Source organism: Marmota monax, unplaced genomic scaffold (genome assembly GCF_021218885.2).
Source record: "Marmota monax isolate L192 unplaced genomic scaffold, Marmota_monax_Labrador192_F-V1.1 WCK01_AAM20220418_F8-fsc00064, whole genome shotgun sequence".
NCBI lineage: Eukaryota > Metazoa > Chordata > Mammalia > Rodentia > Sciuridae > Marmota > Marmota monax.
In genome coordinates, this window is record NW_026694542.1 from 2,376,748 (window position 1) to 2,448,836 (window position 72,089).

Below are 72,089 nucleotides of genomic sequence, written 5' to 3' on the forward strand. Positions count from 1 at the left end.
TCCCCCAGATCTGTCCCTGGGGGAATTCAGGTTTCCTTAACTTTCAGGATGTGGGCCTGTTGATTGAAAAGGCCTTCTCTTCTAGTCCTGATTTGCCTCCTGCCTCTCTCCCTTCCCCCAGTTAAGTCAATAATACAATTCTGCTAAGAAGACTATTAGATGGTCAGTCTATTCTAGAGGTGTTGAATCAGGATGAAACTGGGGCTTTAGGGGTGGATGCCCTGCAAAATAAAGCTTAAAAAATACTAAATGTTTATTGGGTCTCATTGTCTGCTCTTCGGAAGAATTAGGTGAAACACAAGATTACTAGGATTTTGTGTGTGTGGTGGGGGGAGACCTATCATCCTAGCATCCATGGTCAAATTGAGAGCATGGGTTATTAGGACTGCCGCTGCCACTGAGTCACCTCTTCAGCAGACAGATTTTTGTGTGTTCTATATATTGTGTACATAAAAAAAAAAAAAAAACTAAGGTCTTCACTGTCTTGGAGACTATAAAAGTGAACAAATGATAAATAACATTTACTGGTAAGTACTACATGTTAGGCAGACAGGTCATTCAATGAGGAATAACTCTTTATCTTTTCCCTGGTTCCTTTGACTGTAAGACTTCTCCGAGGAGATGCCATTTCAACAGTGGTTGGTTTGTAGATTTCAAGCTCATATGGATCAGAGAGTAGGGCCTTCCAGGCCTGGAGGACGATGGGTACAGTGACTGATGCAGGATTGAGCTCAGCACATTGATGGAACAGTGGGGCTGGGATGTGAAGTCGGGGGTAGAGGGAGCACACAGGCCAGCGTGCACAGGACTTCCTAACTCAGGGGCGGGATTTCTTGGTTTAAATGTTTTGAGAAGTTATGGAGGAATTTAGGAGAGGTAGTGAGTGATGTGATCTGATGGTATTTTTAGAAATAACAGGGGTGCAACAAAGGAGATGAGTTCAAACCCTTTCCAAGTAGTCCAGAGGCCAGCAGGGAGAGGTGGGACCAAAATGGTGACAACAGAGATGAAAAGAAATGGTTCTATCAGGAGCAAGTTTTGGAGGTCACATTTGTGTGATCTGATAATGGATTAGACCTGGGGATGTTTGGCCAGTTTACCTTGGGAAAGTTACTTAACATGGGTAAGATTTCAACATATGCCTATGGAGAAAAGGACATCACAAGTAGAGGTACCCTCTGAACAAAAGGACAAAGATAGGTTGTCATATAATGTTGACAATTAGCTCGATAATAAAAGGAGGCATTAGGACCCAGAGAAGAGCAAGAGGAAAGAGAAGATCTTCTGACCTTCAAGTTCACAGTCTACACTTACCAGACTGTTATTTTAAGCACATTATTTAGCCTCTCTGAGCCTCATATTCCTCATTAGTAAGTTGGAAATTGTTCATTCCTATCTTCCCAAAGGCAAAACTGTAAGAGAAGCATCCAATCTAGTGTCTAGCATACAGTAAGAGCTTCATAATGTTAAATTATTTTTCTTCTCTGAGAACTTTACGTTCTCAACAAGTGTAATGTTTAATGTTATGGGTCAACTTGACCTAGCTGAGATGTACCTAGAAATGTGGTCAAACAGACTTCTAGGTGGATCTATGAGGTAGAGCTTACCCCCTTTTATGTGAAAAGCCCTCATCCAATCAGATGGTGATCTCAATAGAATAGAAAGACTGATGCCCAGAGATCAGGGGGAACTCCCCTTGCCTTTCTGGGTCTTTGCTGACTTTCACCCTCCAGTCTCCAGCCTGCTACCTGGGAACCAGGACTGCACTGTGGCTCTGCTGGCTTGCCAGCTGCAGTTCCTGGGACTTCCTATCTAGCCTGTTAGTTTTGTCTGTCTGGAGGTCCTGGACTAATGTAGCGAATCTACCAAAGGTGATGTCTGGAAGTCAGAGCCATTCCAATCTGAAGGTACTGGATCCCCTTTAATTAACACCACTACACATTAGGGTTCTCTAAAACTAGTGAATATTTCAGGAAAACAAAAATAGATTGATAGTGAGCCTTGAATTTGAATAGAAATTTGACAAAATTTTGGGAAAGATTTCCTTCATAAACCTAAAGAATAGCCTGAGACCCAGCATGGAGGTAGGAAGGGAAGGCAGACAGTTATGTCCAATTGGAGGGTTAATAGCTATAATATGCAATGTTCATTGGCCACTTATTAAATGAAACTGGAACAAATCAGAGATGGTCAACCGCTTATGAAATGCCAGATATAGGTCAGATCAGAGGTATATAGATGAGGAGACACTTGAGTCGGTTTCTGATCTGGGGACAAACACACCCTCTTCTTTGACTATTCATTAGTTGGTGTGGACAAAGAAACTATTTTAAAAGAAAAATGCTGTGACTTGAGTCTGATGCAGTGGTATATACCTCTAATCCCAGCAGGTTTCGAGGCTGGGCAGGAGGATTGCAAGTTCAAAGTCAGCCTCAGCAACTTACGGAGGCCCTAAGCAACTCAGCAAGACTCTGGTTCAAAATAAAAAAAAATGAAAAGGGCTGGGGATGTGGCCTCATAGTTAAGCACCCCTGGATTCAATCCCTGATACCAGGAGAAAAAAAAAATCCTGCGACTTGAATGAAAAGGAAGTCTATTCTTCTCTCCATCCATTGCCCAAAAGCAACTTGTAACAGTCCAGGGAGTATTTTGTCATTCTTTATATTTGTAGACCTTGTAGTCTCCGAATACACAGTGTTTATTATTTAGGTATCATGTTTCCTTAGTGAAGGAGACTAGACCAGGTGAGGTCCTACCTTTTCCTTTTAAGATCCTGACCGGGAAATGGCACATGTCAACCAACATGATACTGCTCAGAATTTTGTCCCATGGCCACACTTCTCTGCAGGGACATGTGCTATGCTAAAACTCAACGACTTTGGCATTAGTAGACAGCAGAGCCTGTGAGATATTTTGCAGTTTATTACAAGCTCCTAAATATAACGTGCACCTTCCACATGGAGGAGATCACATCCTTCGTCATTAGATACACACATTTCATCTGTGGCCTCTGTAAACTGCTAATTCCTATCTGTGTGTGCTCCACAGCCTAACACTGGACTTGGCACATCACACAGAGGATGAGAAAAGCCACTCACATGGCATGCTGTTTAGGTGCTGGGCCATTATGTATAAAATGGAGCACATGCTATGAGTGTTCCGATAGACACACACAAACACACACATGCACACACACACACACACACACACGTTTTCCTTATAGTTGGGGATGAATATAGAAAAAGACACTTGGAGAAAGTGGATCTGCTTATGTTTTTCTGTTTGCTTTTTTTGTTCTGCTTTCTTTTCTTTTTGTGCCTCTCTTTTTTCTCTCCCTCTGGTTCTTGAAATGGCTGTGCTCTGATGGGTGGCATGACCCAGTCCCTGAGGGTATGCGGATCACCAACATGGATTAGGACAGACAGAGGGATGGGCCTGGATGCCTCCTCCATCTGTTTGAACTAGTTAAACTTGAAAGGACGATGCTGTCCTTTGAGAACTCCATGTACCTTGGACCACTCTGAAGGCTGCTGGTCTGTAGAGAGGATGCTCAGTAGCAAGGCTTAGAGGTCCTTGGAGAGTCTCCAAGACCATACTGGAGGGACCACTCAAGATGCTGGGGACCATAGAGAAGAAATGAGCAGCCAGGGCTGGTGGCCCACACCTATAATTCAAGTGGCTTCGAGGGTGGCTTCTGAACCAACCTCAGCAACAGTGAGCCACTAGGCAACTCAGTGAGACCCTGTCTCTAACTAAAATGCAAAATAGGGCTGGGGATGTGGCTCAGTGGCGGAGTGTCCCTGAGTTCAATCCCTGTACCACACCCCCCCCCAAAAAAAAGAAAGAAAATAGAAGAAATGAGCAGCTAATAGGAATGAATAAATCTTGTCAGGTCACTTCTCAACCTAATACCCTGGGAAGCTTACTGGTGCTCTCGATCTAAGGTCCAAAGCCCTTGCCTGGCTCCCAGTCTCCCCCACAGCCTGCATGGCTACTTCTTTAGCCACGTGCAAGATTTCTTTCCCCAGGCCTTTGGGAATGTCCACACTGGCCTTCTGTAGTCCTTCAGATGTGACTGACTCTCCTGCCCGAGGAATTTTGTGCAAATGGTTCTTCCATCTGGGGCAGCTTTCTTCCTCCACCTTTTCTCCCAGTTGGCTCCAGAATATTCTTCCCTGCCCCTCAACATTAGCCAGAGCCCCATGACGGCACCCTTCATTTGCCCTTGGTGTTTACCACTTTCAACGGCTTGCCCCCTGCATTTTCTTCATTGGACTATACGTTGTTCCTTTAAGGCAGGCCCCCAATCTGTCTCATTCATCCTGGGAACCACCATCCTGTTCTTCTGACAGATGACACCAGCCCTTTGAGAAATGTCTCCATGCTTTTGAAGATAATTCTCTGAGCTGGTTGGGTGGTGCTACCAAAAAAATATGAGAATCCAATGTGCTCTTCCTGCTTGGTCTCTTCCAAATCCATCTGGGAAGCCAGAGGTGTGAAGGGCAGACAGACATCATTGATGAGGATCCTGGAGGAGGAATCAGCCAGGGAGCCAGGCCAGGACTCTTGCTGTGAAATAGGAACATTTTCAAGGGAAATGACCCTCTGTTGGAACTCCTCAGTTCCAAGGTGGTCATCCCCACTCTGATTGTTGTGTAGTGACAATAATTCGCCTGTGGAAAACATGTAGTCCCCCGAGGTAGCTCTACTCTTGCAATTAAATTCCAACTGAAATCCTGACAATGCTCAGTTGGACTCAAACCAGAGCGCGACACTTCCCCAGCCTTACACTGGAACCTGCAGTCACATCAGCAAAGCCACCCGAATGGCGACAAGACGTCAGTACTGTCCGAGAAAGACGGATTGGGAAATTAGAACCCCCGAAACTGTAGACTTGGGGAAAATCACTCTGTTGAAATCAGCCTGTATATGTCAAGTTGGGTTTAGTCTTCAGGGTTCTGTCATTTATTCAATTTTCTCTAAGTCATTTATTCACTCAATTACTATATGCTGCCTTTGGGGCCAGTCATCAAAGTGTTGAAATTCTTTCTACTCACAAGAAGTCTGTCTACTTTGACAGACAGACATGGGAAAATAAGTACCACCATGTACTGGCAGAATGACAGTGTATTTACAGTTTCCAAATGCAAATGATACACCCATCACTGAGGGGAAAATGTATCCTGAACAGTCGGGGGCAACCCTGGAAGGACCAATCCTGCTCTTACTGTACCTCTGGCATCTACTATAGCTGGAGACTCTCAGTTTCTCACATGCTCCATATTTCAGTGCTGCATGGAACCATCCTCTATTCTAAACTAGCAAGCCCCAAAGGCATCATTCCACTAATTTTAGCAAATCTGTTACTTTTTTTTTAAGTGCTTTACCTAAAACCTTGGTATTATTAGTGTTTTCAGAGTTCTTAGCAAAATATCAAATGATGCTCAAGGAAATGGTTTGCATTGCACCACTTTATGGGAATATTCTATTCAGTCTGTAGCCTGAGTGCTTGCATATCAAAGAATCTATACATAAAGTTTCAACTTATCCTCCATAACATGAGGCATTTAGGTTTAGTTGATCAAAAATTAAATTCTAGCTACATTACTAGGAATTACATTATAATAATAAATTTAGGAAGCATTAGCTCATTTGCATAATCCTATCCATATGACCACATGACTGGGGCATGGATAAACACATGTGTTAGGGAGAAACCTATATTATGGAATAGTGCAGGAGCTGTTGGAAAGATGTTCTGTCTTTTGAGGGGCTGCAGGGCTTGGTATGACGTTGGAAAGACATAGGCCTATCTATTATTGTAAGCAGAATTCCTACCACCACATGCAGATCAATGTCAAAGGCAAACTGAAGAAGAAAGTTGATTTTTAATGTAAATTTGAGCACCTATAGCAATCCCTACCTAAAGCTACCTACCACTGGTCTTCCATAAAGTGAGCCCCAAATTATTTTTTTGTGTTCAATTCTACAAGTTAGGTTGCATGTCAATTGCAAACAAGAAACTTAACCAGTTCATTACCACAAAAGGGAGAAAGTAGGACGAAAGCTGACCATAAGACAAGTATAAGCAACTCCATATTTATTCGTACACTTTTCTTCCCAGAGAGAAAGCATACAAACAGGAATTCCATTTTAACAAATCCCGTCCTCTGGCTTTATATCCTGAATTTCTATGTCCAAGGTTTGGACCATCACACCTAGTAATTAAATTTTTTTCCCTGAGAATATCAGTGCTGTGTCTTTAGCCACAGCATATCTTACCCTACCAAAATTCCAGAGAAAACAGGACTCTGAGAGTCCCTTTGGTGGTAGAAGAGGCAGAAAACTTAGATAGAATTCCTGAGAAAAAAGTTACAGAGTCAACCAGGCTGCTAATTCATTTTTACCTGGTTGTAAACTATTGTCACTTCAAAGTCTCCAGACATTCTAGAAGGGAAATTTATTTTATTGCACACCAAGGTAAATTAGCAGAGTGCTAGGCACGAAGCATATTTGCTTTTGCTAACTGCCATCTTGACATCTCTGTTTCCAGGAAAATGCAGAGCTAAAAGGTAAAGGCAGCCTATTCCCAGCGGCATATGGGAAAGAAGGAGGGAAACTCAGATAGGAACAATGAGGGGGGAAAGTGGTCATCACGTTATGTGTCCAGTCAGGCTTGCAAATGCTTCTCAAAGTGCTGTGATATCACAACAGCCATGGCCACTCACAAGTAGGGGCAGGGAAAGACTTAGAGGATTATCACCAAGAACCCCACGACAATCAAGTCAACAAAGCATACGACCCATGCCTATCAGTGTATCCAGTCTGGCACAGAGGGGAAGATCAGCTCGAACAGAGGGGTGACTTCCAGCTGCCCCTCCTGGGTTGTAAGACAGCAGTTCTGGGAAAGGGCCAGCTTGCCAAGAATGATCATTCTGGTTCTGTTGTCTTTACCCACCCATCCCCCCTACAATGGCACAATGGAATGCTGTGTTCCCTACTGAGGACTTCCCTTTTTTAAAAATAAACAAGCAAAAGTTTCCCTAATCTGTCCCCCATTCAGTGGTAGAAGGAGGCAGCTGCCTGAGCTGGGAGGAGTGGGAAAGGAAGCAGGCCAGGGAGCCAGACGTCAGGCAGGGCGTGCAGACCACTGAAGGCGGAAATTTGACAGGAAAGCTGAGCATCAGAAGGTGGTGGCACCCGCAGAGACGTCAATCTGCATATGTAAGGGTCCCAATTCTCTTTTATTTTTTCTTGGGGTACTTGTGATAGGCTTCTTCCAGGTCTTTCAAGAAGTTGGGAACTCCATTCTGCAAGGGAAAAGAGACAGTCATTTCCACATCTTTCTGGTGATCAAGCAGGGTTCTTTGAGATGTGGCAAAAGGTGAACTATGGTGGCAAAGAGCCAATAAGGCTCCGGTGTGAGCCCAGCATTGTCACAGATAATGACGAAAGGCCAGACCCAGAGCACAGATAAAACTAGATGATAGAAACCACTGTTAGAAGACACAGCCTTACATTTGGACTTTTGCTAATAAAAAAAAAAAATCATCATTTCTTGAAAAGAAGAAGGAAAACCCAGGAAATGGAATTGGGCGAGGCCAAAGGAGTCAGGGAAAGGACTTGCGTCATAGCATTCGAAAACAGTAAGGCACTGGGGTCTGAGGGCAGGACGTGCTGTTTTGTTAATGCTGGGAATTGTGCAAGACTTTTCTTGCCCATCATCTGCTCCATGGGTAAGGAATATGCATCTCTGGTTTTAAAAAAGGAACAAATTCACAGATTTTATAAATAAAATAAGACAGTCAATAGCAAAGCCAAGATTCAAAATCACAACTATTGGACTTCCAAAGTAGACAGGTGGCTTTTCTCCCTCCCCTCACAGAAAAAAAAAAAATTAAAAAATAGCAACAATGACCAAACCGCTGGCGTCTTTCAGGCCTGGTCACCTCTGGTCATCTCTAAGACCTGTCTACCCTTCATAAGCAGATACTAGGTCCCAAAGCACCATTGTTCCTAGAGGCGGCAGTTTTTGTCCAGAGGTTCCAGAATGTGATCCTGGCAGGGTCTGGGGCCACACAGCATTCCAAGCTCCCAGTTCTTTGTCTTCTGTCCCAGCCTGTGTCCTGGTTATTGGCAATTTCAGGCCTATCCGGAGTCACTGAACCAAGGTCTTCATAAAAGAGCCTCATTACGCCTGAGACAATGTGTCTCTTCAGCCTGACAGCTCCGTGCGCTGAGTCAACATCTGTCAAACACACTTCCCCCTCCAGTCTCCTGGGAACTCACCCTGGCTACCCAGTTAATGAGCCAAGACGGAATCAGGCCTCCTGGGTTATCGAAGTAGTACATGAAAACTAGAGGGGAAAAGAAAGCACAGTTCAGAACGTGAGAGAGACACTGGAAAAATACAGCAATGAGACCCTGAAAAGCTTACCTCTTCGTATCCAGGCCCAGAGAGAGCAGACGTGGCATCAAATTGCCATGGACTTCTCTCCATCAACCTGCCTTGAGGCATTTCTATATAAAATCACTTTTGGGGGGAGCGTGGTTGGGGGGTGAGGGGGTGGGGGGGCATTCCTGGGGATTGAACTCAGGGGCACTTAACCACTGAGCCACATCCCCAGCCCAATTTTGTATTTTATTTAGAGACAGGGTCTCACGGAGTTGCTTAGTGTCTCGCTTTTTTTTTTTTTAACCATTTACAGATAATTTATGTACATTTATGGCTTTATACAATTATAGCAAAGATTGTTCTTGTGTCTGTAAGTACATCAGCATCATCAGGCACTTCTCAGAGGGTATCAGAACAGGGACATGGAATCTGCACTGTTACTAAACTCATGTGGAAATGCGGGAGGGCGTGACTATCCTGACGGGACTTACATGGCCACCCTGGCCACAGTGCCAGGCTGGGCCCCACCTTAAGAAGGGGCCAATTTTAATGCCAAGCTATTTGTTTGCATAAACCACACTGTACTTTTAACTGAATGATTACTCCCAAACTGAAACCACTAGAGAAACTTCTAATTTTAAAATCAGTTATAAATTAGGAACTCTTAAGAACTAGAAGAATTTCAAGTTTGGGGTGGGAGCCTGAGGGAATATTGGTAACATATACTGAGCAGCTGAACAAGTCCAAATTGTACACCTTTGGAGAACTATTTCCATTTTAAGTATCCTTATCCTTTTCTTGGCATGTTCCACTGATTTACTGCTAACTGAGATACAATTTGCTAATTAACCTAGACTTTGTCAGTTTGTCAAAGCAGAACTTTCCAAGTAATGCATCTATTACCTAAATATAGTCCATACATCTATATTATGGAAACAATACATCTTTATATTTAAAATATCTGAATAGCTCTATAATACAATATGCTTTTAATAACAGTACAAACCAGAGGAAATAAATCAAACAAGGCTGCATAGGTGATATCATTTGCACATTTCACAAAGCAATCATGTACAATAATATACTAATTATTCCAGAAAGTCAGTATTCTTACAGAAAAAGAACTCCCGGAGGCCACATGATGTTCACTTTCCAAATAGACAAGATGCTTTTCCCTGGACTTTCGGTACACAGAGAGGTGTCCAGGATTTATATTTGGGCTTTAACACCAAGAAAAATGGGGCATGGGTTGTAGAGTGAGCAGGACAAACTCAGGAGGAAGAAATACCTTCCAAAAGTCATTCTACGAAGTAGTAAGCGTTTACAGTGATTTCAGCTGTAGATGCCTCTGCAATGAACGCCGAGGCTCCCTCTGTAATGGTGTCTCGCTTTTGCTGAGGCTGGCTTTGAACTTGTGATTTCCCCTGCCTCAGCCTCCAGAGCCGCTGGGATTACAGGCTCCAGGCCAGAAGCAGTTTTGAAAACATAGCCACAGGCGTGTTTTGCTTCTATTTATTAAACACCCAGCAAGTGATAGACATTGGAATATAGTCTCTTGTTTAATTACCCTAACAGCCCTAAGAAACTGACAAAATTAACCCCACTTCAGAAATGATGAAATGAAGATTCAGGAAAGTTAGGTGACAAATCTAACAAGCATTAGAAGTACTGCTCAGATTTTGCCGGAGACACAGGCCATGTTCATTCAGTACGGCAGGTGCCATGTGACTATCTCTGTCGGCTCTTCCCTGGGGGTGGTGGTGGTGGGCAGGTCCTGAGTTGCTGGGCTTGTGCTGAGCAGGAGCCACATTCTCCAAAACCTTTCTGTCAGTCCTCTTGCTCAGTCTCGGGCCCACCATATGCATTCCCAGGATCAGCCTATGGAGAATTTCTGAACCTTCTGGTTTATTTTAGTGTTCAGATCTCCTAGGGACAGCGAAGAATGAGTCGGGTCAGTCTATACACCCACCACATGCTCTAGCCAAGTGTGGCCGGTGAATGAAGCCTTGGCCCTGGTCTGCTCTGCTCCTGTGCCCATCCTCTGACCTCTGGGGACAAGCTTCATGCACCTGAGGGGACTGTCCACCACCCAGCCTTCATGAGGGCGGTCCGGGCTTTACCTCTGCTGCCCCCTTTGCCGTCGCTCTCAATTGCTAGGCTCTGCTGGTACTGGTTCACCCGGATCACACCAGACCTTTCCGGAAACTGACTGCTGGAGGTGCTCTTGGCCAGGATCACGTAGATCTTCCGCCCTTCCATATCCAGCTCCCTGAGCTCCCGGATGTAGACATACTGCATCCACCGTCAAGGCACCACATCAACGCCAGGGTTCAGACAGGCAGGAGGAGAGCTCCCCAACCTGGGAGAGAGGGGACGTGATTCTGTGCCTTCCACTGGGTGCTCACTCCCTTCCGGTTCCTCACTTACCTGCCCTGTCTCCCTACCTGTGCTGCAAGATTGCATCTCATGCCACATACGATTCCCATTTGAGAGCATGCATTACCTTCCTGTGAATAACTCCATGGTGCTTTTAAAGACACCAGGAATCAATTTCTCCTTTCTCCCAGAAGGCACTAGGAGAGGGCAGAGGATTGGTCACCTATCAGCTGTGTGCTCTCAGGTAAGTTATTCAACCTCTCTGAAACTTAGTTTCTGTATTTAGGGGAAAAAAAGGAGTTGTATTGCCCACCAGTTAGGCTTGGTGGGGGCGTTAGAGAAAATCTGGAGCAGAATAAGCATTCTATAAACAATGGTATCGTTCCTTTTTCTGTTCTCACCCAAGCAATAATTCACAGATCACTATGCATAGAAGACCTCAAGTAGTGTTAAAAATAGTGGCCATAAGAAGACACTAGAATACGTGATATTTAATAGGTAGATGTCCTCCCTGGGTTAACATGGTTCACCAAGAATATCCAATGCATTCATCCCCATAAACATTGACGGAACAACCACTCGGTCTCTGGCCCTATTCCAGGGAAGGTAATTACATCCTAAGAAACGAACCTCACCGCTTCCTGTAATAAACATCACGTAGTCCACGTATATGGTAGAATGTCACAAACATCACGTATTCTACATATGCCACATCAAGGGTGACCTTGCAAAGACTCTGGGAGTATGTGGCCTGAGGATCCCTGTATTATAGTTTACAAAACTGAGTCTCAGAGAGGTGAAGGCATTTGCCCAAGGTCCCACAGTCCGGCTGGAGTGACAGGATCTGAACCTGCACTCAGATCTTGCTCCAGCACCTCTTGAGAATCTCAACGCGGGATGGGCCTCCGATCTTGAATGAAATAACGGAAATTGGGGTGTCAAACCAGAAAGAATTAAAAGCCTTCGGCAATCAGCACTATTGCATTTACTAAGCACACCTGCCGTGCCCCATGCCACCTCCGCACCTCTGTGGCACCCAGGCCCTCGAGTTGGACCATGCATGGTCCCCACTCCCTAGGTACCAAGCAGCGATGCACATCAGTGTTTCCAGGAGAGATGGCTGTATCCTGGCTCTGGCCTTCTTCCAAGCCTTTTATTTTTTTCCTCACAACAAATATTGTTTTGCTCTCTCCACGACTTTCTCAGCTGTGGAACAGATGGCATCTGACACCTCACTGAGAAAAACTACCTTGATAAGATTGATTGAAATCCAGCTCCAGCATGCCATACGACCTGTGACCACCAGTTCACTGAGGCCCAGAGAAGTAAAGGGCCTTTCCTAAGCTCACACAGCAAACCAGGGAATGCTCTCCACAGCACAGTTCTCTGTTCTCAACCCAAACCAGGGAAACATATAGACATCTACAGAGTCTCATTGTGGGGGGGTTATGTGGCATTGGAAAGTCATTGGAAAAAGACTTCCAGGAGCTCCACGTGTCCACTGCTGAGAATACCATCTAAAGTGTCACTGTGAGGTCAGAGAGGTAAGACTGGCCCGTAGGCAAGATCACCGCCCCCGCGTACAGGTGATCCTACACACCAAGCTTGCCTCTGCCACAAACTAGTTGTATGAACCTGGCAAAGTTCCGAACTTCTCTTTCCTCAGTTTTCTTGACTGTGAAATGGGGATGATGACTCATCTTGCACTTCCTTTGCCAGGATTATAGGAAACTGTGTAAAATCTAAAGGATCAAGTAACAATTTACTGAAATGTGAACCATGTGACTACAAACTAGCAGTACAGGGATATGGTGCCAAGACAGAAACTCCTAAGGTGTCTTATCTACTCGGTGGGGGGCGGGGGGGCAGGGTCGACACACAGGCTTAAGACACATACACACACACACACACCCTCCTCCCCATCTCTACAGAATAATTATTTAGGAATACACAGACTTACAAGATGTCAGAACTGGGAAAGGTTCCTGTGACCACCTAGTTCACCAATCTTTTTTTTATTCCACAAGACTTTTGCTTAAAAGATCTTCTATGGAAATACAGCGTGAGAGACACTGAGCTGTGGCGACTGAAGAGGGCAGTGAAGGGGGTCAACTCCTCGCCTGTCCATCATCCCACGGCCATCCTGCTCGCCAGGAGAATCTCCACCCCACCCTCCCAGGCTGGCCCTGAGGTGGCTTCTTACACCCTCGAGATGCCAGACAAACTCCCCTCATTCCGCAATTGCTGCATTTCATAAACAAGGATATTTAGGGGAAGAAGCATGTCCCTAAGTGTCCAGAGCCAACAGCCAGGCGGTGTCACGGTGGGGTCAACTGAGCAGGACAGCAGAACAGGGAGAGTTGGAAATGCAGAGCCTGGGTCCCAGCACCTCCGTCAGCTCAGCTCTCTGGGTCCCACCTCCTCCTCCATTAAATCCAGGGGCCTGGGTTAGCACTCTTTATACAGCGTTCCTTCCAGACCCCCCCAGTGCTATGGCTCAGCAATGTCCAGCACTCTACAACATCCCTGGAAAGCATAATCTGCCCTCCCGTGCCCACAATCACAGAAGTGTAATTGTGCGGTCAGGCCTAGAAATCACACCCTGAGGTCTCTGAAAGCCACAGGAAAAAGCAGCAGCTCCAGCAGATGTACCCGTGAGACTCAAAGACGATGCTGTTTGCACCGAATGGAAAATCAGCCCCGGCCCCCCGCACACAAGCCAAGGGCGCAGACACACGAAGCGGGGGTAAGGAACCGAGCGCTCTGTAAAAGGATACGTCTCTGTTGTACATGGGGAAGGGGTACGCCACTTGCCAGTACACCAAGGTCTCTCCATCGCATTCCTTTTCATAGAGTTCTAAGGGAGAACAGAAGACGTTAATGCATCTGGAAACTTCTTTGGCTTCAAGTAACAAAATGCCTAGGTGGCTTCGTAGTGTAGATGCACCACTAACTCCTAAGGTGTAGAATTAAAAAAAACAAAAAAAAAACCAAAAAAACGAGGAGATTCATTCCCACTGAAAGCTTGCTGCCCAGGGACAGTCTAGAGGGTAAAAAAAAAAAAAATCAGTGACCCAGAAAGAGACCCACACACCTCATCCATCCTACAGCACCAACGACCTTCTGGCAGAGGGAACGATGGAACAGAATCAGGTATCCAGAAAGAAAATGGGATCGGTTTTCAGATCGGGGTAACCACCAGATGTCACTAGAGCACCAAGATTTTCGCCTTTGAGTCCTTTCTTCCTCTTTAAGCTAGCTTGACAACAGCTTGGCTGGGACTGAGGGGTCACCCAATGCAGCATGCGCAGGTGGGACATGAAAGTTCCACAGTGTCACCCTAAACAGCCAGAAAGTGGCCGAACAGTGTTTATTCTAGGTTTCCTGCTTCTCCCCCATATTTCTTTACACTCTGCTGCAGCAACCTAATTCTCTCCTCCTGCTACTGGGGGAGGGAGAAAGCACAGAGCAGATGGCACACGCCCATCTACCCAGGCTGTGCAGGGGGTTCTAGCTCCCCACCTAGAGAAAGAGCCCCTGAGGCTGAGGAAGAGCCCAAGACAGCCCTGGAGGAGACGCTGAGCGGGCAGGGTGAGCTGGTGAAAGGAACCTATTAGAAGCACACCTTGGATTCTGGGGCGTGCCAGGTCACTAATGTCGCAGGAAGTCGCAGGGGATCCTGGAAGGAAGGGAGGTGTGTTGTTTTTGCACACTCAGCCTTGGTCCTCTTTCTCAAACCAGCATCTCCACCATCTTCCGGGGGTTTCAATCACCTGTCCCTACTCCTCTACTGTGGGTTTTAAGCAGGATTTATTCTGTAGTAGCTTCAGGGCTGGGAACATGGATAAGAGGTAGCCCCAGGGTGTACCTAGCCAGGGTCTTAGTTCCGGCAGGTTCAGTACCTTGCCACTGGAGCAAGTTTAGGCCCTAAGGGGTTCAGTAAGACTTTCAGGTGCTCATACAATATCCAGGAGGACCAGAGTGGCATTTAGGACCCCAGGATTATTCAATCAAGGCCAACTGCTCCTTCTACTGGACCCACCACTATAGCACAGGCTGTGGATGCTAGGTGGGTAGCAGGTGTCAGAGGCTCTTAGGTGTCAGGTGTCTTGGCTGTCACTGAAAAGGCATAGTTTTTTCCTGCTGCCTGCTTCCTCACTTGGTTCCTTTCCATACTAAATCAACAAGTACGTCTCGTTGGCAGAGTCTGTATCACATGGCTGCATCGTGGCTGCTGGGAGGCGGGACCCCTAGGGCAGAGTGTCAACGTGCTGACTAGGATAGGGGGATCACAATGCCCCTTAAATAGGAAGGCGGTCTGAAAACACTAAGTTTTCATTTTATGATGAATGTCCACAAGACGTGAGCAGGTGCTTCACGCTCAGCTGCTGATGGCCAGTGCTGGCACTGTGGCTTCTGTCCTAAGAAAGTGGAATTATCTCTCCTCTGGGGTTATTACACCACAAGGATGTAATAACCTACCTCTGGAAGACATTTTTACCATGACCAGAGAATCTGCCTGAGAACTAGGATCAACACACAGGCAAACATGAACTAGAGAGGGAGAAGGAAACATTCTGATAAAATGACTGAAGTTCTCCAAAGCAGCTGTCCTCGAAGCTACAAAGCCTGGAGCTTTTTAACACCATAAACCAAAAAATTCCTCTCTCTTTTTTTATACTGTCTGTACTTGGCCTTTTTGTTACTTGCCACCAGGAATCCTGGCTGGAGACTTCATGCTCTTGGCTAGCTCTGTAGGCCTATTCCACTACGACCAAGACAGCAAAGGCCACTCCTGGCTCTGAGTGGCAGGTAGATCCCATGGTTAATGCTTTTCATAACTCTGCATCTCAACAGGGCAAAAATCTCAGCAATGTGGCCCTGTAGTCCTGCTAGGCCCTTGGGGATCTGGACCCTCTACTGGCCCAGGGTGCTGGGAGCCATCCTGTACTCAGCAGTAGTAGTAGAGTCTGGGCAGGGTCTGCTGTTCTAATGAACCCAGCACACCAGGTGCTAGTGGCTTCTGAACATGCTGCTTCATGCTATTCTAACCTGACATGTGCTCTTCCTGGACCTAGAATGCCCCACACCTCTCCACCCCTTGCTCTCTGACCTCCTCAGGTGTATATATTCTCACCTGTGTAGAAATCTTCTATTCAACTTCTATAACAAAACCAGGACCCCATGCCCTCCAAGGCGCCTCTCTGGGTCACTTAGATACATGGGACAGTTACACAACCTAACAGGCAGAGCAAAGCAGCCCAGGGAGTCAACCACAGAGTGAACCCCAAACTCTGTCAGGAGCAAGGGCGAGGGATAGAAAGGGCAGCTTTCAGGCCCGCATTTAAAAGACTTCTGTGCCACAATTTAAAAGGAAGCAAAACACAGTAGAAATCAAACCTGTTCATTTCTACAAGCTAGAAAAAAAAATGAGAATAGATTTTACATTCTAATAACTTACAGTAGGCATCACTCACCGTTAACATACTGGTCCCACTGTTTTCTGTAGCCTAAGTCCATATAGACTTCTTTGAGTAGAGCTGGGGAGCAATCCTTCAGAACACCAAAGATTTTATACTTATAAAGCCAAGTACTCTGTAAAAACAGAACAGGTAGAAACAGGCTGTTGGTACCAATGTTGAGAAAATGCTGGATTCCAGCGGTGGATGGGCTTCATGCCACATCAGGCACCAACCTCCTCTGGGGTCTTGGTGACATATGATGAGCACTATCGGTGGGAATCGGTGTCATTGCTAGCCAGGACATTTAAGTAGGATATACAAAGGCTATGTGGTAAGTGGGGCCATGGTGGGATGTCTGTTGTCAGGTGGCCGAGCAAGGCCTTGTGAGGGGTTATATAAACAGGACATCTTGCTCTCAATGTTAGAAGTAGCTGGCCATGGGGGAAGGGGCCCATTCCTGGTGGGAGGAAGGCCTTCAAATTGATGGGTTGGCAGGCTTACAGAGCTTAGGGTCTGAAGAACTCTAGAAAAAGAGTGATGGAAGCTAAGGTTAGAAAAGTTGTGAGGGAATCGCAGCTTCTTGGAGGTTTGAGGCAACAGGATTGCAAGTTCAAGGCCAACCTCAGCAATTTAAGGAGGCCCTCAGCAACTCAGCAAGATCCTGTCTCAAAATGAAAAACAAAATGGGCTGGGGATATGGTCCAGTGGTGGAGAACCCATGGGTTCAATCCCCAGTACCAGGAAAAAGGAAAAGAAGAAAGAAAAAGAGGAGGAAATGAGGAGAGGGGAGAGGAAAGGAGGGGAGAGGAGGGGAGGGGAGGGATAGGAGGAGAGGGGATGGAGAAGGAAAGGGAAGAGGAGAGGGAGGGGAGTAGAGGGGAGGGGAGTAGAGGAGAGGGAAGAAGAGTGGAGGGGAGTTATGGGGTGTACTCCAAAGGACTTCGTAAGGGGTGTAGAAAATGAATGGTTACCTTTAGACAGGGGAATGACCAGATCTAATTAGAAATACAGGTTAGACATGACCGTATCTAATTACTGTTCTAAATTCTTGCTAATTAAGAGAAAATAGAACGTAAAAGAACAATGAGATTGCTTTAAAGACCAGTAAATACGCTCCAGGTAAGAGATGAGGGCAATTTGAACTGGGAGGTAACAGCAGTGATGCAGCGAGCCATCGGGGACTTGGGGATGTATTTTGGAGGTTGCTGACAGATTGACTGTGGGAGAAGGGAAACAAGCAATGATCAACTGAGACCCTCTGCTCCATTTTCCAAGGTGGAGAAAATCTGGAGACAGATGATCTGTGGGTTTACGGAGACAGTTGAATTGTACCTCAGGCAGGTTGATTTGACGCTTATCAGATGTCATGTCATGCAGACACCTAGAGTTCCAGGCAGGGGCCATATGGATAAGTACCATGGGGCACAATAAAACCTAGCACATTTTTTTAAGCCATTAATGGACTATTTATTTATTTATTTATATGTGGTGCTGAGGATTGAACCCAGGGCATCACACATGCCAGACAAGTGCTCTACCACTGAGCCACAACCCCAGTCCCAAACCTAGCACATTTTCAAAATCAATCCCAAGACATAATTTTTCAACAACTGCTTCTTTTTGATTGTATATAAAGGACTGAAAAGGGGAAGAAACATCTGCTTCAAATCTTACTCGTTCCTTTTGTTAAAAAAAAAAAAAAAGACCATTTCTAAGGCTGGGGATATAGCTTAATTGGTAGGGTGCTTGCCTCTCATGTATAAGGCCCTAGGTTTGATCCCCAGCACCACAAAAAAAATCTAAATTCCAAGTAAAATATAAGTGTTCCCTAATTTTCACTTTAAGTCGCATCTTCCTCTGCGAGGGTTCTGGGCTCGAGTTGACACATTTCACTCTGAACAACAGCAGCTTAAAATTCTTGACCTTCATCTTACCGTAAGGCTTACTTGTTAATAGTTCAGAAATGGTTCAGATTAATTTCAACACAATCACAGGCAAAGAAATGAGTAAAAATGAAGCTCTAAGGTAAGCTCTTATTTCCAAGTGCTAAGGACATGCTAAGGATTCGTGAATGCAGCCATCTCCTTAACACAATACCTGGGGCTTATATGAAGTCAAGGGATAAATACAGCAAATCTTCTAGAGATCCTAAAGCTTTACAGATCTCCAGCTCAGGTGGCATAACCCAGAACTAAACACCTCCCAGTTTAGAAATCTCAGATATATGTGAAAGTGCCTGGCAAGACATGCAAAGTAAAATTCAAGAAGAATCCCAAAGAACCTTACAGCTCTATGAGTATGTGGCTTTATACCAACAGTTTCCATCAAGCAAATGACAACCACAAATATCTGAAGCCCTTACATCCCACATCGACAATGCCCTGACTCAAGGAACAGTCTGATGAAAGGCCTCAGGAGAAACATCTTCTCCCATTTGCTCCTCTGCGCAACACGCATGCACATCCACCCATCCATGCCCCCCCCACACACACACATAATGGTGAGGGTAAACACCTACTCACACATAGACACCCATCAGCATGTTTTATCTAGAGGCTTTGACAAAACACAGGTCAAGAATACCAGGGTCTCAGCAGGGTGCATTGGGCACAAGCCTGTAATCCCAGCAGCTCCGGAGGCTAAGGCAGGAGGATTGCGAGTTCAAAGCCAGCCTCAGTAAAATGGAGATGCTAAGCAACTCAGTGAGACCCTGTCTCTGATAAAATACAAAAAGGGGGCTGGGGATGTGGCTCAGTGGTTGAGTGACCCTGAGTTCAATTCCCCCATACGAAAAGGGAACACTGGAGTCTCATTGTCTACACCATCTGAGAGCAAAAGGGACTCTTACAGGTCAAGACACCAAACTGCGCAGGCTGACACGACTTCACTCTGATATCTGCAAGCATGGAGACAAACGTTTTCCTTCAACGGGTCCCTTCCCTTCCTGTGTGTGCTGCAGGCTCCACGACCTCAGTCCCCGCCGTGTCACCAAAGAGAACAGAAAGCCCCCGAGGAAGAGAAAAATGGAGCCAACGTGACTTCTGAGAACACAGAAGAATGAACTATTGTGACAGCTTCCTTTTAAGGCTCCCTTCGTGGCAGAACTGAGGAATGACAGAACTGCAGAGGAACAATATGCTGCGTGACACCTTTCCTGGTCCATCAATGCAACATTCTCCTCCCGGCCAGCAGCCACCACCTCCTTGGGCCCAAGCACTTTCTCGCTTATCATTTTTCCTAAATGACATCTCAACAAACATCCTCATTTTTATTTCATCTTTTGAAAAATAAAGTGAATTTTTAAATTATTATAAAATAATTCATGATAGGAAAATTTGAAGATCCTATAAAGATTTTTGGAAAGTGACACATAACCCCAGAAGCCATAAATGCCTACTGATGCTGTTTAACATACAATATTTTTTAAAGTGAATAAATACTTTTCTAAGTGACCAAATACAAATAACATGATACAAACAGTGTTTTTTTTATTTGTAATTTGATATTATGTTGAGGCGATGGACCTTTCACACAAAAATTAATTATTCTCTAAAGATACTTCCGTTGCCATATATTTTTATGCAAATAAATGTTTCCAGAATAATCGAGCTTACAGAATATAGTTGGCTCGGGTTTCTAATTTTTCCATTAGGAAAGTTTTCTTGAGGTGAAAATATTTCAGGGTGAGTTAATATTTCCAGGGTGTTTATACTTTTTCTAACTTTTAAAAACATCTCTATCAAGAATGTCCTTTCACCAGGAACAAAAGAGCCTCTCCTCAGGTTTGGGGACCACTGTTTGTACAAATGATCTGAGATGCAAAAGCATAAGTGTTAGCTTTATTTAGGCAAAGTCTGTGTTACTGATGTGCAAGAGTCCTCTAAAATTACAGGTATAAATCTTTTACAATATTTGTTTTAGACATTTTTCCAAGCTAATTATCATTTCAATATATGATTCCATATAACCTTACCCGAAAGACCCTGTTTTCCTGAAGCCCCTCCCCAAACCATTGTTATCTGGAGCAAAACATACTGGATACTTTTTTTAACACCCCATTTATAAGCCATTTGGTTTCTTACACTTCAAATAATAAGAGGTTTTTTGGTGGTAAAGTACTAAGAGAACTTCTATGACAATGTGCACAACTTCCCTAGTTTCTTGTGCAGGTAGTGGTAGCCATGTGACACCTTCTTCCTGTTTTAAACATGGACATGATGTTTGAAACTGCAGCGACTCTTCTGTGACCAAGAGGCAATGAACATAAGAATGCAGAGTAGACAGACTCAAAGAATCACTGGCATCACTGATTGGCTAAACCCAAAACAGCAACTATAGGTCTTTGAACTATTTGTGAGGTGAGCAAACAAAAACTTCTCTTTGTCTAAATTATTATTTGTCCAGTTTTTCATTATTTGCAACTTAAAGCAATCCTAATTGATACAAATGATCCTTACTGGCAATGTGGAATTTTATTTGAAGTTTGGGAATTTGAAAAACAGTGAAGGTTAAGAGATCACCCTATTCTTTTTGGTCTGCAAAACAGTTTACTTCAGAGAACCCTCTTTCCCCACATGACTTAGATCACAGATGCCCCACCTGTTGACCTATGAGAAGTCCAAAGTAGACCCTCCAATTTCCCATTCTTTGCCTCATAAATGATTAGCTAAGTTACCCGTCCCTGCTGATCAATATGAACAGAATGTTTGTCAATCAAACTGGTTGCACTTTTCTCCTTTCCCCAGGTTCCTGAAGTTCGACCCATCCTAAGCTTGGGCCAGCAAGCAGCCCCTCCTGAGTAGAGGCTGGCCTCAAGGTAGAGCTTCTCCAATCCTACCCATCTCACCACCCTTCTATCCCACTGCCCCACACACTGCTCTTCCCAGCCTTTACTCTTCTTTATAAGACCCATTTGCCTAATTTCAGAGGTGCTTGCAGATCTTCCCATCACAAGACTTCCTTCCACCACTCCTTGAACTCATCCTTTGGAATAAAAGTCTAAGTCCAGACTGGGTTTTATTCAACATTACTCTAGTGCAGAGTGACAGAACAGTGCTGTTAAGACTTATGAATATCTACAAGGAAATATGATTATAGACACATTCATTAAAACAGTGCAGAAGCACATAAGCACTGCTAAAAGGCGAAGTCAAGGAAGGGAAGCAGGAGATAATGGACACGGTAGTGGACAGTAACTCCTGCCCAGAGACACAGAAGAGCACATGCCCAGGAAATATGATCTCCCTCCACTAAGGAACTCAGAAAGGAAAAAAACACTACCAACTTGCTGGGATCCAGTATATTCTTGACTCTGAGAAGTCAGGCACAGGATTCCCTCCTTGACCTTGCAGCAGCTCAGAATGTGTTTCTCTTGGTGGTTTGTCAGCAATCATTATATAAGTCATGAAATGAATATATATATATTGATTCATAAACACACACACACACACACACAACTGGGAATTTAACCCAGGGGCAGTACCATTGAGCGACATCCCAAGCTCTATTTACTTTTTCTTTTGAGAAGGGTCTAACTGAGTTGTTTAGAGCCTCACCAAAGTGCTGAGGCTGGCCTTTGCCACAGCCCGGCTGGCTGGGCAAAATAACCGGGGGGTGACGAACAACTTGTGTAGACTGATACAGCAGGAGTGGAAGCCGTTTATTGCAGGACAGGAGCAGTATTTATACATTCCACACAGCTTATCTAATTAGCATAAACTAGATACATCAGTCAACCAATAAGGAATCTCCACACTTAATGGCTCGCTGGTGTTACTTCACAAACCACTTCCTCTGGCATTTTGCCAGGCACCATCCAGACTTGTTTACAGACTCTAACATTTCCCTGGCAAAATACCAGGTGTTATTTTGACTTGTTTACAGACTCTAATAGGCCTTGAATGTGCAATCATTCTGCCTCAGCCTCCCAAGCCACTAGGATTATAGGTGTGCACCACCACACCCAGCACAGTTACAGTATTTTATATTTGAAGTTTTTCAATCATGTTCACGTGCCAAGAATTCCTTCAATGATCCTAGTAAATTTTTTTAAAGCCAGGTTCTGTTTCCAAACAATTTCATATTCCTTTTCTCACATAATCGTTGACATAGATGTAGAAGCTAGGTTGTCTCCACCTTTATGAGAGGAAATGAAGCTCAGAGAAGCTCAATTTTTGCCTTGAGTCCAACAGCTGGCACTGGGACAGACTGAAAGAGAAAGTGAGTCTGACACTTTCAGTGTCAGTGTGAAGTGTGGCCCCCTTCCACACTTCACCATGTCTCCTTATTTATCTCTACGCGCTCTGCATGTTTCCTCCAAATCACTCACTGAGGATTAAGGTGACAAGGACCATCACTTAGGCTCATGGAGAAGGAAGGGGCCATGGATCACTTAGTCAAAGATGTCACTGACTGGCCAAGAGTCAGCGGTCCCTCTGCTTCCAGAAGCTGCTCTCCAAGCTCCAGACCACCCAGGATGGCCCTGCATGGAGTCGCTCCCCTCAGCCTGGTGCACTTGCCCAGAGGGCCAGAAGAGATACCCAGATGCTGCTTCTGGAGGCTCCAACAAAGTCCTGAGGAAGGGCAGCCGTGGAGTCAGGGTGAATACGGACGAGGTCCTGTGCCAAGTTTTTCCATCTATTATTTCTAAGAGTCTTCTCATAAACCCTGTAGCCCCAGAAGAGAGCCTGATGGTCACAACAGGCTTGAAGTCAGTGCAGGTAGGGTCCAAGTTCTCCCTGCTCACCTACAAAGTGGGTTTTAATAAGAATCTTAGCCACATCAATGTTTATAGCAGTTCAAAGCACAATAGCTAAACTATGGAATCAACCCAGGTGCCTTTCAACAGATGAATGGATAAAGAAAGTGTGGTATATATATACACAATGGAATATTACTCAGCTTTAAAGAACTAGGAAATAATGGCATTTGCCAGTAAATGAATGGAGCTGGAGAATATTATGCTAAGAGAAATAAGCCAATCCCAAAGAACCAAAGGCTGAATGTTTTCCCTTTGGTTAGGGGAGAACAGAGTTACTAGGGAAAAATAGAGTTATTTTAGATTAGATAGAGGGGAGTGGGGGGAGGCAGGATAGTAAAATGAATCAGACATTATTACTCCATGTACATATATAACTGTATGATTGGTTGGATTCTACATCATGTACAACCAGAAGAATGAGAAATTATACTCCATCTATGTATGATGTCTCAAAGTGCTTTCTACTATCATGTCTAACAAATTAGAACAAATAAAATATTTTTTAAAATTTAAAAAGAATTTCTCTTTTGTGAAATGATTAGACTAGATACATCTAAAGATCTGGAATGGGGAACATATAGAGATGATGATCTCCTTTTTCCAGATTAAAGAACTGAGCATTCAGAACCATAACATAATCCACATTTTTAGGGAAACCAACATCTATGATGTACCTGCTCTAAGCCAGGCACTGTGCATGGTAATGAAGACTCAAGGTAATCCTGTGAAGTGAACATCGTTAGCTCCACTTTATAAATTAAAAAAAAATGGAGGCTAGGGATGGGGCACATGACTAGGAAATTTGCTACTAATATCATTTTTTTGGTTAAGAGGATTGAACCCAAGGTCACTTAATAACTGAGCCACATCCAAGCACCTCCCCCCATTTTTAATGTTTTTTTTTTTTTTTTTTTTTTTTTTGAGACAGGGTCTCATGAAGTCCTTAGGGACTTGCTAAATTGCTGAGGCTGCAATTTAGGCTGCAAAAAACTTGCAATCCTCCTGTCTTAGCCTCTGGAGTCACTGATATTACAGGTGTGCGCCACCATGCCCAGCCTGATATCACTAATTTTTAAGATATGATTCTAGCTATCTAGTCTAAATATCAAGCCATTATTTTTCTTAGCAATGGTGATTCTAATGCATCTTTTAAGTTGTGCAATTTATTGTCAATTGCATTCATACAGTATTTTGAAAAATATTGGTGCAAGTACACTTATTTGTCCTAAAGAGAATAAATTCTGAAAAAGCAGTCATATCTTAACAAAATGCTTGCAAGCGACCTTTGCAATCCCCATTTGGGAGGATCTCCTGTGAGTGCTGGCTCCCCACCACATCCGTCCTGACCTGACCTGCAGAAAGGTGCCCTTCGTGCCATTCAATTCATGGTGTCCACCCATATTTACAGGAGTCTTGAGGACCCCTGAGGAGTCACATTTCTTTAAGCCTGTGAGTGTGCCCTTGAGTGTGCATGGACTTTGCTTTGTCTCACATAGAAGTGCTCCTTTGCACTCCTCGGGGAGGCAGGAAGTCTCCCGGGTGCACATTTGTGGAAGCTGGCCACCTGTGGCACTTAAAGACGCAGATGGTATGAAAACCATCTAAGAAAACATGATAGGTTAAACCTGATGATATAACTAGTGAAATAATAATGATAGCTAATATTGATCGAGTACTTATGAAAGCCAGGCACTGACCTGAGTGCTTTACATAAATTATTATTCCACTTAATTAACATGATAATTTGAAGTAAGGACCATACTTCATATTATTGTGTGAAATGTTTCCTTACTTTTCTGACAAAGCTTAAAGATATTCTGGGAAATGCCCAGAAATGGCAAATTTACAGAGATAAGAACCTCTATGTGGCCATTGTTAGATCCTCAGACCAAAGTAACCCCATTTTGAAAATCAGCACCCATCCACGCCTGATCTTCTCTTTAGACCTGCCCCCCAAAAGTCCCTAACTATCAAAACCACAGCAAAGACACCAAATAATAATCACAGATCCAGATGGGTTATTTTTTTAACTACTCCATTGTATATGACTATATGTTGAGAAGTTTTTGTTTTTTTTTTTTGTTTTTTTCCGATCAGGCTGCTGGGCCTTGTAGAAGGGCAGCCTGGCAGATATTCTCTGTCAATAAACCTCTGCTTGAATTCAGAGCTGTGTCTCTCATGGATATTCGTGCCAGCTACCTTAACAGGCATTGCCCCAATTCACCCCTGGTTCATCTCAGGTATGGGTATGGTGTTATCCCAGGATCCAGAATGTCCAAATCCTTCACTACTACTCATATCTCTTCTCCACATTTTCTAAGCCTGAGTGAAAATTCAGTTTCACATTATTATTAGCTAATAACAAAATCTCCAGGCAGGGATCTAGTGAAAGGTGAGGTAAGATGCTGGGAGCCATTAGCCAAGTAGGTAGCCAGACTGCGGCAGTAAGAGAGCAAAGCTTGACCTACCCCTAGAGACAGAGCCTCTCTCCCCTGCATTCTTGTGCTCACACCCATGTGATCACCCTGACAGGGAAGTGAGGAGACTAGAACCCAGCTGCTTGCATATCTTAACAGGGGTATGCTCATGGGAGACAGAAGAGAAGGGAGAACTTGCCTTGGTCTCCTGCAGGAAGTAGAAGAAAGCCACAGTGGATGTCTAGCTTTCAGACATGGTGGCCCTGCCCACTGGTAAAATACGGCTCAATAAGTGTCCTGAGTTTAGTCTTTGTCCTTTCAATCACACTGGTAACCAGAAAGGTAGAAGGGAGCAGAATAGGTCTGTTAATCCTGAAATAAAAGAAGTTCATAATGCAAACTGGATTCTATTCCATGGGGGCAAAGATGGTGGGGGATACTCGTAGAAGCTTCTTCTCTGTTCTCAGTGAGTTGAATCTATGGTCCCCTCCTACTGTCCAACTGTCCTCATCCCTCCTGAATGAATGCAGCTTTTTCCCAGTTAGACTGGACTTCGAATAGGCTAACAGGTCAACAGCACAAGAGAGAACAGTACCTGGGAAAGTTCTGTTTGCTACTCACCCAGATTTTCAATGAGAGCCCTATCCAAGGACCAAGGCACAAGGAACACATTTAGAACTAATTAAATTAATTAATTAAATGACTGTGCTAGGAATTTAGAGTTAAACACTTACTAAGTCAGCCATCAGCTAGATCTTTGCAGCCCAATATTTAGTTATCTAAATGGAAGCTGGGACCCTCGGCATGCTTATGCACAGTCTATGGGCATTTGGCCTGGCTGTGGCCATCATGATGCAGCCCAAAACTCCTGCAGATCACAGGGAAAGCATTCCTAAGTGGCCCATGGCACTCTTCCAGGAGAGTTTCTCCTCTTTGCTTTGAGGATCATGTTTACTTCCAAGTGGCCATTCATCTAAAAATCAGGGAGAGCCTCTGAGTCTTACAATGGACACTGACACTGTCTAAGCTATTCTTTTTATTACTATTATTAGTTCTAATCAGTTCTACATGACAGTAGAAAGCTCTTCGATTCATTGTACACAAATGGAGCAGAATTTTTTCACTTCTCTGGTTGTGCATGAGGTAGAGTCACATCATTCGTGCAATCATACATGTACCTAGGGTAATGATGTCAGTCTCATTCCACCAACTTTCCTACCTCTTTCCCCCTTCCCACCTCCCTTTTGCTCCATCCAAAGTTCCTCCACTTATCCCATGCCTCACCCCCCAATATGTATCCACTTATCAGAGAAAACATTTGGCCCCTGGTTTTTTGAGATTGGCTTGCTTCCCTTAGCATGATATTCTCCAACTCCATCCATTTACCTGCGAATTCCATAATCTTTTTCTCTTTTAGTACTGAGTAATATTCCATTGTGTATATGTTCCACAATTTCTTTATTATTTATTCATTTATTGAAGGGCATCTGGGTTGCTTCCACAGTTTAGCTATTGTGAATTGTGCTACTACAAACATTGAAGTGGCTGAGTTACTGTAGTATGCTGTTTTTATTTAATAAATGGGATGGATTTAAACTAAAAATCTTCTTCTCACACACACACACAAAACACAACTCAATCAATAAATGGACTAAGGAGCTGAACAGTCACTTCTCAGAAGAAATATACGTTTGATCAACAAATATATGAAAAAATGTTCAACATCTCTAGTAATTAGAGAAACGCAAATCAAAACTGATTTCATCACATTCCAGTCAAAATGGCAGTTATCAAGAATACAGTAAGTGTTGGGGAGGGTGTGGGATAAAAGACACACTCATACATTGCTGGTGGGACTGCAAATTAGTGCAACCTCTCTGGAAAGCAGTGTGGAGAATCCTCAGAAACCCTGGAATGGAGGAGCTACCATTTGACCCAGCTATCCCACTCCTCCTCCGTCTATACTCAAAGGAATTTAAAGCTATTCTTTTGTTTCTCACCCCCCCCCCTTTCTGTTTCCGTGGCTTCTGACTCTAGGGGGCTCTTCTGCCTCTGACTTTACCTCTCAGTCAGAACCCCCTCAGGTACCATGATAGATGCTCCCCATTCATCAGGGGTTCTCAAAGTATGGTCCGTGGACCAGCTGCTTCAGCATCCTTCACAAACTGGTTAGAAATACAGTGCAAAAAAGAGAAAGAGAGAGAGAGAGAAGCAACTCTCATGCTCCCATACCATTAACAGAATCAGAAACTCTGGAGTGAGATCTGAACTATGAATATTAACAGACTATAGATGATTCGGATGGACACTCAGGTTTTGGGAACCACGTCATTGCATTTAGTCCTCGCAACAATCCTGAAAGGTATTAGCCTCATTTTACAAATGAGGAGCTTAGATTTAAAAATAAAAAATAAAAAAAAGTAATAGACCCCTCCTAGGGAGCAAGTGAGGCCTGTGTCCTGGCCACTGTCAGCCTTAGCCACCCTCAGTTCTTTCAAGCTTCTGGTTCTTTGCGGAGAATTCAATCAGAGCCTGGCTCAGAGACCAGCACTCAGTGTTCCCTCTGCTCCAGGGATCTACAAGCCAGTGTGCTTGTCTGAGTTTCCTGGGAAACTTTTAACGTTTTCTTAAAATAACATTTTACTATGAAGAATCTCAAACATACACAAAGAACAGATAACCAGCCCCTACATGAAAGGGGAGATTTTAAAAAGGACCACCCAAGCCCCAGCCCAGGACAGTTAAATCTGAGTCCCTAGTGTCATTTTTAAAGCTCCCCAAGTAATTCTAATGGACTTGAGCTTTGAAATACACTCTTGTAGGTTTCACCTCCAGATATTTGCATGATTTAATCTCTTGCTTCCCTTCGGTCTCCACCCGAATGTGGCACCCTGGAGAAGTTTTCCAGACTCCACTATCTGAAGGGTGTCATGCCCCTGCCATGCTCCTCTCCACCCTTTTATCCCACTTGATTTGCTTCTTAGCATCTTTGTGAACCAACATTTTGTTTTCTCCTGTGAGAGTTATTATCACCAATGAATGATTTGTGTTCAAGAGGCCTATTCATTGAAGCAGCATGCCCGTCTCCCTTGTTCACCCCTCACCCATGTCTGCTGAGGCACCAGCCCTTGGGAAGCAGTGGATGATTATCTCCGGAATGAGCCAATGATCAGAGCAGAGTTGAGATTTTAGACCAGAGCCATCTGACTCCAAAAATCCATGTTCTTTCCCTGATACCACATGGCTGCCTTGGACTGGTTCTGCTTATCAAAGTACACTGGTACATGCTAGTTACTAGCTAGGAAGGGTTTGGGGGCTCACCTAACAACTCTGGGTCTTATTTCCATTTTTAAAATAAGAAACCAAGCAGGGCTCTGTGGCGCATGCCTGTAATCCCAAAAGCTTTGGAGTCTGAAGCAGAAGGATAATGAGTTCAAAGCTAGCCTCAGCAACTTAATGAGATGCTAAGCAATTCAGTGAGACCCTGTCTGTAAATAAAATACAAAATAGGGCTGGGGATGTGGCTCAGTGGTTAAGTGCCCCTGAGTTCATCCCCAGTACCAAAAAAAAAGAAACAAACAAACAAACAAACAAAGCAACCAAGTCATCTTTGCCTAACTTCCAGATCTAGATATCCAGGGATAAATGACCTGTGGCTGTGTTTATAAATTGGTATATCATGTCAAGGTACGTTATCACCCTTACAACATGGGGAAGAAAGAAGAGGAAAAAGGAAGAAATTGAGTAAGAAAAGAAGGGAAAAAGAAAAGGATGGTGATGTTAAACTGAATGGTTTAGAAGAAACTAAGTCTAAATGTTGGGATTTAATAGGAGAAAAAAATACATCAAAAGTACTCATTTGTCCAGGAACAAGATTTAGATTCATTTGTGTCTGCTACAAAAAGGACACAACCTTGTTTTTTAAATTAATAATATGATTTGTTTGTTACACTGAAAACTCTTTCAAGTGCCTTTGTGTTTATTTCAGTCTTTTCCAAACACATCAGGGGAACGTGGTTACAGCCTCACTTAGACATGATCAGTTTTGGTTTTCTTCATCCTTGTTTCAAGACCTGTTATAAAGAGCTCCAAGGAGCTACTTGGCCTGTCTTGGGTTAGTCACCTCTGATGCTGAGTGCGGGAGGCCAAGCGAAAGGACAGCAATAGCCACCTTCCTGCCACACCGTGGCAAGCATGCTGAGCACAACCAGGTCTTGTTTCCATCAACTTTTCAACACTGTGACTAAAATAACCAACAAGAACAATTTAGAGGAGGAGAAGTTCATTAGGCTTATAGTCTCAGAGTCTCAGTACATGGTCAGCTGACTCCATAGCTCTGGGTCCAAGTGAGGCAGAACATCATGGCAGAGGGGTGTGACAGAGAAAAGTAGCTCAGCACACAGCAACTAGGAAGCAGAGACAAAGCTCAGCTTATACCAGAGACAAAATACAAGCCCCAAAGGCCCCCAGGGACCTACTTTCCTTCAGCTACACCCTACCTGACTACAGTTACCACCCAGTTAATCTACAGGAGTGGATTAATCCACCAATTGGGTTAAGTTCTCACAACTTGATCATTTTGCTTCTGAATATTCTCGCATTGTCTCATTTTGGGGGAACAACACATATCCAGCCGGTAACAGGTTCATAAAGATCCATTGGTGCAACCGATGCTTCTAACTTCCCCATAACTGAGACACTAGATTCTTCAGGGAAGCAACCTTATCTTAAATTCATAGTATTCCATTTAATCTACTGCAGTCCTGCCATAAAGACTGAATGAATTATGTAAACAAATGGTCATCAGACTCTCTTGAATGCCTCTAATAATGAGGAACCTACTTCTCCTAGCCCATTCCACACACTGGGGAAGCTTTTTATTGGGCAAAGAGTGTGTGTGGCATGGGGGCGGGGGTGGGGGTACAGTGGCTTCATGGGCAGAAGGACTTGATCTAAGTTCCTGGTCTACCACTTCTTGGACATGTCCCTGGATGTGCCACTGACCCTCCTTTAGCCTTAATTTCCTGGGTGTATAAACAGAGGTTAGTGCAAGTGCATGGAATGATATGGAGCTGGAAAGGTGAGTTGAGACAACACTAGTTTAGTATACATACCCCCAGGCATCTTTTGCCCTCTGTTCAGAGAAGCACAGTATTTAAGACACAAATCTAAAGTCAGAAGATTGATTCTGATCCCAGTTCAAATCTTGACTAATCAATGTGAGTCTTGACTAATCAATCCATGCCCTCATTTCCATATGGGTAAAGATGTGACAATCACTGAGCCTTATCATAGAGTTGATGTAAGGATGAACTAAGTCAGTACTTGCAAAGCATTTAGTGCTTGGATTGGCCATTATAATGGCAATGGTTAATATTGGAATCATTAGTGCCATTGAAGAGGTGGAGATAAGATCACAGCCTTTGGATCAGGTACTTGCTGTATAGGATCCAGGGGAGGAACTGTGTCATTGCAATTCTAGGTGACAGGTGCTAAGAACCCAGAGTGTCAAAGGTAAAGAGAAGAAAATGGGTCAGATGCCAGGTATGTCTGAAAGTTGAACGAAATTTGGCAAATGTCTTGATCTGGCTGGTAGGGGAAATGGAATCATCAGGAAGAAGCTAGAGGGATTTATTCTGAAAACATGTTCGTTTGCACACTGAGGTGTTTAAGTTTCATTAGAAAATAATTTTCCCTGCTCTAGACTGAAAACTTCTCATTCAAGCTGTTACAACCAATGGCCCTGGTCACAGTGGGCTTTCAGAATTTGTTGAATGAGTAGCTGCCATCCTCATGGAGACACAAATGCAGCACAGGGATAGGTCTTCCCCTGGAGGCCTTTCAGAACAGGTTGGGAAAATACAAAAGACCTGGTAGGAGTGCTTTATACCTACCAAAGTTTTAACTGAAAATATTGAAAGAGGGATCCACTTCATGCTTTTAACATAACACTTGCTGTTTATTTGTAAATAAACACTTTTTCCCCTTTATCTTCTCCTCTCTCCCTCCCTAAACATGGCAGAGCAAGATAAATCTTCTTCCCACCCCAGACTGAGTTATCTGTCCTTAAGCACACATACCACAGGAATGAATTCATTCAGACCTTGGGGATGGTGCAGAAGACCTAAGAAACTGCTATCTTTCAGGGTTACAAGTGAATTATGACCCCTGACAGAACACACCTAGAACATAGCCTTTGAATCACCTCTTTAATAACCCTCTATTCACCATGACAGTCAGAATCCCAGCCTCTAGGACAGGGGTCTCTTGTGTTTCTCCTTTGCTAGCAAAGCAATAAAACTTCTTTTATCTTCTTCTCAAAACCATGTCCTCACTATTGGGTTGACATAGGGCTGCAGGACTAAGCTTTTAGTAACAATATAAACAAAACCGCCACCAGGCTGGTAATGATCACCAGGAGATTAGTGTCCCTAAAATGTCAGGGACCTAGAGTAGAATTTCAGGTCAGTAATGCTCGCCAAAATATAATATATTGAAAAAATTATATGTGACAGCTCACCCACTTCCAGTATCTGCTTTGTTCAGGATGATGAAAGGTCTTTATCTATTAATTTGTAAGTGCCCTAGTTAGCATATTCTACTGTCCCGATAACTGGGGAGGGATGAACTATCTTCAAAGGAAATATGTATGTTTTAAGAGAGGGAATGTCTTCATAATACCAATATTCTCTGTTATTTTTATAATTTCTCAGACTTGGCAATATATTATAATTTGGGGCTGGTTAATCTTTCAGTTGGAGATTTGCCTCGTGCATTGTAGTGTTATATATAGCTCTCAAAGATTTTTACGCATCTGACAAATTTGAACCCCTTAATTCCTGTCCAACAGATGAGCAAATTCTAACTACTGCTAGTGTCTGCTTTCTGTTTCAAATGTGAAAATGTTAAATTTACCGTACACTAAAATATAAATATTTCATAAATATAATATTGCTTTAAAAGCTACCACAGGTTCAATAGTGCCAACATCAGGAACCCTCCAATCCCATTTCTGCCATGAACTTGGCTGGTCCCCTTGGGAAGCTGCCCCACTCACAACCCAGGTCTATTTCTTTTACCTGTGAGCCAAGGTTGATCCAGGGGAGAGTTAGAGATCCTCCCTGCTCAAGCCCTATAATATCCTGGATCTCTCCCAGGAATATTTCGTTTCTACTTAAGACACCTTGAGGTGACTTTTAACCTGCATGGCATACAGCTCCCATCACACAAAGCCTAAGAGGACATTCTTGGTTGCAATGCCTCCCACTCAGATGGCTACCTGGTTCCAAAGGCCTCCCGTAAAACCCAAGAATTTCTTAATAACCAACGGCATCCCTTCTATACTTTTGGTTCATCTTTCTGCCTCAATCAAGTTATTAGGTGCAATTTCACAATCAATTTATGAGGTACAACTTTAAGAAAGGCCAAAAGAAGCAGGTCACTAATATGACTGGAGATATATATAGTAGGTTCCTTCTCTGCACTCTGCACATGTGGTCCCTGAAAGTCCTGTCCCTTTTCCACCTTATCCAAGCTCTGGGATACTCCCCTGGCCGCCACCACCACACACACACCAGGGCACCCATTAAGCAGCGGGGATCCATGTCCTTTACAAGTATGTGCTTGGCGGGGGGACCAGCCCACCCACGTTTTAACTCTGTTGTTAAATTCTAACAAACTGCTTCCTGAGTGGGGCCTGACCTGAGGCTGAACTTGATGACCTCCCAGTTCCGGAACTGCTGTATAGATCAAAGTCACTCGCCGGCACTGCCCTGCGCTCGCCCCAGAGCTCCTCCCGGAGCTCCAGAGGACCTGCAGGGACCTGTCAGCGGTGGCAACGCCCAACTCCCGCGGGGTGCATGGCCCTGGCTCTCCGGGGTTCCTGTGATACCCCAGGGGGCTGGCCTTTACCTCTTCCAGCAGCCGGTAGACGCTGATCCCCGAGGTCTCCAGCAGCAGCTCCCATTTCCGAGCCACTGCTGGCTGCTGGAGCTCGGCGCAAGCCTTCCAGAACTCCTCATCGGAGAAGTTGCCCCCAGCAGCTGCCATCATTAGGCAGCCAGACCAGCTAGGCCTGCAGCTCAGGCAGGGGACAGGCTAGGTTTGTGCTGGGGGGGGGGGGGGGGGGGCGGGGTGACAAGGTGGCCACAGCGTGATTGGCAGGGAACAGAAAAGGCGGGACTTAGGTAGGAGGTGGGGTCGAAAGGGGCAGGACCCGAGAGGGTGGCCCTTAAAGTGGGCGGGACTGGGTAAGGTGTGGGAAGGTTGGAAAAAAGTAAAACTAGAGAAAAGTTGGAATTGATCTTGAGAAAGAGGGAGGAGCTAAAGAACTGGGGCGCGGGGGGGCGGGAGGCCGGCGGCGACTTTAGAGTTAAAGGACAAGTGAGAGAAAGGAAGACACTGATGTCAATGCGAAAACACTTCACCAGGAGCCCATCCCATACTCTTCTGCCATATCCTCCAAACCTGCGTGGGGGGGTCCCTAACCTCTTTGAAGAACACCGAAAAAGTCCCTCTGGTAGACTTGGGAAGCAAGAAAGGCAGACCTGAAATGCTTAAAAATCTTAGGGGTCAGATGCTAAACCGTATTACAATATTACTTCTCTTTTCTGTTTTGCATTTTAAAGCATTATTCCAAGAAGGGATCCATGGGATTCAACAAAAAGCCAAAAAAGAATTCGTGGCACAAAACAGTTAAGAATTCTAATCCACAGTGGATGTACAAGGTTACTTGCCAACCCAAAGGGTAAAACTTGATCTGAAAGGCTTCACGGCATTCACCCAAGATTTCTGCAGCTTGCATAATTTAGATCTTTGTGCATCTCAAAGATCTTTTGCTGCTTTGAAGTCCCTTGGGTATTACTATATTACCCATCAAAAGGTTCTACCTGGCTTGGAATACAGTAGGTAGCTTAAACATCAAAATGATGTAACAGCCACACGAGTGCCAACACATTCTCAAAAATGGGTTTCCCAGTCTCAAAAATGGGTCAAGAATTGTACTACCAGCTAGCATTGAGGTAACCGGACGCAGAATGTATTTGTACGGTGCCTGTCATAGCAAATGTTCAGTGAAATCTTCCACTTTTTTTACATTGCTATATTGAAATGTCATTCTTTCTGTACTTGAAAGAAAGTTAATGGGAAATTCGGTTTATAACAATTTACACGAAGGGAAACAAGATCACATTTGACAGGCTGCTTCGACACAGATAAGTAACTGCTCAATTGAGTGTCATTTATGTTTTCTTGTAGAGGAGTGGAAGAAAGGAAGTGGTATTTTCCTAGACTAAATACCCAAAAGATTAGAGACATACTTTCTTACTTTCATACTTTAAAAAGCAATTGCATCAAAAACCATTGGCTATAAAGCTTTCTTTTTGGTACCATGGATTGAACCCAGGGATGTTTAATCACTAAGCCACATCCCCAGCCCATTTTATTTTTTATTTTGAAACCAGGTTTCACTTAGGTTTTTCAGGCCTTCACTAATTTACTGAGAATGGCTTTGAATTTGCAATCCTCCTGCCTCAGGCTCCTGAGTTTCTGGGATTACAGGGGTGCACCACCATGTCCAGCTTATTATGAAGCATTTTGAATCCACTATAAAGGTGTCACTCTGATGAAGCTACAGTGTTATCATCCTACAGCAATTGATGGATGATAACAAGGCCAAGAGTATAAATGGCTTTATACAAGATATAAGAAATAAGGCATGGAATGCAAATTTCATTTACTACATATCTTTAAAAGTTTGTTATCATGAAACTCAGGATAAAAATGCATATACGTTTGGATATGTTGAGATTTGCACACATATTATTTTATTAAACACAGGACAGAAGAATGTTAGGATTGTATTTTATGCAGTCTGAAAGATTTAGAAAAGACTTAGGAAATTTAGCCTGTTGTCCTTGAACATTTGCCTTAATAGGCCAGCCAGTTTCCAGGAGCGGAGTGGTGGTGGGGCAGAAACTCTCTGGAGAAACTTCTGTCCACATGTACTAAAACCCTGGCATCAAACATAGAAATGCTGGCTGCGCATGGTGGCACACACCTCTAATCCCAGCAGCTGGGGAGGCTGAGGCAGGAGGATCACAACTTCAAAAGCAGCCTCATCGATGGCTGCTAAACAACTTAATGAGATCCTGTTTTTCAATAAAATACAAAAAAGGGCTGGGGATGTGGCTCAGTGGTTGAGTGCCCCTGAGTTCAATCCCTGGTACTCTCCACCAAAAAAAAAAAAAAAAAAAAAAAGACATAGAAATGCTGGATAAAATATATCCAGAATAGTTTTGAATACAGATCTTAGCTGAAGAAAAAGTTCCTTCCAGATTTCAGAAAAGGAAGAGGGAATGAAACCCAGTGACACACACACACTAGATATTCTTAGCATGGATGAGCCCTGCTCCCCCACCCCATGTCCTCCTATGGAGGAACTTCCAGCAGGGAAAGTAGTGCTTTTGGCCTCACTCATTCACTGAACTCCTCAGAACAGGGTGATTTAAATGGCTGATGGGTTTAGGAGAAGGGACGAGAGGCTAGGCTGAATCAATACTTTCTGGTTCCTTTCTGGCAGCTTTGTACTGACTTTTCATCTGTCTCTGTTGGGTCAAGGGGCGGGCTATCATCCTATTGTTGCCAAAGAGCCAAGGCCTGTTCTCTAAACAGGTTTATAGTAATCAAGGTGAAAATCGGCTCCGCTTCAGCATCACAGGTAGGGAAGACAGAACTGTTATTATAAATCCAAACAGACAGAAGCACTAGGGGTTGCAGGTTGAGGGTTCATGATTCACACATGAACAGAGGACAGGAAGCTGGGCACAATGGTGCACCCTTGAAATCCCAGCCTCTTGGGAGGCTGAGGCAGGAGAGCAGCAAGTTCAAGGGCAGCCTGGGCAATTTGCCAAGACTCTGTGTAAAACAAAAATTAAAAGCATCAGGGACATATATATACCTCAGTGGTAAAGCACCCCTGAATTCAATCTCTAACACTAAAAAAAAAAAAGAAAGAAAAAAATTTAAAAAATTAAGAAAAAAACAGAACACACGGATCTGGGTCACAGTGTTGGAGAGATGGACCAGGGGTCTCTCATAGATCCTGAATCCTCCAAGATCTATCCATGTCCTTCACATGAAATCACAACACTCCCATCTTCTAGGTCATGGAAACTTCAAGGAAGCTCATGTTCTTTCTACAGCCTTAGAAGAAAGAAATAAAAAAAGCACTGAGAAAAATTAGACTGTAAGTCTTTGTCAGAGGTGGGATTCAAATCTACATCACCTGCACTTTACCTGTTACTGTTCGGGAGCCACAGGTTGTCCCATTAACACAATATCTGGATCAGGACCATTGAACCCCTTGGATCCTGCTAGAATCAAAACCAGGACAGTTTCACAATCAGGACACATGGAGTTACTACAGAGAAAACAACACCCACAGAAGGCGAATGTGCAAGTCACCAAGACCTCAGGAAACCAGCTGGAGATGAAGCACTGGCAGGGGTGAGTCTCTGGGTTCTGCTCCAGCAACCCCCCCAAACAAATAAATAAGAGTCTGTTGATTAGAAACAAAGAACTACAGATAACAGACCAATATAAAAGTGATCATTTAATGTATTTTTAATGAACAAATAAAAGAAGATCCAGAAACTATAATAAAAGAAGAGAACCTGAAGAAAAAAGATAAATGACTTTGAAAAAGAACAAAATACACTTTCCACAACTGGAAAATAGAGTCATTAAAAATTGGAGAGAGAAAATAGTTAGCCTAAATTCAAGAGAGAGAAGGGAATAGAAGATGTCAATGAGAAAATTTCCCAGAAAGTGGCAGAGATAAAAAGAAACGGAAAATGTAAAAGAGTAATGCTGAGGGCACATTGAAGATGCCAAATATTTCTGACCAGAATTCTAAAATGAAAGAGTAGAGGGTTTATGAAATGGGATTGGTAAGTCAGTAAGCAAAAAGGAAAAAAAGGGTGGGGTGCATACAAAAACAAAGTGGAGCTAAAATTCCCAACAGCAATAATCCTTAAATAGGGGATGGTAAGGTCAGAGTTTTGTTTAAGAGATAAATAAGAGCTATTGATTGATTTTAGAGTAAACTGTGCATATAAAAACTTAAGGGTATGAACTCTCAAATTTCAATGATAACAAAACAAACTATGCAATAAAAGTGGGGAAACTATTTAAATAGACATTTCATTGAAGAACCAATGGCAAATAAAAACATGAAAAGATGCTCAACATTATTGGTCCTTAGGTCATTAAAACCAACTATATAGATATCCCTATTAGAATGATTAAAATAAAAAGATTGATCAAAGCAAGTGTTGGCAAGGATGTGGAGGAACTAGAACACTTATACATCTATGAGAGCAATGTAATGGTCGAGATACTTTGGAACTATTTAGCAATTTCTTAAAATGTCAAAATACACCTACCATATAATCCAGGCTTTCCATTCCTAGGTATCCACCCCCAAAAATATAAAGCATTGTTCATACCTACATTTGTGCACAAGTATTGATAAAAGTTTTATTTGTATCAATAAAACACTGGAAAAAATCCAAATGATCTACAGTGGGTGAACAGACAAAACAAGTTGCTATATATTTGTCAACGTAGACTAGTCATCAAAAAGATAGTAAGTGATGAGAGTATGTATATATAACTGTTCTGGGTGTGTAAAAAATGGTGTAGTAGCCAGATTTGGTGGCACACACCTGTGATCCCAGCTTCTCAGGAAGCTGAGGCAGGAGAATTGCATGTTTCAGGTCACCTTTAGCGAATTAGCAAGACCTTGTCTCAAAATAAAAAAATAAAATAAAAGGGGCTAGAGATATAGTTCACTGGGTTCAATCACCTATATCAAATAATAATAACAACAATAGTCATGTAAATAAATAAGGCATAGTAACCTAGAAGAATTGTCCCCCTCCATGATCTCTGTCATCAATGAACACACCCAGATCTTGATTTATAAATCTTGGCTTCTGCATATCATTCTCTAATAAAAGTTTCTCAGAAAAATAACCCATTCAAGGTCTGAGACAGGGAACTTGCAGGTAAGCCTTAGACATGTTGTGACTGAGAGTAAGAGATGCTCACAGACTAACTGAGTCATGTCAAAAGATACAGGGGTGAACTTGAAAGAGTTTCCACTGGCAAAATTCTGAGAAAGATGAGATTGGAATTGAATGTTGGCAGTAATGGATCACGGAATGCTTTAAAAAGAAATCCTCATGTCCAAAGTAATACTCATTAAGGAAAAAAAATAAGGGAGAAAAATGAATGAAGGCAAGGAGGAAAAAAGATCCTTCTTTGGATAAGAATGCCAAATAATTCAGGCAGAAAGAAAGAAAGAAAAAAAAAACCCTCAACTTTCCACCCCCAATATAGTAATTGATGGATTCGGGCAAGGATCACCAGTGGAGGCTACACCCATTGGAACAAAGGTTGTCGGAGATTCACCTGGTCTCAAAGTGTCTTCCACAGATTACTTACTGCTTATGGACAGGAAAGTGTCCCTTAATAGTAAGCTGTGGGGTTCACCACCTTAACCAAGAGATCATTAGCTCCACAAATACTGGTGCAGCTGACATTGCAGCCTTCCTGAAATGATGGAAGAAGTTTACAACATCAACCAAAACATTTTTGCGGAACTGTTTGACTTGTAACTCACCAATCAGACAAATAGAGAAAGTGGAAAATTTTTTAAGATCTGAAAAAATTCTTCAGTCAATAAAAAAGAAACTATTCTAAAACTCAAGAGAAATAGCAACTACACATGATGCATGAATCTTAGTTGCATCATGAACACATGAAAACTATTAAAGGACATTTCTAAGATAATTAGGGATATTTGATATGCCATTTTTAGATGATATTGTAGTATTTTTTAACTTTTAGTTATAAAAATGGTATTGTATATGAGTGGAAGAATGTTTTTACTGTTAAGAAATGTATGCTGAATTATTTGGGAGTGAAATAGCATGATGCACATGTGATTTACATTCAACCACTTCAGACCAAAAAAATGTGAATAATATGTAGATAGAAAGAGGAGAAATGACAACATATGAAGTATTCAACTTATCTGTATATTTGAAATTGTTCAAAATAAAAATTTAGGGAAAATTCAGCTATATGTGTTCACAGTGCACTTAATTACATAATTACATAGAAATGTGAAGGTAAAGGGTTGTAAATTACACACAAGTACACCCAAACTGGTGGGGCTCTAAAAATATCACACAAAACAGACCTTAACGACAGGGGAAAACATAATAGAATTTCATGAATTAATGATTAAGAGGATAACACTTTAGGGATCCTGGGTGGTTAAATTTGAATCCATTTCTCTACATAATCTCAAATATGTGAGGCAAAAGTTGGCATCAGCACAAGGAGAAACCAGCAAATTCACGACCATAGTGTAACATTTTAAGGCTTTCCCCCTGCTCCCCGCCCTAGGAAATTGATCAATCAAGCAAAGAACAAAAAAATGGGTAAAGATATAGTAGATTTGAGCACATAATTTATACGTTTGATCTTAAGAGCATTATATAGAACCCTCAAGAACTAGAACAAGCAAATTATTTGCAAGTTCTTATAAAATATTCATTATATTTTTCACAAATATTTGCAAGTTCTCATAAAATATTCATTATGTTTTTTCACAAATTGAAACTCACTTGTTAAAATTGACAGTCTTATAAGCCACAAAGAAAATACTAGTCATTCCCATTTCTCTGATGACAGTGCCGAAAACCAAAAAGAATTTAACAAAAGTTGAAAACTAAAAAACCAACACACAAGGATGAGGATATAGCTCGGTTGGTAGAGAACCTGCCTCACATGCACAAGGCCCTGGGTTCAATACCCAGCACCACACACACACACACACACACACTTGGTTCAATCCCCAGCACCACACACACACACACACAAAAAAAAAAAAAAACACTTATTCCAGGAGCTAGAACAACCATCAACTCCCTGTATCAAATTTCTTTCTGCTTAGATACTACAGAGTTTTTGCTTTCTGCATTGACACCTGACTGATATTTTATTTATGGATTAGTATATTTAATATTTTTAAATCACCATTTTGATCAATTCAAAATACAAATCCAATGAGATTTGAATAAAAATTCATAAAGAATGTGCAAGGCACTTGGCACACCAATTCTGAGATTCAGAGGAAAGATCTAAGAGTCAAAAAATTTGAAAAAGTAGGAAATCAACTTCTGTAAGTAGAGAGAGAGAAAAAAAAAGAGGAAACCTACTTTATCACATATTAAAATTTATCATAAAGAAGACAGTGTGATATTGATTCAAGACTAGAAAAAAATAATTATGAAACAACTAAACAGCTTTCTAATCCAGAAACAAATCCTTGTGCATATTGAAACATAGCACATGAAAGAAGATGGCCTGTTGGAAAAGTGGTATTAAAACAATTGTCCTTATTAGTAAAAATGATATTTTCATATCAATCACATATAAATGTAAATTCTATAAAGTCATTAATTATATAAAGCATGATGTTGAAACTTTTAGTTGATAATAAAGCAATCAATCTTTATGACTGTTATGGTTTAGATATGAGGTATCCACCATAAAAGCTTACAATAGATAATACAGAAATGTTTAGAGGTGAAATGTTTAGACTATGAGAAGTAAAATCTAATCAGTGGATTAATTTACTTGATTGATTAATTATTTGGATGGATTATTGGGCAGTAACTCTAGGATGATGGGGCATGACTACGAGAAGTAGGTAACTGGGAAAATATCCTTAGGAATTATAGTCTCTCCCTAGCTCCCTTCTCTCTCCCTTTCTCCCCCTCCCCTTCTCTCTCTCTCTCTCTCTCTCTCTCTCTCTCTCTCTCTCTCTCTCTCTTTCTTTCTCTCTCTCTCCCTATTGCCATGAGCAGAGAAGATTTCTTCCATCATAATGTTCTGCCTCACCTGAGGCCTAGAGTGAGCTGGCCATGGATTAAGACTCTGAAACTATAAGCCAAAATAAACTTTTCTTCCATGAAGTTGTTTTTTTGTCAGGTATTTTGGTCACAGGGATGAAAAGCTGACTAACACAATGACCCGAGAGTTTAAAAGATTTAAAAACATTTCAAACCATAAAAGAAAACATGAGCTGTTGTCTACATTAAAAAACAAATTATACACCATATATAAATTAAAATTCAATAGCTAGCTTGATAGAAGACATTTGTTGATAGAAGATATTTTATGTATATGTGAAAATATACATAAAACTCTACGAAATCAATGAAGAAAACCCAACCAATGCAATTGAAAATATCAACAGTGAAAAAGTCCAGATGGCACATAAATAGTAAGTATTTGGTTCTACTCCCAAAATAGTTGGGGAAATGCAAAATAAATTAACCAATTTATTTATATAAATTTGACAAAATCTTAAGAATATGACATTAACTATTAGAAAATATATAGGGAAATAAAAGCTCTGACATAAAACATCTGATTAAAGTACAGTTTGAAAATCAATTTGACAAGACCTATTAAGTTTGAAGATGCACACGTTATCAGCCCCTGAACATGCTATCTACTTCTGATTACTCCTGACATAACTGTGGAATATTGTATACAGGTGTACCTGGTTTAGTGGAAAAAAAATTGTAAACAACAGCAGTATCCAACCACAAAATAAACAGGTTAATTGTGGTATATTCATTCCATATCTTTCGAAATGAAGGAAAAAAAAGAAAAGTCTACTAGTATATCATGGTTTAACCTTGAAACACTGTTGAATGAAGAAAACAAGTTACAGGAGGATGCATAGAGTAAAATAACTCGTAGTGTCTATGAACTATTCATATGCTTCAAAACATCTAGATGCTTATGGGTAGGATTCCCATGAAAATCAACAGTAGCTGTAACATTTTATTTCTTTAAAAAATTATTAAGAAGTTTCTCTCTTCACATTCTTAATTCCTTTGCTGTGCAAAAGATTTGTAGCTTGATGCCATCTCATTTATTAACTCTGGGCATTATTTCCCAAGATTTGGGGATCCTATTGAGAAAGTCATTGCCTGTGCCTGTACACTGAAGTGTTGACACTATGTTTTCTTCTATGAGTTTCATGTGAAGAGAGGACATACAGAATGGGAGAAGAATCTTCTAGGTATGCTTTTGACAGAGGATTAATATCTAGAGTATGTACAGAACTCAAAAAAACACCACCAAAGAAACTACCCAATTAATAAATGGGCAAATGAATTAAATAGACACTTCTCAAAAGAAGAAATACAAATGTTGATCAAATATGTGAAAAAATGTTCAACATCATTAACAATTAGGAAAATGAAAATCAAAACTACACTGAGATTTCATCTCACGTTTAATTGGCCCCCTGGCTCCTGAGCTGCAGAGACAGCCCAATAGTTCCCAGGGAGAAGCAGTGTGGGACAGTGGAGCACATGGGCAGCATGTATGGGCCACAGCAGTGTGGAGCCCGCCATGCCAGCACAGGCCCGAGGCATACAGGGCCAGCACAGGCCGGAGGCAAACAGGGCCAGCACCAAGGTGAACCGAGGTGTGCCAACCTGTCACTCCATGGTGGCCTGATCCAGGCTAGTGCAGATGCCCATCACAAAAGCCCAGATACCACTGCAGCCCCAGATCCCGGGCATGCACATCCCACTCTATCCACCCACTTTAACCTCCTGGAAAGCTCTGATTGAAAACGAGCAATGAGAAAATGGAAGTGGAAAAGATCTGAAAGGAAGTTTAGACTCAAGAGTTAACCAATAGCATTACTACTTTCCCAAACCCTTATTATCATAAATTTGGACCAATAGCATGAGTACTTTTCCACTTCCTGATTGGCATGAGGTTGGACCAATAACATTGACCCAAGTGCTGTATAAACCCCTAGACTAGCACACTCAGACAGCAACCCCTGTCGAGTCCCCTCTTGCCCTACTGGAGTTCTGTTTCTACACATGCTTGAATTAATCCTACTCTTACACTCACTCATCTTTGTCTGTTGATTGCATTCTTCGAATTCACCAGACAAGAACCCAGAAAGAAGAAATGGACAGAGAGCTGCTGGGGTCTGCTGCAACACTGGAAGACATAGCCTTCTGTTAAAGGGGGCAACACCATTTCTTGGCTGCAGGGCCCTGCAGCTTTGTGCAGACCCCACCTGCTAGCAGAAGCAGAGAAATCCCAGTTTCAACACCATTCAGAATGGCAGTCATCAAGAATGCAAACAATAATAAATGGTGGGAAAGGAACACTTTTACACTGCTGGTGGGATTGTAAATTAGTGCAACCACTATGGGAATCAATATGGAGGGGGCTCAAAAGACTAGGAATGGAACCACCATATGACTCAGTTACACCACTCCTCAGTATTTATCCTAAAGAATTAAAGTCATCTTACTGTAAGGACACATGCATACCCATGTTTATAGCAGCACAATTTACAATACCCAAACTATGGGATCAGCCTAGGTGTCCATCAACAGAAAATGTGGTATATATAGACAATGGAGTTTTATTCAGCCATAAAGAAAAATGAAATCATGTCATTTGAAGGAAAATGGATGGAACTTGAAACCATTATATTAAGTGAAATAAGCCAAATGCAGAAGGTCAAGGGTCATATGTTTTCTCTCCTGTGGAAGCTAGAGAGGAAAAACAAAGAGAAAGGTGTGTCTGTGTGTGGAGGAGGGGGAGAATCCCATGAAAGTCAAAAGGAAATCAGTAGAGGAAAGGGACCAGGGAGTGAGAGGAGTGGGGGGAGGGAGAAGTGCCAGGGAGTGATATTGGGCAAATCATATGGTTATATTTTGTGAAGGTATGAATATGTAACAACAAATCCCATTATTGTATACAACTATAATGTACCAATAAAAAAGTGGAAAGAAAAAAATTATGAAGTAAATAAGATACAACATTAAGGTATATGCTGGGTTATGGATTTGCAAATGTTTTATTATCCTCTTTGTCAGTAAGCCTGATATATGCTTGATTTCAACAAATACACAAAACAACTCTAATAAAGGTGTCCTGTTATTGCCATTTAAAATAGCAGAAGAAAAGCAAGCGCTATTCTGGAATTTCATGAAAAATACTTGAATGAGTGAATGCTCACAAATGCCTAGCTTTGCAGAGAACACATTCATAGATTACTATTTATGTGTGTGATTTATCAGTGTTTATTTAAAAATTAGAGGGCAAAAGTATGTCTGTTCTTATTTACTAGTAAAAAATGATTATGCACCAAGCAACAAGTGCATGAAATATATGGTATCATGGAGAGAACATCTGGTAAAGGTCAGAACTTCTCCCTTTCCCTGGGGATATAGAAATCTGGGTTCCAGACACTTGTAAACACCAGGAAAGCCATTTTTTCATTTTTAAAACCTGTTTGCTCAATAGACATATAAAAATAATAATATATACTCCAAGGGTTTGCTGAATTGATTAAGCATATAGTATAAATAAAAGCACTCTGTAAAGTGAAAATCAACCCTTTTCAATGGGAATTTCTGAATTCTAGGAGAGTTTATTTGAACCTGCTTCAATTGTCATCTCAAACACTTTTAATCCATTCTATTCTATTTGTAGCATTGTGTTATGATTTGGATCTTAAATGTCCCCACAAAGTCCACATGCTGAACTTAGGCTTGGTCACCAGCCTATGGTGCTATGGAGGGTGATAGGGGGTGGAGCCATTAGGAGGTGGAGCCTAGTGCAAGGATGTTAGGTCATTAGGGGCCCACGCCCTGGAGACCCTGTCACAGTTCTCTCTTTCTTTGTTTCCCAGACACCATGAGGTGGACAGGGTCCTCCATTAGGTGGACAGGGTCCTCCATTGTGTGCTTCTGTCATGACCACAGACTCAAAGGTAGTGGGACAAACAGACAATGGAACTGAACCCTCTAAAACAATGTGCCAAAGGAAACATTTTCCTCCCAAGAAGTTGATTTTCTCAGATATTCTGTCACAATGATGTAAAGCTGACTAACACATGTCACCCTGTTTGCTCCTGTTAAATGCTCACAGATTTTCTCATGTTAGAAACTAGGGAAACACGGGAGGCCTGGCACATTGTCGTTGGCATCCAAGGTTTATAACATAACTCATAATCAGTTAATGACAGTTGAGACTTGCAGAGGCCTCAGTATGAATGAGCGCAGGGTTTTCATTTAATCCCCATAATGACATCTAAAATCAGTTCTATTATAATCTCTGGATTTTTCATGAAGAAACTGAGGTTTATACCTCGTCTAAGGTCTCATGGTGGGTCAAAGCTACAGCTGGAGTTTGGAGGCAGGTCTGTTGGACTCTAGAGCTCACTTTTCCAGATTTCTTCACCTATAATGGGTGTAGGATCTAGGGCCTCAAGCAGTGAACGCAACTTCTAACCAGATTATCTTTCTTTTTTTAAAGTTCATTTTAGTTATACATAATTTGGGGATTCATTTTGACATATTACACAAGAGTGCTACATCATTTATTCTAATCCAATTCCCAATACTTCCCCTTTCCCTGCCTTCCTCCCCCCACCTTTCCTCTACTCTACAGATCTCTTATTTGGTTTTCAATTAGCACCTTGTGGATATACATGAAGATGAGGTCACTGTGGTATATTCACGTATGTACAAAGTTAGGTCAGATTCATTTCATTGTTCTTCCGTTTCCCCATCCCTTCTCCCTCCCCCTTAATCCTCTTCCTCTATTCCACTGATCTTTTTTCTGTTTTCATGGAACTCTTCCCCCGATTTTCTTTTCTCTCCCACACCCCCACTTATTTTGGACTAGTTTTCACTTATCACAGGAAACACTTGACCTATGACTTTCTGGGTCTGGCTGATTTCATTTAGCTTGATAGTCTCTAGTTCAATCCACTTATCAGCAAATGCCATAAAGTCATTCTTCTTTATGGCAGAGTAAAACTCCACATGTATGTATAAATGCCACATTTTCATTATTTATTCATCTGTTGATGGGAACCTAGTTTGGTTTCATAGCTTGGCTATTGTGAATTGTGTTGATATAAACATAGCTGTGGCTGCATCCCTCAGTATGCTTAATTTAGATCTTTTGGATACATACCAAGGAGTAGGGTAGCTGGGTCACATGGTGGTTCCATTCCTAGTTTTCTGAGGAATCTCCATATTGCTTTCCAGAGTGGTTGTATTAATCAGATTACATTTCTAAAGATCTTCTTTCCTAAAACTTTCTTAGAGCAAAATAATAAAATTATTAACTTTCAAACTGATAAAGGTTTCAAATATCACATTTAATTTGTTTTTTATATATTCATAGCCCATTTATACATTAATAAAATTGAGCACCTAATTGATAAAAGAATAAATTAATGGCAATATCTGAAATCTCCTTCAGTATGAAATTTTGTCAACTTATGTCCATAAAAACTATTGTATAGTACAAACCAGCATCAGGTATAAATCCCATCCTTAGCCAGTAGACCCTATGAACACATGAACACAACAATTAATTAGAGAAATTATTTTATGTATGTGTTATATATTGTCTAGTACTCTACTTTTCTTTTATAAATAAGGGAATTGAGACACAAGAACCTTGGATAATTGTATTATTCCACTGGTCAAACTGTGTTGTAGATTCATAAAAAAGGCTGAGCATTCCAAGAACATGTGAATCAGGTATCGGGAAAGATGAGTTTACAGTTTTGCCTGCCAGTACAAATACACTCTGAGAAACATTAACTGAAATTGACAGTTCTGAAAGCTAGGTTTCTTTGAATCCTGGAAGGGATCAGAGACTAAGTCATCATCTCCCTTTGTCCCAGTAAGGGGGTTCCAGAGACCACCTAGACATATTGCATCGCCCAGTCCCATCCACAGGGGATCCAAGGTCAGCCTCAGCATGTTTCAACCCAAAGTCTAGAGTTCCAATGGGGCTCTGGTCTCCAAACTGCAGAACTACACTCTTACATTAATCCTCATCAGTGTAAGGACTTTCCTCCTGTACCTTTAACTTCTTTATAGTGAATTCCCTCAGTCTGGGTCCGAAGCCAGGCCATCTCTTCCAGAAACAAAGACTAGTCTTTGGGTGACTTCAGCAGAAGGGAAGTTATTAGGGTCCCCTCTACTGGTTGTTTGGAGATTTGGAAACTGTACAGAGGTATTTCTCTTTCCTGCAAATCCCATATTTAACTCATAAACAATTTTTTCCCATTTGTGTCATAGGTTTCGAACCTGCTACATAGTTTTGGGTTTGTTCACTCTTTTCTTCTATGTGTCCTCCCTACCTAACCTGAGCCACCATCACTGTTTCCCTGACTCTGTGTTATTCAATGACCTGCTAACCATCTCGGAGTCCACTCCTCATGCAGAGGCAGAGGGAGCTGCTGCGTTAAGATGCTAAGTAGATCAGTCCTTCTTTCCCCTCTCCTTACAACCCTCTGATGGATGGCTTCCCATGGAATTAGGTGCAAATGGAACTCTCATTCGTCTCCTCAGACTGGTCCCTGCCTGTATCTCCATCCTCACCTTCTCCGCCCTCCCATCACTCTCGAGGCTGTAGCTGCTGTTATTTAGATTCTGGGTCAAGTCCAGCGTTTCTTCACCTGAGAATATCGCCTGTGCTGTTTGCTCCTGCCTCACCTGCTCACCCCACATTCTTTTTTTTTTAATTTTTATTGTTGGTTGTTCAAAACATTACAAATTTCTTGACATATCATATTCCACACTTTGATTCAAGTGGGTTATGAACTCCCACCTTCACCCCATACACAGATTGCAGAATCACATCAGTTACACATCCATTGATTTACATATTGCCATACTAGTGTCTGTTGTGCTCCGCTGCCTTTCCCATCCTCCACCCTCCCCCCTCCCCACCTCTCCCCTCCCCTCCCCTCCTCTCTCTCTACCCCCTCCACTGTATAACCCTGAGGGTCTCCTTCCATTTCCAAGCAATTTCCCTTCTCTCTCCCTTTCCCTCCCACCTCTCATCCCTGTTAAATGTTAATCTTCTTCTCATGCTCTTCGTCCCTACTCTGTTCTTAGTTACTCTCCTTATATCAAAGAAGACATTTGGCATTTGTTTTTTAGGGATTGGCTAGCTTCACTTAGCATAATCTGCTCTAATGCCATCCATTTCCCTGTAAATTCTATGATTTTGTCATTTTTTAATGCAGAGTAATACTCCATTGTGTATAAATGCCACATTTTTTTTATCCATTCGTCTACACATTCTTCTCCCATCCACCTCCTTCAGGAATCAGCCGGCATAGTCCTACCATCCTTGCTGCCCCTCCCCCATCCCATTCTCCTTTTCTTTTTCTATCTCAGCCTTTTCTTTCTTATGCACAATTTGTCTGTGTTTGTCGTTGGACCCTATCCCAGTGGAGGCAGGAAAACAATAAAAAGTAAATAAATGGCTGCTGAGAGCTTTCCAGCACGGACCTCAGTCTGTAATTAATTGAGCATCTGTCTCCTCCCTCGGATAATAAGCAGGAACCTGTGTGTCCCACTTAGCACTGTAACTCCTGTCACTAGCATACACCTGGTATTTAATAAGCATGCAAACACTTGTTAGCAGAATTCATGTAAGAATTCTGTATTTATAAATACACGTGCATATATACATATATAGAGATCTAGATCAATATAGATAGATATTTCATATATGTATGAATGAATTGGCTACCTTACTGAATGCTTTTTTTGTGGTTGTTGTACATATCATTAGTTTTTAAATGCTCTCCTCAGTTTTCTAGATAATCATACTGTCAGAGCAGGAAAAAAGATTAACTTGTCCAGTGGCTCTACCAATTTATTGCTCTTTCCCATGCTAAGGTTTTGTTGGTTTTCTATACTGGAACTCTGAAAAAAGACTTTATGAAGGGCAAATTGTTCTGCTGAAAGCAAACTTGAAAATCACAGGGCTAGAATTTCTACAACAGTGTAAATAGACAAATCATAGCCCTAGTTGTTTTGTCTCTCAACAGCCATTTGTGGACTGTTTCATGAGCTTCGGGGTCTATGCTCAGTACTTGAAAGTACATTATCTCACTACTGATGCTTTGAGTTATGTGTCAATATTTCCATTTAACATATTGTTTAGAAAGACTAACATAACCATAGAAACATAGGAAGAAAATGTTACAAACAGGATTCAAATCTAGATCTTTCTAATTCTCACCACTTCTCCTCATAATGATTAAGTTACAGAAGGTCAAGTATTTGGAGACTTTAAAATGCCTGCTTTTTTGTTTTCTCAGTAAATTCAGAGGTGCACTAATTGATTTTATGAAAATGGCACTAGAAAATCTGTCACCCCATATAATCTCTTATGATATGACTCTATTAAGAAGTAGAGACTTGATCCCCATCACCTCTGGTTCTATCAGAAGTGGTGTTCTGTGACCTCTAATACTGAGTCAGGAAGAATGGCATGCTTCCTGTTCCTGTTGGCACTCGCTCTCAGAACCCAACACCATGACATGAGGAAACTCAAGCAGCCCATCACTTACCCAGGTCCAGAGGTCCTGGCCACAACCCCTCCAGGCTCCCCATCAGTAGTTAGTACCAACTTACCAGCCATTCAAGCAAGTCATCTTGAAGAGGAGCCCTCCAGCCCACCCATCTCTCTAAACCCTTTTGAACTTCTCTAGCTAGTGCTGCTGAAGCAATTCCCCATTGTGTTCCCCATAAATTATACATTCACAACAAAACAAGTAACTATTATTCTTTTAAGCCACTAAGATTTGGGGTACTTTGTTATGTTGCAGTAGATAACTAAAATAGAACACATGCATCCTACATATCTGAATTTCAAAAGAAGTAAAAGTAGAAAGGAAGAAAACAAATAAAAAGAAAGAAAGTCCTACTAAGGATAAACTTTAAATTTTTGATTACACACTTGTTGGTAGAAAGAAAAAATAATTATTACTGACTTTGTCTGCATAACATAAATGAAGTGCATTTACACTTTATCTTATGAATGTCTGCCATTTCTCAGATTTACTTATATTGTTTTTGTAATAAAAACCTGGATAAGTATTATTGTGGCTTAAAATATGCATCTTTTCTTTAAAAAATTACATTTTTACATTCGCAAAATGTTTTTAAAGCATGATTTCATCAATTGCTTTAGTACTTTTTACTTTGTCTTCTCTATTCTGCAGTACTTAATTTGGATACGTGCTCAAAATTTTGTAAACATTGCATGGCATTCAGCATTGGGTAAAATGGCTTGACTTTTGTTCCTATCAAGGATACTTGATTTGTTTTTCTTTCAAAAGCCTCAATTCTGATAGAAGGTTTGACTTGCATTTAATTTTTGTTGTTGTTACTGGAAATTGAACCCAGGGGTGCTTAACCACTGAGCCACCTCCCTAGACCTTTGTTTATGTTTTATTTTGAGACAAGGTCTTGATAAGTCCTTAGGGCCTTGCGAAATTCCCAAGTTTGGTCTCAAACTTGTGATCCTCCTGCCTCAGCCTCCTAAATTGCTGGGATTATAGGTGTGCATTATCCCACCCAGCTTGATTTGCCTTTTATATTCACGAGTTTTGCCTGGATATGCTAGGTAGGTGTTCATTTTTTTTCAAACTTGAATATTTCTTTACCTTAAATTTTTCTTTTGCTTTCATTTTTGCATATGCTAAGTTTTGTTTTTTTCTCCGAAATTCTTAGTTTGAAAGACTAACCTCTTGGATTAGGACTTCTTATTTCTTATCTTTTTAAAATTATGTTCATATATTTGAATTTTTCCTTCATGTCTAAAAATATTTTGAGTCTTATAAAACGTTTTATCTTTCTTAAAATGTTCATTCTTTATTATAATTATTTTAATGCAATTTAGCAGAAAATGATAAGCAGTGCAGGAAATGGAACATGGCCAAAGGAATATATGATAAGACAGTATATATATTGAGATCTGAGTAGTAGTGTATCATTTTTAGCTCCTCAATACTAATTATCAAGTGTTGTTAGTGTTGGTTCTAGCTTTTAACATATCTTCATGGAGCTGAGACATGAGAGGGAAATAAAAAAAGAAAAGAAAAGAAAGAAAACCTGGAAGCAGATTGAATGAGCACCATAAACCTATTATGGGACATCTCTGCAATGAAACACTATGTAGCCATTCCTGATCATTCCTTTCTTGACATGGAAAGAGTTTGCTATATGTAAGTATATGCAATGCTAAAAAAAAAAAAAAAAAAAAAAAAAATTGTGAAAATTGTATACAGCATATACTTCTAAATAAGTACTAAAAAACTTTGTGAAAATTGTATACAGCATATGCTTTTAAATAAATATAACAAGGATGTAATGAAAATACATTAAATGTTGACAGTTTGTTGAAGGTAGAATTAATAGTGATATTTATTTTCAACCTATGTTTGTCTACACTAATTTTTTATATTCTGACTAGATTTTTCTGGTGCCATTCAAACCAAAAAGGATGACACCATGATTTATTAAAGTGATTATTTATGTCACTTTGATTTTTGGTCCGAGGCTGGCAGTAAGGTGATCGGTCATGTTTAAAAGTTCAATTTGCTAATTCAATATCTGCTTTCGACCAGTAGAGGGCGCAGAGAAACAGAAGGACTAGGGCAGGCTGGAGAGAGCTGGGTTGAAAGGTTTCATAACACTGAAAAATTATTTTGCTTTCCTTTTTCTCATCCATCCAAGAAATTTTCTAAAATATCATAGAAGCATAATTTTAGTTTGGCTTTCACTTATGCTGCAAAATGTTTGGCATCATATTATTTGGAGAGTCAAAACATACTTTTAGTGGGTAAAGGAAATTTTTAAAAAATCAAATACCTATTTTATGCCAGATCCTGAGACATATATTCTCATTTTAGGTATTGTTATCCCTTGTGTAAAATTTATTTTGCTAAATTTAGCCAGACATTATAAACAAATTAACACAACCTTGATGGGGAATATTTTTAAAGTATAGTTAATGCGCTAAAAAGGAAATACTCAAATAGAAGTTCACATGCCTTTTTTAAAAAGCACAGCAAAATACATATTTTTCCCAAGTGAACATGTTTTACTGAATTATATGGTAAATGGATTTAATTCTAGTCAACAATAATGTAAATAACAAAGTTTTCTAAGTAGATGCCTTATTAAATATTGACCACAATAAAATTTATAATTTATAAATAAATAGAAATTTATAAATAAATATATTAATAAATGAATAAACAAGCAAGTCATAGTTAATTCTATATATATATATATATATATATACACACACACACATATATATGTATATATATTCTTCCATAGCTAGATTTACAAAGAATCTATAATAATTTGCCCTTAGTTTATTTCCAGATGTCTCAGAAATACTCAAAATACTGAATTTACTTTTTTTTTACTTAATATTCTTCCAAAGTGAAATTCAAGAAGGCATAGAAAATAGAAGTGGAAACCCCAGATAATCTTCCAAATCCTTGAAAGTAGGAGCTACTCCCATTTTCCTAAATTAAAATCAGTGAATAATAATCAATAAGCCTTTCTCTCAGGCATTGGTGCAAGTGTCCATTCTGTAACAGCCTTCTACAGAAAGTTGCTTATATGAATAAACAGTTGACTTAGCTCACATTTTAAAACCTGTGTCTGGCATGTAGTAAAGTTTTCATTTTTGAAAAACCCATCGGTTTTTAGAGGCACTGACACAACATCACAGTCACATACAACTTTTAGGTTTATTCAGTTTTTAAATTTATTGTTTTTTTTTTTTAATTTTAGACCATACTCTATTAAAATACAGACTTTTATTAAAGATGAAGAAGCGAGTAACTAAGGGGATTATTAAGGAGTTCAGCAAAGTGAGAGATTCTCAAGGCCAGGCCTGTGTGTCTGGGTAAACGAGTTTCATTATATTGTTTCTTTAATAAACTAGGAATCTTCCTACGTAAATAGCATCTGGTCTCCCTAAAAAAACCACACAGTAGGAGAAACATTTATTGTTAATACCAAATAAAGAACTTTGGCCCTCTGTTGTTATATTTTTATAAAAAATAGGATTTGATTTTATATTTCAGGATTATAGTTTTTGGATTCATTGTTCTAGATACGGTGATTTCCAAATGCCAATTGGGAGACAGTCACTCCAAAGGAAGACTGTCACTCCAAAGGAAGTGAGGTTCCAGCCTGCTGGTTGTTTTTAACCCTGGAGTACTCTTTTCAAGAAATTCTTCTGATGTGGAGGAGAAATGCCTTCTCTTTTTTTTTGAGTACATGTTTAGCAAAACAAAAATTTGAAATACTGTCAGTCTCTAAGACCACCACAACCCCCCCTCCTGCACCTCTTTACTTCCCACTGAATTCAGTCCTTTGGGAACTATCTGCTTGGGTCAGCAATGTGTGATCCGAGACTCTTGGGCTGCAGCAGCTGCCAACCCTCACAATGAAGCCCTTGATGAGCAATTCAGGTAAAGGGGGGCATCCCTACTGCATGCTCCCCAAAATTCTCCAGTGGAAAAATTTTAGTGGTTAATGAGAGGGGCATATTTTCTCCATGGTTGTTTTTTCATAAACATATCTAGGGGTTCTGCAAAATAATAATAATAATAATAATAATAATAATAATAATAATAATAATAATAAATAAATTTTTTTAATGTAAGAAAAAAATTTAGAATAGAATAAAGCTATTTTCAAATTGCATGAAATAAAAAAAAAACATTTTCTTTGGGGGTGTAGAAACAAAACATAAAATAAAATAAAAACTTGCCCATCACTCTAAATCTGTGATACTATTTAAAAAATAGAGACACAAAACTCACTATTAAAACAAACAAACAAACAAAAAATCTTTCACCTCTCAGGAAATGTTGCTAGCTCTATGCTGAAAAAAAAAAAAAAAAAACATTATTTTAAGCACGAAGAGAGAATCCCGAAATGTAGTCAAGGAAAGGGTGAAAAATAATGATTAGCCATGAGGCACTAAAAGGAAACCCGAATGATTCCCACTGGCTTGTTGAGATGGTCAGAAACTGGAAAGAAAGTAGTAATGAGTGAGTCACTTAACAGAGGCCTTTAGGCTTCGGTATTCCCAGGCTCAAAATAAAAGAACCAGATTAGATGATTTCCAGGCTCCCCTTGCAGCCCTAAAAGCATATGTGGCTGGGACTTTTGACCTGCTGCTACAGAATTTTATAATTCGTAAGTGCTTTTGCAGTCCACGTGTTCAGGGCAGGAAGTGGTTAAGGGGAAAGCCCTGAGCAGCTGCAGCTGGAGCAGGATAAGGGTGGCACATGGGGTATCAAGTCCACATTTCCACGCCACGGGCTCTTAGCAGAACTCAGTCCGAAACAAATTCTGCTAAAAGGAGGGCAAGAGATCCATAAATCAGCTACCACAGTGCGGGGAGAACAGGCAACAGTGACAGAGTGCCCAGCGTGTGAAATGTGAAAGGAAGTCATAAAATAGGTAAACAGAGAGAGAGCAAAGGTGAGGAGCCCTTCTCACAGGCCATAAATAACTGGAGAGGCCATTCCATGGAGGAACCACCTAGGAGAGTCGCTACTAACTGAATTCTGAGCAGTTGCAACTGCAAAATCTGCTCATTTACTATCACCAGTATTAGGGCTCAGAAATCAAGGGAGTCGCCGGCTGTCCCAGCAACAGATCAAAAAGGAAGCAGAACAGAATAGAGTGCAAGGAATGGGATGCAGGACCCCTCGAGGACACAGTCAATCAGACAGGTCTAGAGCAGAAATGATTCCTTTGGCCTGGCTGAGTCTTTCTCAGGAGGCATTGCTGAGATGGGAGCGTAATGCAAAGCATTATGACCGGAACTGTTCAGGAATTATGTCAGTCTGGTCCCCTATTAGAGATTCAATTGCTTGTTAGTTTTTCTTGTATTTATGATGGTCTTTTTGCAGGGGGTAAAAGGGTCCTTCTGAGGATTGAACCCAGGATCACTTTGCCTGCCATTGAGCTAGGACTCCAGCCCTTTTATTTTTATACTGACACAGGTTCTATCCAAGTTGCTTAGGGTCTCCCAAATTCACAGAGGTTGGCCTTGAACTTGGAACCCTCCTGCTTCAGCCTCTGGAATCTTTGGAATTACATGTGTGTGCCATTGTGCCTGGTGTATTTATGATGTTCTGCACGAAAGGAATTCTCCAGATGTTTTTATAAAGTATGATACTATCTGGGTGGACCCGAGTTTGTAGTGTTTTCCAGACTTTGTGCCCTGAGAATGTAAACACGAGAGCAGAATCCCTTAGAACATGCTGCCTTGACCAGGCTGCTTCCTCCACTTTACCCTTCAAAGCACCCGCTCTGGTTATATCCACTTAATAGCCCAAAGCAGCAAGACTGGTGTTATTATTCCCCTTTCCTGAATGAGGGAAACTGAGGCACAGACATGTTAACTAATGTATCCCCAGTCACATTTTAAGCTGATTAATAAAACATGCTAGAGTTTCTGATGCCCAGAACCAATAAGAGTTTTCTCAAGAAACACCTATTATCAGTTTCACCATACACCTACCTGGTGCTATCTTTGCACAGGAGACATGAAGAGAAGGTTTGTATGCAGCCTACTCTTGAGAAGCTCTCAGTCTTTCAGATAAGAATTAAACAAAAAGCTACTTTCTGCCCTATCTGATGAGAGTCAGGGTATGGGTAAGCACAGGACAGGGTTCTCAGCTCAGGACAGTTTTGCTCCTCAGGAGCTATTTAGTAATGTCTGAAGTTCACTCTGGGTTGTCACAGCCGGGGGGGGGGGGGGTTGTTTACTACTGGCGTCTAATGAGTAGAGGCCAAGGATACTGCTAATTATTCTGCAAGAACAGAACAGCCTTTCACAATAAAAGAATTTTCCAGTGCAGAAAGTCAAAAGTACCCAAATTGGGAAAGACTGGCAGGGAGTATCGTGGGAAGATCAGGAAAGGAGTTCAGGCTGACCTAGTCTGAAGCTTCCTAGTAGAGACTTCTAGCAGCAGGGGATGCTTGAGCTGGTCAGGAAAAGATGGATAGATTCCGAGGGTAAGGGCCAGAGAGGCAGGAGGATCCTGAACAAGTCAGTTGTTTGTGATTTGTAATTTGACCCAAGCTGGAGCTGAGGCTAGAAAAGAATGGGGAGGCAGCTCCTGGAGGAAGGTCTTGTGTGTCATGCTGAAGGCGAACCATTGATGGGTCTTCACCAGAGGAGTGGTCTAGCTAGGTTTATACCTAATAGTAATACTATGTCAGTATGGAACAGAGGATCTCAAACTTCATCAGGGATATAAATCTAAAAATGCAGATTCCTGACCTACACACACACACACACACACACACACACACACATACACACGCCATAGAGCAAATATCCTGGTGCCATAATGCCATCACATAGTAATGCAATGGGATGGATTCCAGGAACCTGTATTTTTTTTTTCCCAGCACCCTGTGCAATTCAGGTGGTCCCAAGTCTTTGCTGGTTTATGGGACATATTGATTGTGGTAAGTTTAGAATCGCACCAGGAGGGAAATAAAAAGGAATTCTAGAAAGAGAGGAGTGCACAGAATCAGCCTTTTCACTGCTTCAATCCATCATGTGAGAGTCCAAACTGGGAGCTCCTAAAGAGATCGGCTGCCTGAAGGGAGTCACACCAGAGCACAGCTGCTTTTGGATTCTGGGGGCTGGGAGAGGAGAAGCTCTTAGGAAGTGCATGCTTCTTGTGACCAGAGCACCCCGTCTTGGCAGCTTGCAGGGAGCCCAGTTGCTTCTACAAAGCCTGTCAAACTCCTCCGTCCAAAAGCCTTGTTGGTACAGCGGGAACCTGCTTCCTGTTCCCAGAGAGATTCACCCTTGGGCTTTCCTCTCCCTCTTCCCTAAAGTTGGCTTGTCCTGTGTCCTGTCACATAAAACTGTGAACTGAGGTCTCCGACTTACGTCATGTCAGTCACAGCAGAGGGAGGCTCCACAAGTGTCTCTTCTGGCCCCTGCTGGGGCTTTACTTTCAAATTGAATTGGCACTTTATTGAGTGCCCCAACACACCCCAGTGTTTCTCACTGCATTGGATTTTAGTCAACAAGAGTGGAAATCAGTATGCCAACACTTGCAAACCTCAAATTTCTGTTCAGAATTGGAGAAAATTTTGCACTGTAGTCTGTCCCTGAGCCAGCCGCCTGTGACTCTTCACAGGGAAATAGATGGATATCCACAGTGCGAGGTCAATGGCTTTGCTGACAGATGTTGCACCAGGGATTTTTTTTTTCATTTTTAAAGAAGAAACTTCCTACAGCTGTCCTTGCCTGAGTAGCAGGGCTAGCTATTTCCTCAAGTTGTCTTGTCTCAGTTCTCTGATATTCGGAGCTCACAGAGGATTAAAACGAATAGAATAAAAGGAAATATGAGTAATGGATCTTCAGACAGAGAACCCTATCCGATGGGACACTCAGAAGTTGGTGGGCTTGCCCATGCCACAAAGAGGAAAGAAGATTCCAACCCAAGTTTCCTGACTTTCAGTTCATGGCTATTTTCATTGCACAACAGACGTGGAGAGGCAGAAATGTTCATTTGATTGTGGAAGTGATCCAAACGCTGATGCTGTGACCCTAGGGGGAAAAAATGAGCAAGTCCTATCAACACTGTAAGGAAAGTTTTCCAAACTAAGCTTCACTTAGAAAAATGAAGAGCAAGAAATAAAGCAGGGGAAAGAGGTGCCCTGAGGCTCCCGAGTCCATCAAATTGGAATTCCTCCAAAGTTTATCAATGGCAGATTTACTGACTGGGTCCAAGTGGCCAACTGGAGTTCAAAGAAGACTTGGTGCCCTCCCTGTGCCCCGATGGAAGAAACATCATGTTCTCATGCCTTGGCCACACGCTCTCCTGGGATCCTTGGTTTTACTAAGTTCTACGTTGCTTTTACAAAGACAATAATGCCTCTTTCCTGTGTAGTTTATTTAAGTAAACAAGAAGGAGACAGCACGCTGCTGTCTCCTTTGCGAAACAAGACTTTACAATTTTTATCTAAAGAAAGAAAGCAAAAGATCTGTTCTCCGCCTTGTTCCATAAGATAAGTTTATAAGATAAACAGTTCTATTTTGACCTCAGTTCAGCTGGGCAAATTGTTCTGTTTCCCACTACCCACCCACGTTGTGGACATCAAAGACTTTCTAAGTGGATCGAAATGCTTTCAAAAGCTTTCTTGAGCTGGTCCTACCCTTCAGCCGCGAACCACTGCAAGGGATCTGTGGCAAGGCAATTGCATGTTTTGTTTTGTTTTGTTTTTTTCTTGCAACATGATCATTTTCAAATTCAGAAAGTTTATTTTGGGTTCAGTATTTACTCCTTATGAGCCACAGAGAGTATACACATTGTCTGAACACAGAAACGATATTCCACAAGGGTCAGGAGGACATGCTTGGGTCAATTGGTTCAAGTCTTGGGTCCAACCACTTTCTAACATATGGCCCAGGGTAGGTCCCTTAACCTCATCACTGTTGTCATGGAACTACTTCTGGCACCTACCTCTTGAGTTATTTGCATAAAATGAAATGATCAATCTGTAAAAGTTGTATAGCATAAAGTAAGGACACAATAAATATTGACGCTTCTTACTAGGTCAAGCTTACGGGTGGATCTACGTGGATGGCAGATGTTATGGATGACAAGAAATGAGACAAATGCCAATAATAACAGGATAATTGAAATGGAATTATAATTATAATAATGTTCTATAATTATGTATTATGTAATATACTATAAATTATTGTAATAATCACAGAATTGGAATTATAAGGCATAACTAATGTACTTAGCACTAAACATCTGGATCCCTGAAATAATTTCTTTGCGTCATTATCTGAGTTTTCAAGTTGACATTTGGTTTCAACATAAAGTCATTCTTTTGCCTATTTGAGGAACTTCTGGAATATTTTCCATTCAACCTGACCATGATGAACCCAAATATGAAGCATCCTTATATCGCATATACCTCAAAACATAACATTTCTAAAAAAAAAAAAAAAAAAAAAACCAGAGTGACTTGAAAACATTTTAATTACCAGAAAACATATATGGGATTATGGGATGCTTTTTCCAGAACTGGCATTATAGAAAAAAATTGTATATATATATATATATATTTTTTTTTTTTCTGAGAAATTTAATATTGAACATATACTTAATATATTCTTTGCATAGAGTCGGTACAAGTAAAGGTACAAATCGGAATTCTTAAAATATTTTCTTGTTTTTGCAGAAAGTTAGCCATCTTGAATCATGTATGTGAGTGTCAGCAATTGTGTGTGTGTAATAAAATGAGATATAAAGCCATTCATAATTTTAGTGGAAACTTCACCAGTGAGCCTGGTGATAAGATTATCTAACAAATCGGAAAATAGAGAATAAATCAGTAGTCAAGTAGCAAAGTCAACTTTCTTTAGCATTTGCCTCTGCAATGGAGAAATGAACAGTTGTACTGATAAAATTAAGTCTCTACCCCATGCCCCACAGCTACTCTTTGTCCTGGCCCCTCTATTTCTGCTGACAGTGCCACCAAGCTATTATTTACCCAGGATTTAAAACCTTCCACACTGTTTTCTCTTGATAGCCTCCCCCAAAGGAAGTTCATTGCCAAGTTTGGCTGATTCTAACCATTGGAGTAAGTTCCCACCTGTCCATATTCCTCAGTACCAAGTTCCCAGTGCCTCTCACCTGGTTAGTCACAAAGGTTTCCTAGCTAGTGTCCCAGCCCCCAGCCCCCTTCCCTGTATTGACTTTCTCTAGAGCATTCTACCAATTCAATGCCAGGCCATGGTTTACAATGCACAGAGCTGAGTACAACATCCTGCTCAAAACCACATTGCTCTCAGAATAAAGTCCAAACTCATCATCTGACCATAAACTATTTCCAGTTTTACTTTGACTGCACTCTGCTGCCCTGGGCTTTCTAAAATTCAGCCAAATCAGCTATTCAACACTCCACATAGAAGACGTGGACTTTTTAAAGCTCTGTTTGTATAGAGGCTATGCCTTCCACCTAGTATCCCCTTCTCTGCCCCTGTACTTATAATGTCAAATATCTGTCCACCTGGCAGCATCCGAGCCCCACCCCCATTCACACCCATACACACCTAGACCAGAACTGATTAGAGTCCTCCCCAGCCCTCTCATAGCAGTTCACTCTTCATCCACTAGTACAAAGATGATCTACATGACCATGGCTTTCCTGTTCTGCGCTGTAAGGTCTCTGACCGTAGAGACTTGGTTTTGGCCACTGATTTTTATCTGCTCAGCTAGAGCATTTGGCAAGTACCTGGCCTCCAAAAGGAGTGCAGGACATGATGGTGGAACTGAAGTGCTTCTGATGGCAGAAGAACGGGCTGGGTGTCCCCTGAAAAGGCCCCACCACTATGCCGTCTCCCATAGACTCTGCACATGCCATCCTGCACCTGTCCTAGACTCACACCTACCCAAATCTGCTGAGTAGCAAAACTCCATTTCTCAATACTCAGATGCATACTTGGCCAAATACATAGCTTACTCATTAAACCTCTTTCCAGAGAACTAGGGGGACCCCTGTTGAAGTAAGTGGACCTTTTTTTGGAGTTTGTTTCCAAGATTAAATTCAATGAGACCATGTCACCCTGTACACAAGAAAATGAGACTGAAGCTAAATCAGGAATATGCACATAATGTAATAAAAATCAGTAAGCAACGGTGTCCTCATGGCATTCCATAGAATGAGAGGGACCTCGGTGGGAACCCTGGCTCTGTCTCTTTCCCTCATAGTAGACTAAGAAATTACTTCACCCTGCTGAGTTTTAGTGCCTTCATCAGTACAATAAAAACAAAGTCCTGAGATAGGGTCTGTGTGGTGCATAATAGATGCTTGGTAAGCATCTGCTCCTTTCCTCTTCAAACTGAGCACACATGTGTGTGTCCACCCAGAATGAGGGAACCCTGGACCTAAACCCAGCAACAATGCCATTCTCTGGATTTCCATTTCTTTCTCCACAAAATGGAAATAATAGAACTGCTTAATGGGAAAGTATGCTTGACACTGGTCTGGGCCAAGCATAGAGCTCACAGTCTATGGTTTAAACTGAATTTTTCATTATTTGGGGGAAGGGCAAGTCCTGATGGCCCATCTTCAGCCATTCATTTTAAGACCACAGCTGCATTATATGGCATATTGAGACAAATGTATTCTGCTCTATGAATGTGGAACTGAGACAAGCTAACTGACTTACAGGGAGACCATAGCTGATTACTTTTTAAAAATTTTTACACATGGCAGGATGGTTTCAAATCCCAGCACTAGATTGAAACCTAAAAATTATGTGCTAGTTAGGGGTGAACTGGTGACATGTAATGTTTGTATACAGCATTTTATGGACAGAACAAGTGGCATTTGTCACCAAGGATTGGAGGATTGCTTCCGTAAATAGGGCAGAAGTTACCAGGAATAGAAAAGAGTGAAAAGGTTATTGTGGTCTTATCCCATTCGTTCCCTGGGTAAAGGCAAGTGTGGGTTCCTACAAGTTTCAGCAATGGGTGACCTACAGCTCACTACAGGAGGATGAGACTAGAGATATGCACTTGTCATAGCAAAGTGTCCTCCCAATTGGCTATAACTCTTCTGTGCTTCCTCATCATAGGCCTCCAAAGAATAATGTCTGTAAATATAAAGGATTGTACAAAATGCATGAGGATATCTCAGAAGCTCAGAGATTTCAACATATATTTTGATTTCGTGTGGGGGGAGATACCAGGGATTGAACCCAAGGGTGCTCTTCCACTGAGCCACATCTCCAGCCCTTTTTATTTTTTTATTTTAAGACAGAGTCTCACTAAGTTGCCGAGGGTCTCCATAAGTTACTGCAGCTGGCCTCAAACTTGTTATCCTCCTGCATCAGCCTTCCAGGTCACTGGGATTATATGTGTGCACTTTATGATTTTCAAATAAGAAAATCAGTTCTTCTCATCTTCAGCCAGAATGACAATTAGTCCCTATTGAAGTGAGAGATGATTTACTCAGCACTCCCTAAAGTCTGTTGTGTCATTTTGTTTCAGTGAATCTGGGGGTTTTTTTGTTTGTTTGTTTAATGGTTATGTGTTTTTGTTGTTGTTGTTTTTTTTGTTTTGTTTTGTTTTGTTTTGTTTTTTTAGTTTCTCAGAATGAAATGAGTTCATTCAGGGGCTGGGAGGTGCATTTTAAAAGATCTTTGCTGTCCTTTCTGTACCCACATGGGTCTTATAGATTTCCCAGTGACTGGAAAAGGATCAGCAAATTATAAATCTTTCTTTCTATCTAAACCATATCCCTTGTTCTTATTGTTACTACCAAATCTTTCTTTTTAATATGCTAGGCCTCAAAGAAAAGTGCCTTGGGGGGGAAAGTGGGGGTGGGGGAGACGATGACATGACCTGCTATCCAAAAGAAACACAAAAGCACAGATTGCTTTCCAAAATGTCCCTGATTTCAGAACATAACTGTGCACACACCCTTAAAAGAAGCGGTAGAAAGGAGAAAACCTGGCCAGCTTCCTGCATCTCGCTGATCCAACTGGACGGGGATGATGACCAAAATCAAAGGCGCGTGGTGATTGGACAGAGGGCCTGGAGGAGCTGGCATCTTCCAGGCTGCTGGAAAGGAGCCAACTCAGCCACACCAAGCAAAAGCAAGCTGAGAGCACACAGGGGCCGGTAATTGAATGCCCATGGGGCGCTCGTCCCCAAAAATGCAAAGTTCCTGTGTTCCCAAAGGAGACTTCAGGTCCTCAACCTCCCTCCCTTCCTTCACTGGCCTCCAAAAGGAGTGCAGGACATGTTGGTGCAACTGAAGTGCTTCTGAAGGCAGTAGAACGGGCTGTAAGTCACTTTGTCTTATTTCTAAGAAAAATGATTTTTTTTTAATTGGAAGGGAATTCTCTCCACAACACAAAGTTCCTAGCTCTGTTATTTCTGATGCCTTTGGCAACCTCAGTTCCCAGGAGATGTGATTTTCCAGTATGTCCTTTCCTTGGTGCCTTGGCATCCTCTGATGAGCAGCTCCAAGTAGATCCTTCCCCTGACCTTAGGGAGAGGACTTTCACAGGCACCCAAAGTCATTTTACTATGAGCCTTATCTTCCTCCTATTCTTTTTATTATTGGTATGATATGATATGGTCCTGTTTCCCACCCCCACACACTCCCCAAACCCTATACCCCGCTAAGAGTCCAGACAGATTACAAATTCTTTTCTGCTGGTTCACAGAACTTTAGAGGGATGCATCAGAATGGGAACTCTGGAGAGGGAAAACCTTGGAAATGAATGTGAATTAGGATATAAAAAGATAAAACGGAGGCAATGTTGTTTCAACTTAGTGCTTTAAAAAAAAAAGTATGAATTACATTCTCATAGAGGAAAGGCAGAGTAAAATACAACAGGGTTTAAGGGATTTCCTCTCACCAAATTGTCTCCGGTCCCTTAATGGTGTTTAAGCCTCACTGAGTACTTTGTGTACGATCCCTAGCGTGGTGATTTGCATCCCCCTCTCCTGGTTGCTCCAGGCTGGGGCTGGCAGCTGTCTCAGTCTGATTCTGGCTGAGAAAGGTAAGGATCTCTTCTTTGCTCTTTGAAAGAAATGTTGAATGCCTGCGGGGGAGGCGGGAGGAGGGGGGGTGAGGAGTGTTGATATAATTCATGCATTTGGAGGCTTTCAGAAAAGTTCTCCAAACTTACAAGAGTCTTCTAAAGCCATGTGCATTATAAAGAACCAAGGTTCCCTCTCCCTTCGGAGGGCTTGCAGGAAGAAGCCTGCTTGCACTGTGAATGAGATTTTGGATTTGGGAGCAGGTGTCCCCAAAGGGTTCCCAGCCTGTTTCTTGCCTTCCAGTCAAGAGTGGAGAGGGATAAGCAGTCAGGAGGACGGGGGAATGCTCTTTGAATTTCAGCTTGAAGGGAGAAAGTCAGGTTAAGCTGCCTGTGTCTGGTTACAAGGGGAGGTACCTGTTCTGATACCAATTGCATTTTGTCCTGAAGCTTTCTCCTTATTTATCAGTACAAATCCTCCGTGTGGAGCGGTGTATCTGTGTATCTAGGTGCGCGCGCACGCGCGTGCACACACACACACCACAGAGTGCAGGAGAATGGGGTGAATGAGTCACCTGAAGCCTGAGAGGGTGAAAGCTTTGGTGTCAGAGATAGACAAAGCTTCTTCCGTCCTCCCTGCTGGGAACAGCTACCTCACCTTGTTTTGGATACAGCCCAGGGCTCACCACCCAGGGCTGAGAAAAGGTGCTGCTGGCCTCTCTAGAAATTCAGAGCATGGACCTTTGGCTTGGTAACAGGGAAACATGATCTTCAATAGGATAAAGTGGTACCCAGAGTTTCCTTGGAGTTTCTGTGCTTTTGCATTGTGTGTATGTGTGTGAGTGTGTGTGTATGTGTGTGTGTGTGTGTGTGTGAGAGAGAGAGAGAGAGAGAGAGAGAGAGAGAGAGAGAGAGAATGACTTGCACCAAGCAATAGACAGGAATTGCCCTCTAAGGTGGCAGCTCTCAGGTGGGGAAGATCGCTGCTCTGTTAGAAACCTCCAGTTAATGTAACCAGGTGCCCCACTTCACCATTTCCTGGGACAACTTAGGCAAGTTCTGAAATACCCTGGTTCTACATATCCCTGATCTCCATCACCAAGTGACAACTCCCCCTGTGCATAGTACTTGTTTCTTTAGGTCCATCTTTATTTAAAACTGAGGATGTTGTGGCCGGGGTCTCCAGGTGGCCTCCAGGTATCTGTAGCCCTTTGTGTGTGGGCTCCCCCACTCAACCAAGTCTCAAGAAGTTTTTAACTTTTTTTTTTTTTTGGAAGTGAAAAAGTCTCTCTATGGCCTCCATTCTAGAAAAAAAAAAAAAGGAGGAGGGGCTTCTGTTTCCTCTGTGACAATAGCATCAAGATTTTCTTTCTAGAGGAGGCTGGAAAAAGCAGGGTACCTTAGAACAGGTGAGATCTGGAAAGGACCCAGACCCTCTGCCTGCTGCTAGAGAAGTCTAACAATCCCACAGGAAGGAGGAAAGCAAATCTCTGCCAGGAGTTAATGGGGATTTGCAGATTCACTGTATTAATTTAAAGGAGTCAGTAATACTTGTACAGATTTTTTAAATGGGGGACAGGTAACTCTGAGCTATAGAAGCATGGGAGATCTAGGGCTTTATGTATTTCATATACTTTAAAATATCACATAGCTTGTCTGTAAGGAAGCATAAACCTGTAAGCGACTTTTTGATGATGGGAAGTGTGTGTGTGTGTGTGTGTGTGTGTGTGTGTGCATGCATGCACGGGGGTGCTGGGCATTGACCCCAGGTCCTTGCTCATGGTAGGCAAGTGCTCCACCACTGAGCTACACCCCAGCCTGGAAATAGACTTTTGACTTTATTGTTTGAGAATATAATGTGTCAAGTCATATATGTTTGAATGTTAAATTACCTTGCTCCTTAAAGCAGGCCTAGACATAAGCATAGGTGAGGGGCTTGTGACAGACTTTTGTGATTCAAAATCTACAAACAAGCACCCCTGCCAGGTGATTTATCTACCCATTAGAAACTAAGGGTTTCTTTCTGCCTGTGTGACCTTGGTCAGTTTACTTAACCTCTCGGATCCTTCATTTCCTCATTTATAAACTAATGAGAACTGATATTAATGTGTGACATTCCTTAATATTATGCCATACCCCTAATAGTTGTTCTGTAAATAGTGGCAATGTGGATGCTCCTGCTAATGATGATTTTAGCATGCCAAAATGCTACTTCTACCCTAAGAAGTAAGCAATCCTGTTTCAATCAAGATGATGGTTTCCCCCTTAGCCACACACATCAGTAATTTCCGCCCTCCTTCCTCAATGAATTAACATCACACTAAGGGAGTGAGGATTAAGCTTCAGATGACCATCACACACATATAATTCAAGAGTACTGGCAAGACCTAAGAACACAGACTCTTGCTGGCATAGAGGCTGAACTCAGTTGCTGGTGACTTCACAGCTGTGTCTGCCTCCCTGGCGCGGTGCGTCTGTCCCCTGACTCTGTCCCCTCAGCTGGATCTGCAAGGCTGACTCTGGGATTCTCTTATGAAAATGCCTGATGGGCTGGAGGTTAACTGGGGAAAAAATGAGTAATTCAAAGCAGCCTGCTTAGTAAACGCTGCAAGAGAAATAAAAGTAAAAGCTGACTCCTGTCTCTGGGGACTCTAGAAATGATCCTGACTTATCATGTCACTGAGCAGAGTTGGGGAAGCCAAAACTCGGAATCTGCTGGCAAGGAAAAGATGGAAGGAAAAAAAAATAGGGAGGGCATAGGGAGGGGCAGACTGGAGGGGGAGGGAATAAAAAGAGGGAGGGAAACAGCACTTAGAAGCAGAGGTAGCTTGAAAGAAGAGTTCCAGGCTTCAAGACCAAACCAACAGCAAAGTACGTTTCTGTCTTTTTCTTTTCCCCAGAAGAGATCCAGACCTCTCATTTGATTGACAGCCCTGCCTTAACAGCCTGTTTCCCAGAAGTTTTACAAAGGCGCGCTCAACAGTTGCAAAGAGTCTTGATTCTTTCCTTCTAAGTCGAGTGATTTCCCTGGTAATGGATTGTCTCTCTCTGAGGTAGGTGTGAATAGTTTTGGGGACAGAGTTTCATTTTCGGGTTAGCGCAGTCTCCGCTGTGGGAAGACTTCTTTTTTGTTCTTTATTTTCAGAGTGTCAAATATCCTTTAACTGACCTCGCCAGATCTTAGGGTATCATTGAAGAGCAGTGATTAATTTGGTGATTAAAATTTATGTGGAAGTAGGCAGCCTTAATAATTCGTTTCATTGCTTAGGAATTGATATTTTGACCACCTAGGGCTACAAGGAACCAGTGAGGTTTTATTTGGGCTTGCATTTTATTTTCAAATGATGCTTAATATATTTAAAGGAGGAATGTCATCTCAAGTTTCTTCCCGTAAATTCTTTCAGTAACTACAATTGTTCAGGCCCTGGAGATCCAAGACAGCGAATTCCCTTAGCATGCCCAAGCAGCAGATGAGGTTTCTCAGTGATTCCTCATAGAAGCATTTCCATTAAATGCTTTTGAACAAGGGTCTCAAGTTTTGTCCTGGAATTTCCAGTTCAAAAATATTTAGAATGGGGCAAATTTTATACCCAAAGGATTGGAGAAAGGAAAAAAAAAAAGAATTTGTCAAATTTTGCTGACTACTTGGCATGCTTATTTGTTTAAGAAGGTCTTCGTATACATAATAGCAAAATTCCTGGTTGAGGTTGGTAGGAAATTGCTCTGACAGTTGATTTTGATCTATGAACATGAGAAAACCCAAAATTATACTCCATGAATTTGTTGAATTATTTCTTGCTTTTTTTTTTTTTCATTTCAAATGGAAGGAGAGTATTGCCACATTTCTGAACTCAAATCCTTGCCACGTTGTTCCCAAACTTTTTGCTGAACTGCCCATCTGCAGTGGGGTGGGGTGTCCCAGGCACATGCTGTACTGTGTTTAACAGGAACGCAGTAAAGACTCACTGGCAGTCAGTAGTTTGGGAAGAGCATCATCTGTACGCTGGCCACTTGTCTTGACACTGATTTCACGAGCAGTGAATGGGTGACAGTTTGGAAAGAATGCCTGTTATACCCTGCAAAATTGGCAGAGCTTAAGTTGCTCTGAGCTGTGGAACTAACGGTTTATAATGTTGTCTCCTCTTGAATGAGGATGTCTGTGAATTAGGATCCAGGCTCCTCTGTGTTTAGAGAAAAGAAAAGCAATAGACAAAGAGGAAAAGCTTATTAAAATAGAAAACATTTGTGGACCACCAGGGAATATTAAACACTGTAAAGTGCTTCCTGCTTTTTAAAAAATCTTCCCTTTTATGTTTATCTTGCTTTTTTGCTCAATGCAAAAAAGGAGAAAAAAAAATAGTTGATTTTCACATGCATCCGAGACTCCTGCAGAGGAGGTGCGTTTGCAGTTCTTTTTCAGTTCTTCTTGCTTAGCTGACATCTCCTGTTTCCATCTCCACAGTTTCCACCCTGCTGAGACCAGATACAGCCTCTGAACCCCGCTAGAAAGCAGCAATGGTAAACATGAATGAAGAGCCTGTGAAGGAGAGCCTGGGAGCCCCCAAGTCTCCCATGCCAGTGACATCGGAGAAAAGCTCGAAGAGCGAGGTGGTGATCAACACGACCCCGCTGGTCACTGAGGTCCAGCTGCTGGCCGCCACCGGGGGTGCGGAGCTCTCCTGCTATCGCTGCATCATTCCCTTTGCCCTGGTGGTCTTCATCGCCGGGGTCGTGGTCACCGGCGTGGCTTACAGCTTCAATTCCCACGGCTCCATCATCTCCATCTTTGGCCTGGTCCTCCTGTCATCTGGACTTTTTTTATTAGCCTCCAGCGCCTTGTGTTGGAAGGTGAGACAGAGAAGCAAGAAAGCAAAGAGACGCGAAAGCCAGACGGCTCTCGTGGCCAATCAGAGAAGCTTGTTTGCTTGAGACTGAATGAGACCAAAGGATGGCTCTGTGGCCCCCAAAGCCCTGCTCTAACTTAATTCATCCAGAACCAGTGATGGAATGGGAGTGGCTTGGGAGCAGACTAGAAAAAAAAACAGGGAGTGGGGATTGAAGGTGGGGGGAAGTGGATTCCTCCTTTGTGAGGAGTCACCTGTCTTCTTCAATGCCTTCTTAGTGACTCTCTTCTTTAATGACAACCTTAATCCTAAGGGCTATTTCTAAGACCGAAGAATCACATCCCCCGCCCCCAACACAAACCTGCAACAAACCTTTCTGGGGTGGTGGGAGATGGCACAGCATTAGGTAACATTTGGTTCACCTTGGAAAGCAGCCAAGAAGTGATGAGAAAATAACGTGGTCCTAGCACACCAGACATCTGCCTCCAAAAGAAATACCCTGCACTCCTTCTTAAGAAGTCTGTATTAGAAACAGGTTCTGCTGAAGGTCTGCTGCATTACCTTGGACTTCACATGCATCTATGAAATTCTGTCACTTTTTTTTTCCCCAGTAAGTTGATTCTCTGACATCTGTGTTTATCTTTCATTTTCAGTAACTCATCACTGGTGGTACTTTATCATGAAGAATAAACTAATATTTTTTTATATATATTTTAACATTAGACAACTTAAGGTGATTTTAATGTTGTCTCAGAAGTGAACATGAAAGGTATAGGTAATAGATGACATGGGGGGGTTAAATTAATATTAAAATAATCCAATATAGCACTTTTAATGATTTTTATATAAAAGTTTAATGTATATTTCATTCAAAATAATAAATACTCATTGCTGCTGAATCTTCTTAAATGATTATTTGTTTTAGTTATTTTTACTGTGGTCCCAAATTGTCCATTTTCCTTTGGCTCATTTGCAAAGTATCAATTAATTGTGTTTCTCTCAAAAGGACAAGTTGGTTTTTTTCTTTATTGGAAGAGTTATTTTTATTTTTTTCATTACTTTTAAAGAACAGTGTTAGTTATGTTTACTATATTCTAAAGGATTTCTATGCCATTTTAATTAGGAAATCAATGCCTGGGGTCAGAAATTTTATAATGTTCTGTTAAATGTGTCACATTTTTGTTGAATTAGTCACTAACTATTGCTTTAACATCTTTTTAAACAAGTTTTTAAGCACAGACCATAAGACAGGCATTATGTAGGTTTTTCAGGCTGCTTATGTACTTAGTTCCAATATTAGGCAAATAAGGTTACTGCTAGACTCTTCTTTGGACATTGAGCTATTCCTTAACTCTAGCCAGAAATATTCCTCTTTTATGTTGTCAAACTAGAGCAGAAAGATAGTTGGTCATAAAAACCTTAAAATTACAAGAATAAAACAATAAAGCCTAGCAGAGAACATTCCTTGAAAGGTAGTCTACTGAAGAGTTTGATTAAATATGGCAGGAGTCTTCTTGCCCCCACTACTCCTGGGTACTCAGGCAGTTTTGGTAACTGGAAACACCTTAATGATTTTGGAGGTCAGATGGTAACTGTGAGGATCAGCACTCCTCCCAACCTACTGCAAGCCAGTGAAACTGCTCAGTGCAGCCCCAAGGAGGCTGTGTTTTGAACACACCTTTTCTGTTTAAAGATAGTCAAAGGCTCTTCATGGCTTTATGAGGAAAACTCTTCAGCAAGGCTGAAGTTCTCCAATCTGCTCTAAACAGATGTATTAGCTTCTGTTCTCATTCTAACTCCCAAAGCTCCTAGGACTTAGCTTGGCTAGACTATTCCCCGTCCTGCCTCACGCTCTGGTTTTCTTGCCTCTCTGTCTTTCCTGTCTCCACACTTCTCTTTCCCTTCCTTTATAATGATATGCCATCTTCTCCTCCTCCTGTTTATCCAAATCCTGCTTCTCATCAGCACTCAAGCTCACGGGCCCCTCTTCCCAGAAGCCCTCCCTTTTATCTGAAAGTAGCTGCTTTTACACTATTGTTCATTCACCCTTAGGATACCTTTCAGTTTCTAGCATCTTGGTGATATAAATATTTTATCTCCCTCCCAACGTTCCCAAGAAGTGTGTGACGTGTGATGATGTAACCTTTTTTTTAAAAAAGTTCAGCATGATACCTAATATAATGTCTTGCATGCAAAAAGGAGCTCAAGGAGAACAAAATTGAGATGCTAGGTGAATCAAGAATGAAAAATGAGAAAGCAGTTCATGCAGGTTTATGTACCATTCTTATCTCTTGACAGAAAATACTTGGTTCTTGACTTTCTGCTCTGTAGGTCACCCGACTCCACCCTGCTCCTCCTGTAAGCACCAGGTCTAAGTGAGTATGAACTATCTTACTTCTTCAGCTAGACCTCCTACCTTTCCAAATGCTTGAAAAACAAACTCATGAATCATTTACGGCCACCAGGGGGCCTCAGGCAGCTACCATGTCCCCAATGAAATACTTTGAAAGATTTATATTGTAATGACTAAAAGGGGATCATATCCGGGGATAGCAATATCTGTCCTGGCTGTGAGGAGCTGGAGGAGAGTCTCCATTTGACCCACCCCTCCCCTTCTCCAAACCACTTGACAGTGGGTTCTACCATGGGAAGGACTTGCCCTGTCTGGGGAACCTCCAGTCACATTAAAAAATACAAACCTGTGCAAAGCTCTAAGGCACAGAAAGAGCCCTATACATTGTGAATTTCAACTCCCATGAGAGAAATAAACTAGACTTGACTTATAATCACAATAATCACAATTATCTCATAATACATCTTCATTGGGCAAGGTCTATCTTTACAAATGGTTCTATTATATACAGACAAGCACATGTTAAGTGTGTGCATAAGCATTCAAAAATGTATTTAAAAAGTCATCTGATTCCACCTTGGATCAACAGTAACCAGTGTGTCATTTGGAAGGATTCCCCTTAAGCCCCACACATAGAGTGCACAGGAACAGCTTTTACCCTTATCCTGTGCAATGGATTTCTGGTCCAGGTGAGAACCACAGCTGCTTAGAGGTGCTGCCCCTGACACCACTTCTTAAAGGTGCTTGCAGGGGTCATGTGAATACAGCAGATAGCTGAGACCAGAAATAAATCCAGCAAGTCAGAGGCCAGATCACAAATCCTCAAACCTATCTCTTTCTCCTGTACCACCCGAGAGAGAGAGAGAGAGAGAGAGAGAGAGAGAGAAGAGGAAAAAGGACTAAGAGGAGGAGGAAAAGAAGAAAGAAAGATAGAT

General features: G+C 41.8%; 2 protein-coding genes across 5 annotated transcripts; one reads left to right on the plus strand and one right to left on the minus strand.

The window, feature by feature from the left end:
* Positions 1–7,109: 7,109 nt before the first annotated feature.
* Positions 7,110–33,515, minus strand: Pctp (phosphatidylcholine transfer protein). 2 transcript variants are annotated; one of them, XM_046420588.2, is made up of 6 exons: positions 33,322–33,515; positions 16,249–16,366; positions 13,549–13,628; positions 10,516–10,687; positions 8,290–8,357; positions 7,110–7,310 (listed from the first exon to the last, which is right to left on the minus strand). In XM_046420588.2, exons 1-6 carry the CDS (start codon positions 33,460–33,462, stop codon positions 7,245–7,247), a joined length of 645 nt encoding a protein of 214 aa, XP_046276544.1. In that variant the 5' UTR covers positions 33,463–33,515; the 3' UTR covers positions 7,110–7,244. The 2 variants fall into 2 exon arrangements, with proteins under 2 accessions (XP_046276544.1, XP_046276545.1); XM_046420589.2 differs by lacking the exons at positions 7,110–7,310; positions 8,290–8,357 and adding an exon at positions 8,710–10,321.
* A 29,547-nt stretch (positions 33,516–63,062) lies between these two features.
* Tmem100 (transmembrane protein 100) lies at positions 63,063–69,700 on the plus strand. 3 transcript variants are annotated; one of them, XM_046420451.2, is made up of 3 exons: positions 63,063–63,253; positions 66,858–67,010; positions 68,420–69,700. In XM_046420451.2, exon 3 carries the CDS (start codon positions 68,473–68,475, stop codon positions 68,884–68,886), a length of 414 nt encoding a protein of 137 aa, XP_046276407.1. In that variant the 5' UTR covers positions 63,063–63,253; positions 66,858–67,010; positions 68,420–68,472; the 3' UTR covers positions 68,887–69,700. The 3 variants fall into 3 exon arrangements, with proteins under 3 accessions (XP_046276407.1, XP_046276408.1, XP_046276409.1); XM_046420452.2 differs by lacking the exon at positions 63,063–63,253 and adding an exon at positions 63,848–63,978; XM_046420453.2 differs by lacking the exon at positions 63,063–63,253 and adding an exon at positions 66,495–66,513.
* The last annotated feature ends 2,389 nt before the right edge of the window (positions 69,701–72,089 follow it).

What these genes read in the sequence shown, in the direction of transcription:
- Pctp (XM_046420588.2), bottom strand. Translation starts at nt 33,462, where the DNA reads ATGATGGCAGCTGCTGGGGGCAACTTCTCCGATGAGGAGTTCTGGAAG. An exon ending in TCCCCATGTACAACAGAGAC is followed by an intron (nt 10,688 to 13,548) that starts GTATCCTTTTAC and finishes CGGTGGATGCAG; the next exon opens with TATGTCTACATCCGGGAGCT. An exon ending in TCATTAACTGGGTAGCCAGG is followed by an intron (nt 7,311 to 8,289) that starts GTGAGTTCCCAG and finishes TTTCCCTTGCAG; the next exon opens with AATGGAGTTCCCAACTTCTT.
- Tmem100 (XM_046420451.2), top strand. Translation starts at nt 68,473, where the DNA reads ATGGTAAACATGAATGAAGAGCCTGTGAAGGAGAGCCTGGGAGCCCCC.